Source organism: Aegilops tauschii, chromosome 6 (assembly GCF_002575655.3).
Source record: "Aegilops tauschii subsp. strangulata cultivar AL8/78 chromosome 6, Aet v6.0, whole genome shotgun sequence".
NCBI lineage: Eukaryota > Viridiplantae > Streptophyta > Magnoliopsida > Poales > Poaceae > Aegilops > Aegilops tauschii.
Window position 1 is genome coordinate 454277551 of NC_053040.3, and position 72089 is coordinate 454349639.

Here is a 72089-nt window from a genome sequence, read left to right on the forward strand (position 1 = left end):
CATGCCTCAGCACTCATTGGATTGCATACATCAAAATGTATTACTTCCAATAAGTTGCTCTCTTGTTCCATCTTACTGAAAACGAGGCCTTTCAGTCATCTTGCCCATGTGGTATGATTTACATGTCTCAAGTGATTCAAAATCAAGTGAGTCCAAACGATCCATTTGCATGGAGTGTCTTCATACCAATAGACATGGTTCGCATGTCTCAATCTTTTCAAAGACGACTGAGTCCAAAGATCCATCTACATGGAGCTTCTTCATGCGTTCTATACCAATATGACTCAAATGGCAGTGCCACAAGTATGTGGTACTATCATTACTATTTTATATCTTTTGGCACGAACATGTGTATCACTGCGATCGAGATTCATTTTAGGTGCAAGACCATTGAAGGTAATATTCAAATAAACAGAGTAACCATTATTCTCCTTAAATGAATAACCGTATTGCGATAAACATAATCCAATCATGTTTATGCTCAACGCAAACACCAATCTCGATGGTAGAGGGAGCATGCGATGCTTGATCGCATCAACCTTGGAAACACTTCCAACACACATCGTCATCTCACCTTTAGCTAGTCTCCATTTATTCCGCAGCTTTTATTTCGAGTTACTAACACTTAGCAACCGAACCGGTATCTAATACCCTGGTGCTGCTAGGAGTACTAGTAAAGTACACATTCATATAATGTATATCCAATATACTTCTGTCGACCTTGCCTGCCTTCTCATCTACCAAGTATCTAGGGTAGTTCTGCTTCAGTGACCGTTCCCCTCATTACAGGAGCACTTAGTCTCGGGTTTGGGTTCAACCTTGGGATTCTTCACTAGAGCAGCAAATGACTTGCTGTTTCATGAAGTATCCCTTTTTCCCTTGCCCTTCTAGAAACTAGTGGTTTTACTAACCATCAACAATTGATGCTCCTTCTTGATTTCTACTTTCGCGGTGTCAAACATCGCGAGTTTCTCAAGGATCATCATATCTATCCCTGATATGTTATAGTTCATCACGAAGCTCTAATAGCTTGGTGGCAGTGACTATGGAGAACCATCACTATCTCATCTGGAAGATTAACTCCCACTCGATTCAAGCGATTGTAGTACTCAGACAATCTGAGCACATGCTCAACGATTGAGCTTTTCTCCCTTAGTTTGCAGGCTTAAGAAACTTGTCAGAGGTCTCATACCTCTTGACGTGGGCATTAGTCTGAAATCTCAATTTCAGTCTTCGGAACATCTCATATGTTCTGCGACGTTTCAAAAACGTCTTTGGTGCCACAATTCTAAACCGTTAGCATTACGCACTGAACTATCACGTAGTCATCAAAACGTGTATGTCAGATGTTTCGCAACATCTACAGACGCCGCTGAGGTTCAGCACACCGAGCGGTGCATTAAGGACATAAGCCTTCTGTGCAGCAATGAGGACAATCCTCAGTTCACGGACCCAGTCCGCATAATTGCTACTATCAACTTTCAACTAAATTTTCTCTAGGAACATATCTTAAACAGTAGAGCTAAAGCGTAAGCTATGACATAATTTGCAAAGACCTTTTTACTATGTTCAAGATAATTAAGTTCATCTGATTATTGAACTCCCACTCAGATAGACATCCCTCTAGTCATCTAAGTGAAACATGATCCGAGTCAAACTAGGCCATGTCCGATCATCACGTGAGACGGACTAGTCATCATCGGTGAACATCTCCATGTTGATCGTATCTGCTATACGACTCATGTTCGACCTTTCGGTCTCTTGTGTTCCGAGGCCATGTCTGTACATGCTAGGCTCGTCAAGTCAACCTAAGTGTTTCGCATGTGTTCCGAGGCCATGTATGTACATGCTAGGCTCGTCAACACCCGTTGTATTCGAACGTTAGAATCTATCACACCCGATCATCACGTGGTGCTTCGAAACAACGAACCTTCGCAACGGTGCACAGTTAGGGGGAACACGTCTCTTGAAATTTTAGTGAGGGATCATCTTATTTATGCTACCGTCGTTCTAAGCAAATAAGATGTAAACATGACAAACATCACATGCAAATCATAAAGTGACATGATATGGCCAATATCATCTTGCGCCTTTTGATCTCCATCTTTGAGGCGCGGCATGATCACCTTTGTCACCGGCATGACACCATGATCTCCATCATTGTGTCTTCATGAAGTTGTCTCGCCAACTATTACTTCTACTACTATGGCTAACGGTTAGCAATAAAGTAAAGTAATTACATGGCGTTTTTCATTGACACGCAGGTCATACAATAAATTAAGACAACTCCTATGGCTCCTGCCGGTTGTCATACTCATCGACATGCAAGTCGTGATTCCTATTACAAGAACATGATCAATCTCATACATCACATATATCATTCATCACATCCTTTTGGCCATATCACATCACATAGCATACCCTGCAAAAACAAGTTAGACGTCCTCTAATTGTTGTTGCATGTTTTACGTGGCTGCTATGGGATTCTAGCAAGAACGTTTCTTACCTACGCAAAAGCCACAACGTGATATGCCAATTTCTATTTACCCATCATAAGGACCCTTTTCATCAAATCCGATCCGACTAAAGTGGGAGAGACAGACACCCGCTAGCCACCTTATGCAACTAGTGCATGTCAGTCGATGGAACCTGTCTCACGTAAGCGTACGTGTAAGGTCGGTCCGGGCCGCTTCATCCCACAATGCCGCCGAAACAAGATAAGACTAGTAACGGCAAGTAAATTGACAACATCGACGCCCACAACTACTTTGTGTTCTACTCGTGCATAGAAACTACGCATAGACCTAGCTCATGATGCCACTGTTGGGGAACGTAGCAGAAATTCAAAATTTTCTACGCATCACCAAGATCAATCTATGGAGTAATCTAGCAATGAGGGGAAGGGGAGTGCATCTACATACCATTGTAGATCACGATGCGGAAGCGTTGCAAGAACGCGGATGAAGGAGTCGTACTCGTAGCGATTCAGATCGCGGTTGATTCCGATCTAAGCACCGAAGAACGGTGCCTCCGCGTTCAACACACGTGCAGCCCGGTGACGTCTCCCACGCCTTGATCTAGCAAGGAGAGAGGGAGAGGTTGGGGAAGACTCCATCCAGCAGCAGCACGATGGCGTGGTGGTGATGGAGGAGCGTGGCAATTCCGCAGGGCTTCACCAAGCACCGCGGGAGAGGAGGAGGAGGTAGGGCTGCGCCAGGGAGAGGGAAACTCATGTGTTTGCAGCCCCCAATACCTCAACTATATATAGGGGAGAGGGAGGGGGCTGCGCCCCCTCTAGGGTTTCCACCCCAAGGGGTGCGGCAGCCCCAAAACCCATCTAGGGTGGCGGCCAAGGGGGGAGAGGGGGAAACTTGCCCCCCAAGCAAGGTGGAGGCGCCCCCTCCCCAAACCCTAGGCGCCTTGGGCCCTGGTGGGGGGCGCACCAGCCCACCTGGGGCTGGTCCCCTCCCACACTTGGCCCATGCCGCCCTCTGGGGCTGGTGGCCCCACTTGGTGGACCCCCGGGACCCTCCCGGTGGTCCCGGTACATTACCGATATCACCCGAAACTTTTCCGGTGACCAAAATAGGACTTCCCCTATATAAATCTTTACCTCCGGACCATTCCAGAACTCCTCGTGACGTCCGAGATCTCATCCGGGACTCCGAACAACATTTGGTAACCATGTACATACTTTCCCTACAACCCTAGCGTCATCGAACCTTAAGTGTGTAGACCCTACGGGTTCGGGAACCATGCAGACATGACCGAGACGTTCTCCGGCCAATAACCAACAGCGGGATCTGGATACCCATGTTGGCTCCCACATGTTCCACGATGATCTCATCGGATGAACCATGATGTCGGGGATTTAATCAATCCCGTATTCAATTCCCTTTGTCCATCGGTATGTTACTTGCCCGAGATTCGATCATTGGTATCCCTATACCTTGTTCAATCTCGTTACCGGCAAGTCTCTTTACTCGTTCCGTAACTCACATCATCCCGTGATCAACTCCTTGGTCACATTGTGCACATTATGATGATGTCCTACCGAGTGGGCCCAGAGATACCTCTCCGTTTACACGGAGTGACAAATCCCAGTCTCGATTCGTGCCAACCCAACAGACACTTTCGGAGATGCCTGTAGTGCACCTTTATAGCCACCCAGTTACGTTGTGACGTTTGGTACACCCAAAGCATTTCTACGGTATCCGGGAGTTGCACAATCTCATGGTCTAAGGAAATGATACTTGACATTAGAAAAGCTCTGAGCAAACGAACTACACGATCTTGTGCTAGGCTTAGGATTGGGTCTTGTCCATCACATCATTCTCCTAATGATGTGATCCCGTTATCAACGACATCCAATGTCCATGGTCAGGAAACCGTAACCATCTATTGATCAACGAGCTAGTCAACTAGAGGCTTACTAGGGACATGGTGTTGTCCATGTATCCACACATGTATCTGAGTTTCCTATCAATACAATTCTAGCATGGATAATAAACGATTATCATGAACAAGGAAATATAATAATAACCTATTTATTATTGCCTCTAGGGCATATTTCCAACAGTCTCCCACTTGCACTAGAGTCAATAAGCTAGTTCACATCACCATGTGATTAACACTCACAGGTCACATCACCATGTGACCAACATCTAAAGAGTTTACTAGAGTCAACAATCTAGTTCACATCACTATGTGATTAACACTCAATGAGTTCTGGTTTGATCATGTTATGCTTGTGAGAGAGGTTATTAGTCAACGGGTCTGAACCTTTCAGATCCGTGTGTGCTTTACGAATATGTATGTCATCTTGTGGATGCTACCACGCGCTACTTGGAGCCATTTCAAATCACTGCTCTACTATGCGAATCCGGTTTACTACTCAGAGTCATCCGGATTAGTGTCAAAGTTCGCATCGACGTAACCCTTTACGACGAACTCCTTTTCACCTCCATAATCGAGAAAATTCCTTAGTCCACTAGATACTAAGGATAAGTTCGACCACTGTCATGTGATCCATTCCCGGATCACTATTGTACCCCTTGACCAACTCATGGCAAGGCACACTTCATGTGCAGTACACAGCATAGCATACTGTAGAGCCTATGTCTAAAGCATACGGGACGACCTTCGTCCTTTCTCTCTCTTCTGCTGTGGTCAGGTCTTGAGTCTTACTCAATACTCACACCTTATAACACAGCCAAGAACTCCTTCTTTGCTGATCTATTTTGAACTCTTTCAAAATCATGTCAAGGTGTGTGTTCTTTGAAAGTATCATCAGGCGTCTTGATCTATCTCTATAGATCTTGATGCCCAATACGTAAGCAGCTTTATCCAGGTCTTCCTTTGAAAAAACTCCTTTCAAACAACCCTTTATGCTTTCCAGAAATTTTACATCATTTCGGATCAACAATATGTCACTCACATATACTTATCAGAAATGTTGTAGCGCTCCCACTCACTTTATTGTAAATACAAGTTTCTAACAAACTTTGTATAAACCCAAAAACTTTGATCACTCCATCAAAGCGAATATTCTGACTCCGAGATGCTTGCTCTAATCCATGGAAGGATCGCTGGAGCTAGCATACCTTTTAGCATCCTTAGGATGGACAAAACCTTTTTGATTGTATCACATACAACCTTTCCTTACGAAAACTGGTAAGGAAACTTGTTTTGACATCCATCTGCCAGATTTCATAAATGCAGCTAATGCTAACATGATTCCGACGGACTTAAGCATCGCTACGGATGAGAAAATCTCATCGTAGTCAACTCCTTGAACTTGTGAAAATACTCTTTGCCACAAGTCGAGCTTCATAGAAGGTAACATTACCGTCCATGTCCGTCTTCTTCTTAAAGATCCATTTATCTCAATGGCTTGCCGATCATCGGGCAAGTTCACCAAAGTCCATGCTTTGTTCTGATACATGGATCCTATCTCGGATTTCATGGCTTCTAACCATTTGTCGGAATATGGGCCCACCATCGCTTCTCCATAGCTCGTAGGTTCATTGTTGTCTAGCAACATGACTTCCAAGACAGGATCACGCATTACTCTGAAGTAGTACGCATCCTCGTCGTCCTACGAGGTTTGGTAGTGACTTGATCCGAAGTTTCATGATCACTATCATAAGCTTCCACTTCAATTGGTGTAGGTGCCACAGGAACAAGTTCCTGTGCCCTGCTACACGCTAGTTGAAGTTATGGTTCAATAACCTTATCAAGTTTCCACCATCCTCCCACTCAATTCTTTCGAGAGAAACTTTTCCTCGAGAAAGGAACCGTTTCTAGAAGCAATTACTTTTGCTTCCAGATCTGAAATAGGAGGTATACCCAACTGATTTTGGGTATTCTATGAAGATGCATCTATCCGCTTTGGGTTCGAGCTTATTAGCCTGAAACTTTTTCACATAAGCATCGCAGCCCCAAACTTTTAAGAAACGACAACTTAGGTTTCTCTAAACGGTGTCGTCTCAATGGAATTGCGTGGTGCCCCTTTTAAAGTGAATGCGGTTGTCTCTAATGCCTAACCCATAAACGATAGTGGTAATTCGATAAGAGACATCATGGTATGCACCATATCCAATAGGGTGCAGTTATGATGTTCGGACACACCATCACACTTTGGTGTTCCAGGCGGTATAAATTGTGAAACACTTTCCACAATGTCTTAATTGTGTGCCAAACTCGTAACTCAGATATCTCTATGATCATATCATAGACATTTTATCCTCTTGTCACGACGATCTTCAACTTCACTCTGAAATTACTTGAACCTTTCAATAATTCAGACTTGTGTTTCATCAAGTAAATACACTTGGCATCTACTCAAATCATCTGTGAAGTAAGAACATAACGATATTCACTGCATGCCTCAGCACTCATTGGACTGCATACATCAAAATGTATTACTTCCAATAAGTTGCTCTCTTGTTCCATCTTACTGAAAACGAGGCCTTTCAGTCATCTTGCCCATGTGGTATGATTTGCATGTCTCAAGTGATTCAAAATCAAGTGAGTCCAAACGATCCATTTGCATGGACTTTCTTCATACCAATAGACATGGTTCGCATGTCTCAATCTTTTCAAAAACGACTGAGTCCAAAGATCCATCTACATGGAGCTTCTTCATGCGTTCTATACCAATATGACTCAAATGGCAGTGCCACAAGTATGTGGTACTATCATTACTATTTTATATCTTTTGGCACGAACATGTGTATCACTGCGATCGAGATTCATTTTAGGTGCAAGACCATTGAAGGTAATATTCAAATAAACAGAGTAACCATTATTCTCCTTAAATGAATAACTGTATTGCGATAAACATAATCCAATCATGTTTATGCTCAACGCAAACACCAATCTCGATGGTAGAGGGAGCATGCGATGCTTGATCGCATCAACCTTGGAAACACTTCCAACACACATCGTCATCTCACCTTTAGCTAGTCTCCATTTATTCCGCAGCTTTTATTTCGAGTTACTAACACTTAGCAACCGAACCGGTATCTAATACCCTGGTGCTGCTAGGAGTACTAGTAAAGTACACATTCATATAATGTATATCCAATATACTTCTGTCGACCTTGCCTGCCTTCTCATCTACCAAGTATCTAGGGTAGTTCTGCTTCAGTGACCGTTCCCCTCATTACAGGAGCACTTAGTCTCGGGTTTGGGTTCAACCTTGGGATTCTTCACTAGAGCAGCAAATGACTTGCTGTTTCATGAAGTATCCCTTTTTTCCTTGCCCTTCTAGAAACTAGTGGTTTTACTAACCATCAACAATTGATGCTCCTTCTTGATTTCTACTTTCGCGGTGTCAAACATCGCGAGTTTCTCAAGGATCATCATATCTATCCCTGATATGTTATAGTTCATCACGAAGCTCTAATAGCTTGGTGGCAGTGACTATGGAGAACCATCACTATCTCATCTGGAAGATTAACTCCCACTCGATTCAAGCGATTGTAGTACTCAGACAATCTGAGCACATGCTCAACGATTGAGCTTTTCTCCCTTAGTTTGCAGGCTTAAGAAACTTGTCAGAGGTCTCATACCTCTTGACGTGGGCATTAGTCTGAAATCTCAATTTCAGTCTTCGGAACATCTCATATGTCCTGCGACGTTTCAAAAACGTCTTTGGTGCCACAATTTTAAACCGTTAGCATTACGCACTGAACTATCACGTAGTCATCAAAACGTGTATGTCAGATGTTTCGCAACATCTACAGACGACGCTGAGGTTCAGCACGCCGAGCGGTGCATTAAGGACATAAGCCTTCTGTGCAGCAATGAGGACAATCCTCTGTTCACAGACCCAGTCCGCATAATTGCTACTATCAACTTTCAACTAAATTTTCTCTAGGAACATATCTTAAACAGTAGAGCTAAAGCGTAAGCTATGACATAATTTGCAATGAGGACAATCCTCAGTTCACGGACCTAGTCCGCATAATTGCTACTATCAACTTTCAACTAAATTTTCTCTAGGAACATATCTTAAACAGTAGAGCTAAAGCGTAAGCTATGACATAATTTGCAAAGACCTTTTTACTATGTTCATGATAATTAAGTTCATCTGATTATTGAACTCCCACTCAGATAGACATCCCTCTAGTCATCTAAGTGAAACATGATCCGAGTCAAACTAGGCCATGTCCGATCATCACGTGAGACGGACTAGTCATCATCAGTGAACATCTCCATGTTGATCGTATCTGCTATACGACTCATGTTCGACCTTTCGGTCTCTTGTGTTCCGAGGCCATGTCTGTACATGCTAGGCTCGTCAAGTCAACCTAAGTGTTTCGCATGTGTTCCGAGGCCATGTCTGTACATGCTAGGCTCGTCAACACCCGTTGTATTCGAACGTTAGAATCTATCACACCCGATCATCACGTGGTGCTTTGAAACAACGAACCTTCGCAACGGTGCACAGTTAGGGGGAACACGTCTCTTGAAATTTTAGTGAGGGATCATCTTATTTATGCTACCGTCGTTCTAAGCAAATAAGATGTAAACATGACAAACATCACATGCAAATCATAAAGTGACATGATATGGCCAATATCATCTTGCGCCTTTTGATCTCCATCTTCGAGGCGCGGCATGATCACCTTTGTCACCGGCATGACACCATGATCTCCATCATCATGATCTCCATCATTGTGTCTTCATGAAGTTGTCTCGCCAACTATTACTTCTACTACTATGGCTAACGGTTAGCAATAAAGTAAAGTAATTACATGGCGTTTTTCATTGGCACGCAGGTCATACAATAAATTAAGACAACTCCTATGGCTCCTGCCGGTTGTCATACTCATCGACATGCAAGTCGTGATTCCTATTACAAGAACATGATCAATCTCATACATCACATATATCATTCATCACATCCTTTTGGCCATATCACATCACATAGCATACCCTGCAAAAACAAGTTAGACGTCCTCTAATTGTTGTTGCATGTTTTACGTGGCTGCTATGGGATTCTAGCAAGAACGTTCCTTACCTACGCAAAAGCCACAACGTGATATGCCAATTTCTATTTACCCTTCATAAGGACCCTTTTCATCAAATCCGATCCGACTAAAGTGGGAGAGACAGACACCCGCTAGCCACCTTATGCAACTAGTGCATGTCAGTCGGTGGAACCTGTCTCACGTAAGCGTACGTGTAAGGTCGGTCCGGGCCGCTTCATCCCACAATGCCGCCGAAACAAGATAAGACTAGTAACGGCAAGTAAATTGACAACATCGACGCCCACAACTACTTTGTGTTCTACTCGTGCATAGAAACTATGCATAGACCTAGCTCATGATGCCACTGTTGGGGAACGTAGCAGAAATTCAAAATTTTCTACGCATCACCAAGATCAATCTATGGAGTAATCTAGCAACGAGGGGAAGGGGAGTGCATCTACATACCATTGTAGATCGCGATGCGAAAGCGTTGCAAGAACGCGGATGAAGGAGTCGTACTCGTAGCGATTCAGATCGCGGTTGATTCCGATCTAAGCACCGAAGAACGGTGCCTCCGCGTTCAACACACGTGCAGCCCGGTGACGTCTCCCACGCCTTGATCCAGCAAGGAGAGAGGGAGAGGTTGGGGAAGACTCCATCCAGCAGCAGCATGACGGCGTGGTGGTGATGGAGGAGCGTGGCAATCCCGCAGGGCTTCGCCAAGCACCGCGGGAGAGGAGGAGGAGGTAGGGCTGCGCCAGGGAGAGGGAAACTCATGTGTTTGCAGCCCCCAATACCTCAACTATATATAGGGGAGAGGGAGGGGGCTGCGCCCCCTCTAGGGTTTCCACCCCAAGGGGTGCGGCAGCCCCAAAACCCATCTAGGGTGGCGGCCAAGGGGGGAGAGGGGGAAACTTCCAGTGAGTCCACACTGTCTTGTACTACAAATTCTGTTTTTGTTACTAGCTATATACCACTGGATCTTGGTATACATTAAAGTGCGCATGCAGGTTCCACTGGATCTTGGTAGACATTAAAGTTAAAGAAGGAAAAGTTGAAGTACTGGACTCACTGCTTAAAAAACCTAAAGAGTACTCAATCATGAAGGGGATAATCAACAGGTAATTTCAATCTCATTATATATATATGTCCTGATATCAACTAATTAATAACTCCTTTATTCATTTTCTTTGCCGGCGGGCCGGCAGGGCTTGGCAAAAGTTCATCGAAGACGTTCCAGGCCCGTTCAGAGAAAAACTGTATTGGTATCGACCCACGGTAATTAATTAAGTAGTACTAGCTTGCTAGCTACCATGCAATCTCTTTAATTCTATAGTTTCAATAACATTAATTATGAGGCTTGATTAATTATTATCTGATTGAACTCTATTCTCGTACAGGCCATGAAGCAGGAGCCGGGGAATGATTTATGTGCATACTAGGTTTGCAAGAACATTCGCATGATGACGTCCGAAAGGAGCACATCTGATAGACAGATATGGGTACGTTTGCCTGAACACTATACACAATTTTTACATCATTATCGATATCTAGTCACACAACTAATACATGCATATTGATCTCCTTCTTAACAGTTCAATGAGGTGCGGCAGAAGCTCCTACCAATGGATCGCGTACGAGCAATTGCAGAGGAAATAGCGGGATTTTTGCTCGACCAGGTCATAGATCCTAGAGGAGAATTCCATTACCCGCTACCGCAGTAATGCCTCCATGTAGGAGAAATTGTATCACTACTATAGGAATTAGCTTTGGTAACACATCCCGGTAACACAAGAAAACATGTGTTACTGTTTGAAATCCCGGTAACACAACATTTGTGTCCACAGTAATTTGTAACACATTCTATGGGAAATGTTACGATGTTGTAACACATATTCCACATGCGTAAAATGTGTTACAGTGTTGTAACATATTATTTATGCCGGTTGAGAGAGTGTTACAAGATTGTAACGCATATATGATATGCAATGTTGTGTTACAAGTTTGTAACACATAGGTGGTCTACGTAGGTAAATGTTACACACGTAATAATATTGGATTGATTTTTTCTTTCTTGTCAAGAGAAGACTTGTTGCAAGATGCATGCGATCAATTCTTAGGTCAATCCCATCGTAGCACGTGGCCTCTGGGCTAATAGTTATGGGCTTGTGCCATTCACATGTTAGCTACGTATAGAAGTTTCGAGGATGCGTGTTTGCTTACTGGCGGGATATATTAGGATAAAACAATTGGCGTAGCCCCAAAGCCCACAGAAGGTAGGACTCAAACTAGGAGCTCACTGTTTCCTGTAAGTTCTTCTAGAAAAGATGTTTCCCTGTACAAAATTTTAAAAAAGATTATTTCCCTATACGTGGGTACGTATGACCCTATTTTCTAAGACTGGATGAGAGTGCAAACTCAAAGTTTTGTGCTTTGTACTGTGCGTGTGTTCATAATCTTGTAAATATTTTTTTTCTCTAATCTTTTTTTGAATCATATTTTTTTTCTCTATTCTTAATATGAAAGATGTGCAACTCTTTTGGGTATTAGAAAAAAAATGTTTTCTGCTCCCAAAATTTGTTAAAATAAAAAGGTGTGCTAGCTACTTTTAAGTAATTTTGGACTTAATTAATTTAATACACTTTGAAGATTTACTGATCCGTATTTTTATTATAAAGTATAAAAGTATGTGGACGTGTTGTATTTGGGAAGCGCTTTTTGATAAAAGGAATACTGTATGTTGACATGTTACATCTGTGACTTTTTATTAGTTGGACCACCCTGATCCAGAATCCTGGCTAAAACAAGTAAAAACAAGTACTAATCCATGCTTCCCTAAAAGAAAACGTACTAATTCGTGCTACCTATCATTGAGGTGGGCCAATCAGTTTTAGAAATTAGCAAAATAAGACAAATTCAGTTCTAAAAAAGAGATAATAGTATATACGTTTTTTTTCCTCAAATTGTCCAGATAGGGAGACATATTCAATAGATACTATTTCGTGTAATTGGAATAATGAAAACCTAAATTTGAATGCATTTTGATAGCTGGGTTCAAAGAACAAAAATCGTGAGAAAGCTGAGTGTCATTGGCAGAACATGTTTCTACTTGGTACATGAGACTTCAATCAACATTGAACTTTCATCTAGACTTTTGACCATCTAATATAATCATCAGCAAGTGAAGTATATGTAGAGAAACCAAAACATTCATACTGCTTTAGGATAGATTCAAACTTTAGAAAAAATGGCAACATGTGATCGGAAAACAGGATTTTTGAACACTGCAAGAGTATGCCAATTCTGAACTGTTAACCAAAGTACAAAATAAAGTTCCAAACAAGCTGCGTGTATCTCAATTCTGAACTGTTGTTGACCAAACTACAAAATGATGTTCCAAACAAGCACGTGGTGTGGCAGCTGACCGAATTGTCAAGCATGAATATAAGAGTATACTAAATTTTGACCAAGACATGGTCTCACACAGCAGTATATCACCAAGCAAGTTGGTCAAGTAGTCAGCAGAAAGCCAGCAAGCAGAAAAAAGTAGGTTGTTCTGTACCAACACAAAGCACACAGCCAACCACCCCCATGCCTCCATGTAGCATGCAGTATGAACCTGTGACATGCAGCCAAAATATCAAAACATGAACAAGAAAATAGAAGAGACATTTTGTGCTACTTTTATCACTAAAATTTCATATCTAATATGAAAGTGTCAACTCAGCATAAAAGAAAGAATGCACAAAACAGCCTTTTGTTTACACAGCCTTTTGTTTACATATCAGTGTACTTCTGGTTTTGCAGCGTCAAGAGGACCCTGAGAAGAAACAACCACATAGAGCGAAGGTTTATTTAGCGACTCATAGAAAACCAAAAAAGGCCAAAGATAAAAATAAGCTTGTGGTACGGTATATACATTCATTTTTTACACAATCAAGTCAACACGGAATCCAACAAGTATATGCTTTATTCTTCTCTTTCAGGTTGAGTTGGAAAAGGTAATTAAAGAACAACCAGAGTTGGCACAAAGTGACCATGGAAGAGTTGCATGGAAAGGTGATGCCTTGGACAAAGTTTTGGGGAATGAAAAGCCTGGACAAGTACATGGAATGGGCTTGCTTCCTGTTCCTAACCAAGTTTATGGTCGAAAACCTCGTTATCTCAAGAACATTAATGTGACCACAACAGATGGTTCATCACATGATGAAGAGGCTGATGCTAGGGAGGAAATAGCAAAGTTGAAGCAACGCATAGAACAGCAAGACCAAATCATTGATGCATTAAGAAACAAAGATGACATGCGTGGGACGAACGAAATGGCAACGGTAAATATATTTTTTGTTGCACTCATACAAGTATTTTACTGAAACCTGTTTAATTTCTATTGTAGGAAAATTTTCAAACCGTAGGTAATGGTGAATATCATCCAGAAGTACTACATAATAATAAAAAAAAGTACTGTCAATATATTAGACATGTGTTGGTTCATTTTCATCTCTCTTTAATATTTCATTTTGCAGAGAGTTCATGCAAATGGACCTGATCCAGAACACATAGTGGTCAAACCCAGAGATACAGCAATGGTAAATTTGTTTATTTATTACTACACTTTATAAGTTTCTAATAATGAATGCCTCTTCATGTAAAATGCAGAATAAAACTAACCCACATCAGCATGGCGCGCACGAAGATAATGACATTCTGTCAGGCAAACAGGTTAGAATCTGGTTATTACTCATGGTATAAAGGATACACTATAACTTCTTAATTTACTTACATTGTTTTACAGAAGCATCATCTTGAAAATGAGGGTTGCAATAAATTCTCATATCAAGTACCATCATCACCAGCCCGTCCTGTTTTTGATAGAGGGGTAATGGTTATCTCTTGAGAAATCTGCTTGCTAAGCACTGATAGGAAACATTTTTCATATGAATGCTGGATTTAAGTTTGATTTGCATGGAATGGACTCTCCTGATGATAGAAAATGATGTCGGCACATGTAATATTTGATGAATAAAATGCACTGTGAACTTTTCATTGCAAAATCACAAGGATAAATCATTTTTCCTCTTATGTTTCTCTGTAGATGAGAAAGAGCAGGGAGAATATGGATGGAAATTTGACTAGAGTACACAAACAAAGCCCTCAAGACAAGCCAGTAGTCCATGTGTCCTCTAAGCAGAAACGTAGTCCTTCCATGGAGGTAACAAAAATAGTGTGTTCGTACTAGATTCGTGTTCACAAAATTGATTTTTATTACTGCAAATTATATTTTGAACCTTTTTTTAGGTTGGCACAAAAGTGATTCTGAAGTCTTCAATATATCCAAACAAAAGGCATGTGGCACATGCTAGCATTTTGGGTTGCAATTCAAAAACAATGGTTGGTGGTGTTGAGCTAGGTCGGCAGTTCATAGAAGTGCAAGTTGATCAACCTATTGAGGAATGTGAGCTCTTGGTAAGGGAAAGGGAAAATTGTAGGACAATTGGCGATGCTTTCACCTCTGGATTAACAATTGCTTGGCCTTCAGCATGTGTATGTCAATATTTAACTTCTTGAGTTTTGTTAAATTAAATTTGCAATATACTTATTGTAGTTGTGACTGTTTTTTTTCAGATTGAGAGGTTCAGTGGTTGAGTTGATTCGGATGCTTTTTCTCATGAGGAATCAAGATGCAAATATGACATATTCATGCAAGAAAGATCTGAGGGGCACAATCTAGTGAACATCAATAGGGGTGTCACATGGTTTCAGTTATAGGAAATCTTTCACATACTATAGTTTACATTAATGGGTTGAGAAATGTATTTTATTTTTGCTACAATATGGATCTTCTATATGTTCATTGTTATAAATGCTATGGAATAGCAAGAACCTTATTGGTATTTTATATCATTTTTGTTGTGCATATGCTAGCTTTATGTCTAGGGTCCTTTTATATAGTATACACTGTGTGTCTGTGTCATATTGCTTATCGATTTGCACTATGAGGAAGTATAAAAACAAAAAATGTATTGATGCAATATTTCGTACAATTTTTTTGCAATAGCACATTGGACTAATTATGTCGTGTTACTATAGTTAGGAAAAGGTGTTACTATGTTTGCTACCAATCACCACTAGAGATGTTACAATATATACACAAATTATGTTACTGCCGTGTTGCTATAATAAAGAAATTATGTTGCTGGAATATCAAAATGTGTTACAAAGCCCTATTGCAATTACTGACAATCATTAATAATTGTGTTGCAATTTTGTTAAAACGTGTTACTAACCATGTTGCTACACCACGAAAAACATGTTACAAAGTGTGTGCCTATAGTTCTAAAACAGTGTTACGAGGGCCTTCGGTAACACATATGGCTTGTGTTGCAGCAATACAATTGTAACACCGTTAAATACATATAGGAACAATGTTTATGTGCTACAATAGACACCACCTAGTAACATAGCCTACAGGAACACATACAAAAATGTGTTACCGCGCGCTTCAGTAACACAATATCTAAGCGAGAAATTCTATTTATATATATGCATAACGTGTACAATATGTAGTATCGTAAAATACCAGCAAACGAGAAAGAATTAAATGAAAAACACAAAATTAAAGGGGAAAAAAACCCTGAACCCAAAACCCCCCTAGCCTTTTAGTACCGATTGATGTTACCAACCGGGGACGGGGAGACGTCTCCCCGTCCCCGGCGCCGGCTCGTGCCACATGGTGGACCTTTAGCGGCGGTTCGTGCATAACGGTACTAGGGGGGGGGGGGGGCTTTAGTCCCCACCCTTTAGTGCCGGTTGCAGAACCGACACTAAAGGCCCTTACGAACCGGTGTTGTAGCCCGGTTCTGTACTAGTGTTATTTATTTCTATACATGGTTCGTTCTTTCTGTTGCAGGAAAAATCTAGAACAGATTCATTATTGGTCCTTCCTGAGGCACATGTGAGAAATCATTTGTTCTTCTCATAGGAGTACAGATAAAATCGTGTTGCTGTAAAGTTCTCTATCCACAAATGCACATGCCTTGCATGTGTGTTTTCGAATGATTATTCTGTTCTTTTCTTACACTACAGGGTTCATGGCTTATTTGAATATAAGCCGAGTATTTTTTTTGTCCCTCTTGGACGGGAGATGTGCATGTGTCTTACGAGCTGACGCGGAGAAAATGATCCATGGTCGGAGGAGAATTCAGGCCTGTAGCATTTGCTATCGCATGCAGGTTGTGATCAGTCATGACTCATGATCGCATGACGGCTATAAAAACCCACCTCGGCCGGCGTGCTCCTCTATCTCCATTCGCTCAAAGAATCTGCTGCATGCCGCCACACGTCCACCTCTCCACCTCAAGCCCGCTCGAACGACCGGTTGCCAGCGCTGCACCGCTCTTTCGTGCAATGGAAGGAACTGAAGGACAGGCTGCCGGCGCATTATATACTCGGCGTATTATATACATACTCGGCGTATTATATACGCCGAGTATAATATGTACACGACAAATTTATACTCGGCGTATTATTCTGTTCTTTTCTTACACTACAGGGTTCATGGCTTATTTGAATGATTATTCTGTTCTTTTCTTACATTATATACTTGGCGTATTTCTGAATAAACCGTCAGGTCCGTGAGAAAGTACTCGGCTTACAAGACATACACGACAAATTTAACCGCCACGTGGCCTGCCGTCGTCCGCTAACGGCTCCATGACGGTGGTGGCTATAAGCCGAGTACCTGATAAATTGCACTCGGCTTATGGTGCACAAACTATATGTAGTCAAAAAATGATTAGAGTGGTCTGTTGGACTTATAATTACTTGTTACTTTTTTTCCCTATTTCTTCCCCATTCTGTCTACGCTAGTTTCATCGCATTTTCTATCCCAATTCCTCGCTCTTAAAATAATCCGAGATGCGTAGTCGATCTACTGAGGATTAAAGCAATCACACGAGGACGACACCGAGATTTGTTAACCAAGTTCACCGATCCGGATACATCCTGGGGCCTGACTATGGGCACTCCTCCCCACAACGTCGTAACAATACCTCACACCGGCCACCCGGGTGCCGGCACTCACCGCCAGCTCGGCCATGGGCCGGGCCGGGCCGGGCTTGGGCCAGGCCTGAAAACTGAGGTCCAGGCCCTACCATCGGGCCTACTTTTCAAGCCCAAGCCCGGCCCATCTGGTAAAAAGCCCTGAAAAGCCCTTAGGGCTTAGGGCCATGGGCCGGGCCTCTTCTTAAAATGCCAATATGCCAAGCCCAAGCCCGTCCAGGCCCTGCTGGTGGGCTCAAAACTTAGGCCCAAGCCCGGCCCGTGGGCAAGCCCATCGGGCCTAGGCCCTGGATTTTAGGGCCGGGCCTGGGTGGGCCGACAGGGCTGGGCCTGAGATGGCCAGGACTACCAGCTCCCCTTGCAAGCCTATGCTATTATGTTCGCATAGGTTACATTGTTTGTCTATCCCCACATATATATATATAAGAGGCCTATGGTACAAGTGTTGGAAACCGCCCGAGCTATGGATGGCCGCAACGTTGAAAACCACCCCACGAAGATACCACACGATCCTGCGTGTGGCCCAGATATATCAATGAAAGGGTGGTGTGACGTCTAAATACCCATTTCACAACCTTGATGTGCCAACTGCCTCACAAACCGGGCAGTCACGCAGGAAGGTCCGGGACGTAGGGTGCTCGCCCCCCACATCAAGCAGATGAGAGGGAGTCGTGTGATCGCATGAACTCCAACCTGGCCTGGCATGTCGGCATGACTTGTCGTGACACATAACAAGAGGAATATCCCCCGGTCAAACCCCTCTAGCTTCTGGTCAACGTTGTAGATAGCCTGGTCCGACGGATGGCCGCGGCGTCGAAACCCACCCAGGAAGGGCCCGGATACCGCACCGGCCTACGTGGCGCTGAATATATCAATGAAAGGGTGGTGTGATATTTAAATACTCGGTGCACAACTTTAATGTGGCACATGCCTCACAAACCGGGCAGTCACGCAGGAAGGTTCAGGACGTAGGGTGCTCGTCCACCCGCATCCAGCATGCGCGAGGGAGTCTTGTGATCGCATGTGCTCCAACCTGGCCTGGCATGTCAGCATGACTTGTCGTGACACAGAATAAGAGGAATATCCCCCGGTCAAACCGCTCTAGCTTCCGGTCAACGTCGTAGATAGCCTTGTCCGACGGATGGCCGCAGCGTTGTAAACCACCCTAGGGAGGGCCCGGAAACCGCACTGACCTGCGTGGGGCCTAGATATATCAATGAAAGGGGCGGACTGATGTTTAAATACCCCGTGCACAACCTTGATGTGGCACTTCCCCCACAAACCGGACAATCATGCAAGAAGGTTCAGGACATAGGGTGCTAGTCCCTCGCATCGAGCAGGCAGGAGGGAGTCATGTGATCGCATGCGCTCCAACCTGGTCTGGCATGTCGACATGACTTGACATGACATAGAACAAGAAGAACATCCCTCGGTCAAACCCCTCTAGCTTTCGGTCAATGCCGTAGACCATCGAGAGAGGCCTAACCCTGACCTGTTTGACCCAAAGATTTACCCCTTTGACTTTCTCTATTACAGCAAAGCATCAAATTAACAATTAAACATTTCATACTAAGCATATATTTAAAATTGCTATCATGTAATTTAAACATTAAACAAAAAGACATGAGCAGACAATGCAACTATAACGACCATCAGAGTAAAGAACAATTTGTAAAGAGGAATTAATTAACATACTTCCACATCTCTAAACACTATGAGAAAAACCATGTAGCTTATAGCTACTATGTATCTATTGTGTAAAAAATTCAGGATTGATCACGCTCTGACTATTCAGGACAATTCATATAACAACAAAAGTACTGCTTGTGCCCCCCACATGGAGCAGGTAGGAGAGAGAGTCATGTGCGCTCCAACTTGGTATGGCATGTCAGCACGACCTACCGTGACACGGAACAAGAGGAACATCCCTCGGTCAAACCCCTCTAGCATTCGGTCAACATGGTAGACCGCCCGGGCCAAAAGATGGCCCCAACATCTAAAACCGCCCAGGGAGGGCCCGAAAAACCGCATTGGCCAGCGTGGGCCCCGGATAAATCGATGAAAGGGTGGTCTGATGTTTAAATACTCAGTGCACAACATTGATGTGGGACCGACCTCACAAACCGGACAGTCACGCACGAAGGTTCAGGACGTAGGGTGCTAGTCCCCCCCCCCCCAGCAAGCAAGCGGGATAGAGTCCTGTGATTACATGTGCTCCAACTTGGTCTGGTATGTCGGCATGACCTATCGTGACATAGAACAAGAGGAATATCCCTCGATGAAAACCCCTCTAGCTTCCAGTCAACGTCGTAGACCACCCAGGCCCACAGATGCCCGCGGGGTCGAAAACCGCCCCAGGGAGGGCCCGGATACCGCATTGGCCTACGTGGGGCCCGGATATATCAATGAAAGGGCTCTATGATGTTTAGATACCCAGTGCACAACCTTGATGTGTGGCACCAGCCTCACAAACAGGATAGTCACGCATGAAGGTTCGGGACGTAGGGTGCTAGTCCCACCACATCGAGCGGGATGGGAGGGATTCCTTTCATCGCATGCGCTTCAACCTGGTCTAGCATGTCGGCATGACCCGTCGTGACACGGAATAAGAGGAATATCCCCCGGTGAAACCCCTCTAGCTTTCGGTCAACGTCGTAGACCATCCGGGCCCATGGATGGCCGAGGTGTCGAAAAACGCCCCAGGGTGGGTCCGGATACTACACCGGCTAGCGTGGGCCCCGGTTATATCAATAAAAGGCCGGTGTGATGTTTAAATACCCAGTGCACAACCTTGATGTGTCACCTCCTCACAGGCCATACTGTCACGCAGGAAGGTTCAGGACGTAGGGTGATAGTCCCCCCCCCATCGAGTAGGCGGGAGGGAGTCATGTGATCGCATGCGCTCCAACCTGGTTTGGCATGTCGAAAATTATGTTGTTTTTTAGCCATAATGTGTAGAAAATCATTGTGGATTTAAAAATTCAGGAATTAAAAAAGTATTTTAAATTAAAAAATGTTCCTGAATTTTTAAAAATGTCTAGAAAAATTTTCTTCATTGATTCAAAATATATTCACAAACTTAATCAACTTTAAGTAATTTAGAAAATATTAATGATTTTTCTTTGCAAACATAAAATGTTCAGAGATTTTTAAAAATGGTTGCGAGTTTGAAGAAACAATTACAGATCTGAAAAATGTTGGAGAATTTCCGAAAATGTTTGTGCTTCGAAAAAGTATTCTCAAATTTGAAAGAATGTTCATGAATTTTAAAATATCCATTAATTTGAAATTAAGTTTGTGAAATAAAAATATATTCGTGAATTTGACAGAATGTTCACGGATTTGAAAGATGTGCACGAAGTTGAAAAGGTTGGTTCATGAATGTTTAAAAAGAAAAGAAAAACCCAAAATAAAGAGGGGAAGAAAAAGATAAAATCGAAAAATCGAAAGAATACGAAAAGAAAAGGAGAGAAAAAACCCGAACAGAAGATTTCAGAAGCTTCCTTTTATTTGATGGAAAATTTCAGAAGCTTCCTTTTTTTAGACAAATTTCAGAAGCTTCCTAAAACAGATCTGCAGCTTCCATGTACAATCCCGCTAATGGGCTGGGCCATGCGTGCGCTCGCTGCCTGCCTGCTGTTATGCCGCGGCCGCCTCCTCCCTCTTTCCTTCCACCACCGCCGTCAAACCAGCGCTGCGCACCAGACTCCCGTCCACCAAACCCCTTGCCGCTGATACCTGGATCTATCTCCGCTGCCGCTGCGCCGGAGCCTTGCCGTTACCCCCTGTGGCTGTGGGAACCGGTGACGACGGATCTGAAGGGATGATGACACGAGCGCGGCGTCGGCGGCTTTGCCTCGTCGCAGAATCTTCTGAGCGCGAGCGATTGGGGGATGATCTTGGTGCGTCAGATGAATCACCGGTGATGAAGACGACAGAAGTGTGTTGTCAGGTCCACCACGATCCGCAGGAATGGAGGGATTGGGCCAACCTGCTTCCTCCGGACCTCGTCGAGGAGATCTCCGGCCGGCTGCTCTCCCTCGACGTGGCCGAGTATCTCCGCTTCCGCACTGTGTGCAGGCCGTGGCGCGGAGTCACCACCGACCCGCGCACGGCAGGCCTCCTTGACAACCGCTTCCGCCCCCGCAACTGGATGGTGCTCTCCATCAACTACGACGTCGAGCCCCGCCGCCGCCTACTCAACCTGGCCACCGCGGCCTCTCTCGGCGTCCACCTCCCGGCGCTCTCCACCCACTGCTACATCTGCAACGTCGACGGCCTCCTCGTCCTCTTCCACAAGCCCACCAAGGCCATTCGCCTCCTCGACCCACTCACCAACGCCCTAACCGAGTTCCCGGCCATCTCCAGCATCGCTGTCGCCGTCCCCCCTATAGTCAACACCTCCCGCCGGTGTTGCAGTATCCCGTCCGTGTTATTCCGAAGGTGATCAATGGCGCATGTTTCGACGACTCCACCTCCCCGCCCACACTCATCCTCTGCCTCAGAGGACCGTTGGCCACCATCATCTTCGCCAAACCCGGCGATGCGCACTGGACGCTGGTCAGCCCATGCCGGGCCTCCCACCCCGTTTACGACAGCGATCGCAAGGTATTATTCTACACATTGTTGTCCCTGGGAGGACGCTGCTACATCAGCTCGCGGGAGGGTTCAGTCTACCTTCTTGAGCTGCAGCCGCTGCCTCGGCTGCTGGAGGTGGTTGACCAGCGTTGCTTTGCCAAGAAAGGCATTTTGCGCAATCACATAATCTCGCTCCTGGTCCGTGACACCGGTGGGAGGATGCTGATGGTGCGGTACTGGAGAGGCATGGAGCGCTTCGGCGGCGTTGAGGCTTACAATCCAAAGGAGCTATTCAGAGTGGGCGGCATCACCGGCCGCATTGAGGTGTTGGTGGTGGACATCGCCGGCAGGAGGCTGGTCCCCGTTTGGAGCCTTGGTCGGTATGCGGTGTTTGTCGGCCTGACGCACTGCTTGCACATCTCTACCGAGACATTCCCCTCCATTTCTGCAGACTCAATATACCTGGGCTGCTTTCATCAGCAAGCTCATGGGTTCGGCATCTATCATATCAACAACATCAACAAGAAGAAAAACTACAGGAGGATTGCAGCCAAGCACAAGTTGGTCTACAATATAACACAGGGTTTTGCTCCGGCTGCCCAACCCTACAACCTTGACGAGTATCTTGTACACTATGTCGACCATAGACACAACTTCAGTAAGCCATGTAAGAACATTTGAGAAAGCATAGGCTTTCCTACACCCCCTTATCTAGCCATTCATTTTCGCATCGCGATTCGTGCGAGCAATTTTTGTCTTTTTTGTTTCTCCTAAATAGAACAACATATGAACTTGAAACTTTGTAGGACAACAAAACATTCTAACTAGAATGTGGGAAAAAACTTTCAGATTTTTTCGAGTATCATATATACAAAAAAAATAATGTTTTTTACTCAAAAAATCTCATTTTGTATATTTATGTCGGGCAAAAAAATCTGAAAGTTTTTTCTCACAGTGTAGTAAGAATGTTTTGTTGTCCTGCAAAGTTTGAGGTTCATATGTCATTTTGTTTTGAAGGAACAAAAAAGAGAAAAATTTGTGCTGTAAGTTTGTTGTGTCGCACGGATCTCAAAGCGGTATTGAAGGGTATGGATAAGAGGTGTCCAGAAACCTGTGCTTTATAAATCCGCGTTCCATACCACCTCTTGCTTTCCCGAGTCCTCTCTCTAGTGCATATATATGTATCCCTGTGGCTGCCTGTTTAATTTGGCATGTGATCGATCAACCTTGACAACAGCTAAAATAAAACTTCCGCTCTCTACTTGGTGTATCTTTTGCAACTTAAATGAGCTGGGCTTTGTGTTGAGATTTCAATTGAGAATGAACTTTGGATGTCCTAAAATATACTGCAATAATAGGTATGTACACAAAAGAACGCACGCGAGGGCAGTTTGTCAGACTAATGACACTTTTTTCTTTTGTCGTAAACTTGCAAGTACGGATTGGATTTATAGTTTCTTTTCTCTCTATTTTGTGTCATTATTCTTTCAAGATGGACCGGCACGGCAACGTATCACTGTATCATGCTACCTGATAGAACACAATGCTGCTCTTCCAAAAATGAAAGAAAGATATGCTGAAGCCAACTGGGAATAGCAAAGTAGGAGTACATGGATAATCCTTTGAACACATGTCTAGAGATTTACCCCCTTGTATGCTGTTTGGATAATTATTACATTATTTTGTCAGGAGACAAGGTGTGAGGTGTTCTGTTACTGAAAAACTCGACAACATTTAAGGGAGTGCAGTACCCATTTGTGGTTGTTGAGAGGGTACCGGTCATGGTACATGAAACACATCGCCTTGCCGAGAGAAAAATGAGGTAGCAAGATCAGTGTGCTCTGTTTATCGAACGCAGGGCGAGGGTGGGCGCAGCAGCTGGCATCTCTGCGAGACAGACGGTATATATACAAGAGGCGCGTATGATCAACAACCATATAAGCATTCATCCAAGCTCTTTTTCTTCAGTATACGTAACTACTACTGCAGCTGGCATCTCTGTGAGACAGACGGTATATACAATGTGACGCGTATGATCAACGAAATGTGCACACCGATATATTTCCATTTTCTTGTTACAAAATGTTCACAGGGTATTATTAAATGCAGTCTCTACTGGGAAAATGCAAACGAGCCAAGCAAACACTTTCCACTTATTTGTACACTTGGATTTCCAAATCCATCGGAAGGAGTTATCAACCTCTAGGTTCCTGAAGCAGTACGCTTAGGACTGGGAAGATTTGAATTGACGCGACCCCCCAAGCACACACCCAAGCATGTTTAGTTGCACATCCGGGATCGATTGGCGCAGTAATGCTCTGAATCTGTCTGACCTCCTCTCGGGCTTGTACTGACAGAGGAAGATGAAACAGATCACTCAGAGAGCCAGCCGTGAGGAACTTCTTGATAGAGAGATCTTCATCCTTATCGAAGGAGAAAGCTCTAGGGCGAAAGAGAGAGAGCTCCTCAGATCCGTCCAAATGAGCACTGTAATGCCGCTTCCCACCGTAACAGATGTGATGGACCTTCTTGTTTTCCATCTATTGAAGTGTGATGGACCTCACTAAGAACCTCTCCCCTTGTTAAACCTTCTTTATTATATCTCTACCCAAGCAAAATCTTTATAGATCGTTTTCCTCGGTTCCTCCTGCCCCAAGAAAAGTTAGGGTTCCTCTGCCTCTCGCCGGCGCCGGTGCCGGCCCGCCTTGTCTCCGGTGGCCTTAGGGCCATGGAAGCGTGGTGGATTCCGGCCTTTGTCAGCGAGAGGGCTCCGTTTTTTTACGTTTCTTTGAGTTTTGTTATGGTTTGTGTTCTGCTCGGGAAGGCGAGACAACGACGACTACCCGAAGATGGAATAAGCTTCTCCCGCCTAGCCCATGTCCCGATGGTGCGCCTAGCATCGTCGGTAGGCGTGTGGATCTATGTCTCCGGTGGATCTGCTCGGATTTGATCGTTTGTTCGTCTACGTTCGTGTGTCTTTCAGTTGGATCCTTCCGATCTAAACTACTCTTCATTGATGGAGGTTGCTATTCTGATGCGCTGGTCCTATGGGGCCTTAGCACGACAACTTCCCGACTGTGTACTACAACAAGGTTTGTCCCTCTGAACCCTCTTGCGGTATTTCACAATGTGACTACTGTTGTTATCAAAGGTGTATACTGTATGAATGAGCAGGTTAGCCCAAGTACTGCACTGCTGCCCTGCCTTTCGACTGATATCTTCATACCCTCTGAGATCTGGGCTAACTTTGCTGAAGTTGTCACATTGCCTGAATATGTTGTGTCTGATGGTGTGGGGAGCTCCAAAGGGCAGGTTCTGGAGAGGATTGGAGAGGGGTTTGCGGACTCTGAGACTGATGTTGGGGCCGGTGATAATGTTGTTATAACTGAATCTTCTGAAGCTCTCGCTGCCAAGCCACTGAACAAATACATTGAGAAGATGATCCTAGCTGAGAAGATGCCAATTGACACGACTTGTCTGAGGCGCAGCTCCAGGGCAACAAGGTATGATGGCTTTAAGGTAAATCTTGTTACTGACGCCAAAAAGCAGCAATCTAAGGTCAAAGGCAGGGGGCTCCAGCTGTTGCTTGTTCCTCCAAGGCGACAGACCCCTGTCCAAAGTTTGTTCTGCAGTCTGTTGCGGTTAGGTCTGAAGAACTGCCTCCGCCAACTCCTATTCAGCAGCTGCAGCGTGTGGGTACAGAGCTGTGCGGGATACCCGCCGAAGAACTTAGCGCTCAGAATCTCCTAGCAAGAGACTGTGGTGACGATCCAGAACTGAACTAAAGCTAGATGGAGACAAATAAACACCGGAACGTTCTATGCTGGAACGTTCGTGGAATCAACTCCGGCAAAAAGCAGTTGGCAATCCGTAATGCGATTGAGATTAGTGGTTGTTCGGTAGTTTGCTTTCAAGAAACCAAGCGTGAATCTTTTGATGCGTCGTTTATTAAACTCTTCTGCCCTAAGAAGTTTGATATGCATGTTTGAATTTGTACCGTCTGTTGGTAATTCTGGGGGCTTAATTACCGTGTGGATGAGTTCGGTTTTCACATGTGTCTCTGTTTTCTCTGAATCTTTCGCGCTAGGCGTTAGGCTTACCTCGACTCAGTCCAATGATACGTGGACACTGGTTAACGTTTATGGTCCTTGCGCTGATCCCAACAGATCACTGCTTACTGCATGGCTCTTTGCCCTTAACATTCCTAATGGGGAAGATTGGCTTATATTAGGAGATTTCAACTACATCAGAGCGCCCGATAATCGTAACCGTGGGGGTGGGGATGCTAATGATATGCTAACCTTCAACGAATTCATACGTAGATAGTCTTTGGTAGAATTGCCGATCAAGGGGCGCTCATTCACATGGAGCAATATGCAATCTAACCCCCTCCTTGAACAGTTAGACTGGCATTTTACCTCTGTGGACTGGGCGGCCAAGTATCCGAACATTGTAGTCATGCCTCTGGGGAAGCCCACATCAGATCATGTGCCGTGTTATGTAAGCATCCAGACCAAAATCCCCAAGACCAAATTGTTTCGCTTCGAGGACTACTGGATCAAACAACCAGGTTTCTTTGATGTCGTGCAGCGATCATGGAACAAGCGCTGTTATGCCCCGAACACAGCTGCGGTCCTGTGCAAAAAACTCAAAAACCTGCGTTATGATTTGAAGCAATGGAGCAAGAAATCTCTAAGCTGTCAGTGTTGATTGATAACTATAATAAAACCCTTCTGGAGCTTGATGGTCTTGAGGAGCGACGGCGGCTGTCCGTGCCGGAAGCTAACTTCAGAAAAATCCTGAAGAAACACCTTCTTCACCTGCTTGACTGCAAAAAGGCGTATTGGAAGAAACGTTGCACCGTCAGACACTTCAAATTCGGCGATGGCAACACCAAGTTCTTCCATAGAGTAGCGACTGAGCGTTTTCGCAGAAACAACATTGCTTCGCTGCGGCTATCGGATGACTCGGTCGTCTATGATCATGTGGGCAAGGAGGCCGTCCTGCTGCAAACATACAAAGAAAGACTAGGTTGCTCCAATCCCACCAACATGAGGTTTGATCTGGATCGCATCATCAAAAAGGTGGATGGTCTGCATGCCCTGTCCGAGCCCTTCACCCGGGAGGAGATTGACCAGGTTGTCAAAGAGATGCCATCGGATCGTACTCCTGGACCAGATGGTTTCAGTGGAAGCTTCATAAAATCCTGCTGGCACATCATTAAGGAGGAGTTCTATCGCCTTTGCTTTGATTTTCATGCAGGTACCTTGGACCTTGATAGTTTAAATACTGGATTTATCACTCTCATCCCAAAAAATCAATCGCCGGAGACAGCTGACGACTACCGCCCCATAACACTTCTCAACTGCTGCCTCAAACTGCTGACAAAACTATTGGCAAATCGCCTACAGAAAGTGGTTCTTAAGATTATTCACCAAAACCAGTACGGATTCTTGAGGGGTAGGTCGATCCAAGATTGCGTTGCGTGGGCATATGAATTCATACACCAGTGCCAGGCTTCGAGACGTGAAATCACCATTCTTAAGCTAGACTTTGCAAAAGCATTTGATACGATCGAGCATGCTCCAATGATGCAGATTATGAAATGCATGGGCTTTGACGATCGTTGGTTAGGGTGGATCCATTGTTTGTTCTCGACTGCGAAATCCTCGGTGCTCCTAAACGGGACCCCTGGTAGGCAATTCTTTTGTAGGAGAGGGGTGCGCCAAGGGGACCCGCTGTCCCCGCTCATCTTCGTCTTGGCGGCTGACCTTCTCCAAGCAGCCATCAACGACGCGTACCGGAGTGGTGAACTTGAGCTACCAATGCCTACTATGGAGGATGATTATCCCGTGATCCAGTACGCGGATGACACGATCTCGTGATGCCAGCTGATCAAACGCAAGCGGCGACGATCAAACGCATCCTTCAGGACTATATATGCCTCCTCTATAGGGCTGCGCATCAACTTTCAAAAGTCGACTCTGATGACTGTGAACACGGCGGTGGATGCAACGGATCGCTTGGCTGAGGTTTTTGGCTGCAAGGTTGACAAGATGCCGTTCACGTACCTCGGCATGCCGATGGGCACTGCTAAATCAACGGTGGCTGACCTAATGTCGTTGGTTGCTTCGGTCGAGCGTAGGTTATCCACTGCCGCCTCGCTTCTGGACCTTGGATCAAAGCTCACTTTGGTCAACTCGGTGGTCACGTCCCTAGCGATTTATGCTATGTGTTCAATCCGACTGCCTCCGAAGATCCCGGAACATCTTGACAAGCTCAGGTGATACTGTCTCTGGGAGAAGAACACTGAGGATGGCCACAAAGCAGTGTCCTTGGCGGCATGGAACCTAGTATGTCGCCCTAAAGAGAAAGGGGGCCTGGGGATATGTAACGCCCACGATGCGGCTATATCTCCCACGTGTCGAGGCACGACTTAGAGGCATAACCGCATAGTGGTTTTGTCGCAAGAAGGGTCATCTTCACACAATCCCATGTAATGAACAAGAATGGGATAAAGAGTTGGCTTACAATCGCCACTTCACACAATACATAAATATTATTCATACATCATCCAAAATACAAACATATAGACCGACTACGGTCAAAATCCAGATGAAAATAAGACAACCCCAAATGCTAGATCCTCGATCGTCCCAACTGGGCTCCACTACTGATCATCAGGAAAAGACACATAGTAACGACCACGTTCCTCATCGAACTCCCACTTGAGATCGACGCCATCATCTGCACTGGCATCGTCGGCACCTGCAACTGTTTTGGTAGAATCTGTGAGTCACGAGGACTCAGCAATCTCACACCCGCGAGATCAAGACTATTTAAGCTTATAGGAAAAGAAGGTGTAGAGAGGTGGAGCTGCAGCGGAAAAAGCATATATGGTGGCTAACTTGCGCAAATGAGAGCGAGAAGAGAAGCAACGGAACGGACGTCATCTAGCAATGACCAAGAAGTGATCCTGAACACCTACTTACGTCATACATAACACAGACCGTGTTCACTTCCCGGACTCCGCCGAGAAGAGACCATCACGGCTACACACGCAGTTGATGTATTTTAATTGGGTCAAGTGACAAGTTATCTACAACCGGACATTAACAAATTCCCATCTGCCTCATAACCGCGGGCACGGCTTTCGAAAGATAATACCCTGCAGGGGTGTCCCAACTTAGCCCATCATAAGCTCTCACGGTCAACGAAGGATAAACCTTCTCCCGGAAAGACCCGATCAGTCTCGGAATCCCGGTTTACAAGACATTTCGACAATGGTAAAACAAGACCAGCAAAGCCGCCCGAATGTGCCGACAAATCCCGATAGGAGCTGCACATATCTCGTTCTCAGGGCACACCGGATAAGCGAAGCGTACAGGTACCAACATAACCCAAGTTGCCAAGGGACGGTCCCGCACGGTGCTCTAGTTTGGACCAGCACTCAGAGGAACACTGGCCCAGGGGTTAAAATAAGATGACCCTCGGGCTCGCGAAAACCCGGGTGTCGGGGATATACCCCGCGGTATGACCCGGTCGGAAGTATGACCCGGCCGGACTTGGCGCTTCACCGTGGCCCGCCGGAGGACTGGCGACTCACGGGTCTGGCGGCTCACTGTCAGATGACTCACGAGCCGGACGACTCACGGATGGCCCCGACGACGGGTCAGATGGACAACAAGGCCTAAAGCCCAGAAGGCCGGCTCACGTTATGATGGGCCGGATTAAAAGGAAAGGGATGACGAATATTTCCTTTACGAGGAAGCAAGACCCGGACTTGTAATTAACTTGTAAGAGAAGATAGACTAGTCCTAGTCCTACTAGGACTCCACATGTAACCCGCCCCTCTAGCTTATATAAGGAGGGGCAGGGCACCCCAAAGAGGGACGGGAAACAAGAAATAATCTCTAGGGCTAAACACCGAGAGCCGGAGCCGGCGACTCTCCGGTGATCATAATGAGACCTAGCCTCAAACAGCACGTAGGGTTGTTACCGGATGATGTTTCCCGGGGCCCGAAGCTGTCTAAACCCTTGTCTTGTGCGTTGATCCGCCCTGCGTCTCTCATCCCAATCAACCCCTCTCAAGCTACTACATAGATGCGCTGGCCTCACGACTAAGTCCTTACACCTAGGACATCTGACGTGTTAATTCCACGACAGTTGGCGCCCACCGTGGGGCCTGCGTACAGTGGTGTTGAGTTCTTGAAGGGATTTTTCAAAGGTCGAGAAGCTTGTGATGAGATTAGAGAACAGGAACAGAATGATCGTGGAGGATAACCCGCCAGGGAACAGCCATGAGTCAAGCTGGCAAATTTGTTGTTTGGTGGCCGGAATCATGATTAACTTTGGAGCTGACAGATGCGAGATTAGATCGAGAGGAGAAATTAGGGTTGCGTCGATTCCGCCGCTTATCTTTCTACAAGACCGACAGGAATTCCATCTATGGTGTCATACAGCAATCGGATCGATGTATTGGATTTTTCTTTCTCTTAGACATCCTGGTGCAAAGCTGATGAGTCAGATCCAATATTAAAAAACGTACGCAGCGCGCGTCCCCTGAACAGAACACAAGGTCCGCTCGAACAATGGTCTACGAAGGTTCTGCTAGTCCTTGGTCAAATCGGCGTGTAGATCGAGGAAACCATCCTGCCAGTGTGCCACCATGCGAAGGCACCAGATCACCAGGTATAGGCCAAAACAAAAAAGCAATGTTTGCACGGGAATCAAGGAATAGTACTACTACCTTTTGGATGAGAAGGAATAAGACAAGAGGCAGGCACCAAAAAACGGTCAAGTTAATCACGCGAGTCTCCCAATAGCCGGGTTCATGTCCGGCTTCAATAGAAAAGGAAAAAGATAAAAAAGGAGATTACGACCTAGAAGACACGAATATGGAGAGTCAAACTAACATCGGCCAGGATGAGGATTTGAAGCGGGGGTCAGACTCGGACTCCGCCATGACCTGCCGCGCGATGAGCCGCCTGGGGTGGGTTGAAGCCGTCCTTTATGAGCCACTGTCCACTGGGACTGGCCCCGAGCCAACTCGTCTGCTGCATGTCGCTGCAGTTTTGTTAAGCCGCTGCTGCCAGGCCTGACCCGGCCTCTGTCTGGGCCTCACGCTGCCGTCATCGAAGCAGGGGTTGCGCTGTAACCTCCGCCTCCGTAACCCGCCAAGGGGGCATGACTTATTTAAAAAGCTGGATAGAGGTGTGGTTATATGTTTGGACGTGAAGGCCATCATTTGGTAAAAATTGTTGTGCAATCACTTCGTTCGAGAAATACTTCAGAAAAATTGCTCACTACATCAACACGACGTGGTTGACTCGCCCGTCCGCGCGGCTTACCGCGCCCGCGATCACCTCGCCCGTCCGCCTTCACCGCCGGCTCACGCATCCGTGCCGGCTTACAACGTGGAGGACAACTTGCTCGTCCGCACCGGCTTGCAACACCGCGGCCAACTCATCTACCTGCACCCGCGGCTGACTCGCCTGTGAGTGATTTCAACGTCACGTTGTGATCATCAAATTCATGGCGGGTTACTTTCCGGCCTGGCACATCAGGTGATATCCATCTAAGATATATTTTATTGGCGCGTATTATTTTTGTCAAAGAGTAGTTTATCTTTGCCTTGGTCTGCACTATTGTTGATGCAGGACAATTGTTCGCTACATCAAAACAAACATGGTTGACCCGCACGCGGCCGGTTTACAACGCCGTGGCCGTCTCTCGCGACCGCGCCGGCTTACAACGCCGTGGCCGTCTCTCGCGACCGCGCCAGCTTACAACGCCGTGGCCGTCTCTCGCGACCACGCCGACTTACAACGCCGAGGCCGTCTCTCGCAGCCTGGTCTACATCAACATACCAGGCCGCACTTGTCTGGATGAGTTGTTTATTGATTATGAGCAAGTCACTACTTGGGAAGCCCGGTTTTCTTCCAACAAACTGGAGGCAAATTATCATATATTATCAGCCGTCGTCTGCACTGGATGTTTCAATGGGCAGGCGCACGAGTCGCCGCCACTACAATTTGGTTAACTTCGAACAACCAGTTGGAAGGAGCCATTGGCCGAGTTGTTGACACGGCTCATATGGGATCATTTATAACCCGCCGCAGTCACCTCAACATTCTGTGGATACACATCGTGTTATCAACACCAGTGATATGCAAGTTATGCCGGTTTATATCACGGTTAAATATGGAGAATCTCAAGCCAACTCCTCAAGTCATCTTGAGACTCGGGGGCTACAGTGGCATGACTCGGGAACCCCGGGTCGTTGGAGGGAATGATAACCCGGTTCCGGAGGCTGCTACCATATTGATGAAACTTTAAAGGCCGTCAGAAAATTGCCGGTTCAAATAAAGATTCCGGTTTAAAATCCGGTTCAAGAGATATCTTTCTCCCGCAAGGTTTTGAAGCTCTCAAATCCGGTTCAAACGTCCGGCTCAAGGTAAATTTGTATCTTATAAAGCTTTGAAGCTCTCAATATCCGGTTTACAAATTTCCGGTTCAAAAAGAGGTTATCTCTCGCAAAGTTCGAGTTCTCAGGAAAAATTAAAGGGACCAAAGAGAGTCTGTTACAAAGCACAACTCAAACATAGGTACCCTACTTTAAGGACCATTGGGAGCTGATCGTATTCGAATTTAGCTTAACCCTTTTGGTGTGACCCTGATCGTATTCGAATCAGAGTCATTAAATATTCTCATGATCACTAGGGGGCTTCCTGTTCAAACATAGGTCGTATTCGAACCAAAGAGAACATAGTTGTCGATACCCTTTTGATCGGCACACTACCGAGCTCATTGGGGAGTTTCTTGGTCATATTTGAACCATAGCTCAACCCCCTTTGGGAACCGACGTGGATCGTATTCGAATCAGCGTCGTTAAACAACTCTCAAGGTCATTTGGGGGCTTCCTGTTCAAACATAGGTCGTATTCAAACCAAAGAGAACATAGCTGTCGGTACCCTCTTGATCGGCAACGCCAAAGCCACTGGGGGCTATATGATCGTATTCGAATCTTAGCTTAACCCCTTTGGGACGGTTTTCTGATCGTATTCGAATCAGAAGCCTCAAAAAAATTGAAGTCTCTTTTTGCAAACAATTTTTGGATTTTATTTGAAGCTCTTTTTCATATCTAAAGTGTATATGAGTGGTTGTTATTTAACCCGGCTTGATTTTCAATGGTAAATCGCCAGCTTATGACAATCATCATCTATGTGGAAGCATTGGCTTCTAAGAATTGGGTTATCACCCTTACTGCACAGGTCATGTAAACCGGCAGTACAAATTCAATATCACAGTGGTTATATGTGAGATATTATGACCCGCCCTGCGGTAAACCGCCAAGGGATCTTGTGATCTAATTATGTGCAGGGGTTATCAATTATTGATTTTCTCAAAGGATATAGGCCACCAGATTACAAAAATTCCGGCTTATAAGGAATGCGCATTAAGTCGTCATCGGCCAAGAGCCGCCAGGTATTTAAACTCCGGATTTACTTGTCAACCGATGAGGTATTCAAATCTTTAATAGCCAAAACTGGCTGGATTTTCATAATGATATTGAATGATTGAGGCTTTCATACCGGATTATATTATTCAAATCTTGAATAGCCATCATGGCTGGATTTCTATTGTGATTATCAATAACTAGTGTTATGATTGAGGTTTTCAAAGTCGCTTTAGCGCAACGGCTATTATTTTTATCAATGGATATGATTTATTCTACAATGGAAGGAATAGTCTCGAGTCGCTGCAGGCTTACAACCCGGCACTTGGGGGCTACATTATTCAAGTTGAGATTACATCAAATATGCAAGTCCCATGTCACTGCCAGCATGCACCATGGCACTTGGGGGCTAATGCAAAGTCATTTTTTGCTCACCTCATTGAAGACCCGACTCATCACATCGTAATGAGCCGGCCCTTGGGGACTATCAATTGCTCCTGTCAAACAATTCAAGACAATTCTAGGATGACCCGGCTACACTACTATGACTATAGCCGACTCATGGGGGCTACACAACTGGATTTTATTTAAAGCCATGGTGATAAGTCCCGGCTTATTCATGCTGATTAAACCGGCCCTTGGGGCTACAGATAATATGGATATAAGGGAGAAATATCTTCAAATTCTCAGTTTTGAGTAAATCAGATTGACCTGGTGTCTGCAAAAATCATAAACCGGCATCGGTGACAATTATGACTTGGCATCATCTATTTATAACCCGGCAATTTTGGTACTCATAGACTGGCAAGTTTTATATCTTTAAGCCGGCTGAATATAAGTTGAATATTTGAAGACCAATATTTTTGTCAAGTCAGAGCATTGAAAGCCGACTCAAGTGGATTATCTCTTACAATATTTCTCAACAAGAGACCAATGTCAGCAAATTGACTCTGAAGCTGGCCTGTTGACCCGGATTTTTCAAAGGAAGTATCTGGATTTTTTGCATTGGCAAAATTTGAACATATCTGCTAAAGAGATTTGCTATGAGATTATGGATACATATCAAGAAGGAAGATGACAAGGATTTAAGGATGATCATGTGCCGGCTTACAAAGAATATTTAACCCGGAACACCACCTGTCAAATTTGTTCTTGTGTTTATATTGCAGATTAGTTTAACATGGATAAATCCAAATTAAACTGGGGGCTAATGTCGGGGATATACCCCGCGGTATGACCCGGTCGGAAGTATGACCCGGCCGGACTTGGCGCTTCACCGTGGCCCGCCGGAGGACTGGCGACTCACGGGTCTGGCGGCTCACTGTCAGATGACTCACGAGCCGGACGACTCACGGATGGCCCCGACGACGGGTCAGATGGACAACAAGGCCTAAAGCCCAGAAGGCCGGCTCACGTTATGATGGGCCGGATTAAAAGGAAAGGGATGACGAATATTTCCTTTACGAGGAAGCAAGACCCGGACTTGTAATTAACTTGTAAGAGAAGATAGACTAGTCCTAGTCCTACTAGGACTCCACATGTAACCCGCCCCTCTAGCTTATATAAGGAGGGGCAGGGCACCCCAAAGAGGGACGGGCAACAAGAAATAATCTCTAGGGCTAAACACCGAGAGCCGGAGCCGGCGACTCTCCGGTGATCATAATGAGACCTAGCCTCAAACAGCACGTAGGGTTGTTACCGGATGATGTTTCCCGGGGCCCGAAGCTGTCTAAACCCTTGTCTTGTGCGTTGATCCGCCCTGCGTCTCTCATCCCAATCAACCCCTCTCAAGCTACTACATAGATGCGCTGGCCTCACGACTAAGTCCTTACACCTAGGACATCTGACGTGTTAATTCCACGACACCGGGGGAAAAGGCTTAGGCGGCAAATGATAAAACCAAAGTTGGGCCTTGCTGGAGGAGTTTTATTCAAGGCGAACTGTCAAGGGGGTCCCATAAATCACCCGACCGCGTAAGGAACGCAAACTCAAGGAACATAATCCCGGTATAACAGTAACTAGGGCGGCAAGAGTGGAACAAAACACCAGGCATAAGGCCGAGCCTTCCACCCTTTACCAAAAATATATAGATGCATTAATTAAATAAGAGATATTGTGATATCCCAACATATCCATGTTCCGACATGGAACAAACTTCAGCTTCACCTGCAACTAGCAACGCTATAAGAGGGGCTGAGCAAAAGCGGTAACTTAGCCAAACAACGGTTTGCTAGGAAAGGGTGGTTAGAGGCTGACATGGCAAAATGGGAGACATGATATAGCAAGTGATAGGTAGCGGAGCATGGCAATAGAGCGAACGACTAGCAAAGCAAAGATAGAAGTGATTTCGAGGGGTGGTCATCTTGCCTGCAAGGTTCTCAGAGTTGTCGAAAGCTTGATCCTCGTAAGCGTACTCAACAGGTTCCTCGTTCACGAACTCGTCTCCCGGCTCTACCCAAGACAAGAACACAAACAAACGGAACCACAATCAACCACGAGAAATGCGCAAGCAACATGATGCAAAACATGTATGATATGCAAGATATGATGTGCGATGCATATGCGTGCTCCGGAAGGAAAATGATGGACATGGCAGTAACTTGGCAAACCAAGCATGCCACTGGAAAGATGAGATGATTTCGGTCGAAATCGATATAAAGATCACCGGAATCGGATGCACGGTTTGCAAATGGCAAGCAAAACAAGAATGACACGAATCTGCGATAAACAGCATGATAGCACTTAAAATGCAACAAGCAACAATGCTACAGCATTCCAACATAGCAACAAAGCACATGGCAGTAATCTACAGAAGATGCTTGACAAAAGATGAACACTGAGCTACAGCTAGTTCACAACATATCAAGCTCAAACAAGCATGGCAAAAGTGCAAAAGATAACAGGTTCACAGACTTGGTGAAAAACTGGACATGGCAGAAAAACAGCATCAGGTAGCAATGTTCAGAGCACGAAATCAGCATGCTACAGGAACTTAGCATAGCAAACCAAGGCATGGAGGTGTTCTAGTAAATGCACATAACAAAAGTACCTTACTGACCATAAGCCAAAAAGGATCAAAAGATATGATGGCAAGCATGTAAACATAGCAAGTTTCGTTATCAGGTTTCAGACTTAGCAGAAAACAGAGCATGGCAGAAATAATAATATGTAGGCCTCTTTGTGAGCTTGATGCACTCACTACAGAGCAATGCCTGACAAAACTAGCATACCTACAACAAGATGGCATGTTTATGAAGCTAAACATGGCAAGAACAATTGTATAGCATGTATGGATCAACTACTATAAGCTTGGCAAAATTGCATATCATGTTAAGAATCTGCCAGAAATATTTTCTAGCAAAAGTAGAGCAAGATTGAGTCATGCTATGGCACTCCATAATTGGAAACAAGGGCAGGAATGGATCAATTACAACAATAGCTACAAAACATCCTTACTGAACATCTCCAAAATATGCACAGATCTCTCTGTAACATCAAGTTTACATGGCAACAAAATAACAGCAGACAAAGACGGAGAAATCACCAAGTCCCTAAAATCAGAAACATTACGGAGCCTACTTTGCATGCTTGTACTAGTCACCACAGAGATCACAAAAATACATGGACTACACCACTGGAAAGATGGCATGGCATACTTCAAAACACATGTAGAGCTCATGCCCATAAGATGCACAGAATTAAAGATACAAAAATGACAAATCTCTAAGTTCTGATAAGAACCAGAGAATAACAGCAACTAGCCCTCTTCCAACAGAGATTTGGGAATCAAGATGACCTCTAATGAACATGGTACAATTGAACGAAATGTAGAGCATCACGAGACGAACAATTTGACATATTACACGTGCAAATCGGAGCTACATGCAAGGAGTTATGGAGCTGCGAACAAAGGCATATGCTGTAATAGAAAAATACTTAGAGAAAAAGAGGGGGCTCGGGGTCAACCTCCGTTGACCGGATCTGGATCGAGGGAGATGAACACGGGCTCGGGCTCCGGCCTCGCCGACGATGGAGGAAGAGGAGGCGGCGGTGGCGCGCCGGAGGCGGCGAGGGGCGCCGGCGGGAACGGGCGCCGGCGGCGCGGCGGTTGGCGGCGGCGATGCCGCGGCGGGGCCGGCCGGCGGCGGGGCGGAGGGAGCCGGCGGGCGGCGCGGAGGTGATGGCCGGGCCGGGAGGCGACGGGGCGGGCCGCGGGGGCCTCGCCCGGGCCTCGCGGGCCGGCGCGGCGGCGGCGACGGGCTGATGACGTGGCGCGTGCTGATTCGCCGGGCGGCGCGGGCGGACTTTGTCCGGCGGCGCAAGGTGGAAGACGCTAGGGTTTGACTGCGATTTCGTTTTTCGGGAGGGTCACATATTTATAGGTAGACGGAGCTAGGAGGCTCCAAATGAGGTGCGGTTTTCGCCCACACGATCGTGATCGAACGACCTAGAGCATGGAAGAGAGTTTGGTGGGTTTTGGGCTGGTTTTTGAGGGGGGTTTTGCTGGACACTCAAATAGACTTTGCGGATGCCCGGTTAACCGTTGGAGTACCAAACGACCTCCAAATGGAACGAAACTTGACTGGTGGTCTCCGGGTGGTATGATAAGGCCACTTGACAAGCCTCGGTCCATTCCGAGAAAGTTTGACACCCGCACACGAAAGAAAACAAGAGGGGTGCACCGGAGGAGATAGGAGCGCCGGATTGCAAAACGGACAACGGGGAAAATGCTCGGATGCAAGATACGAACACATATGCAAATGCAATGCACATGATGACATGATATGAAATGCATGACATGAACAAAATACAAAACGAAAAACAAAACCCGACCACGGAGGAAAAAACATAGCACATAGCCGAAAATGGCAAGAGTCGGAGTTACGAATATGGCAAGTTACATCCGGGGTGTTACAGGATAATTGATCTTCAAGTTCAGAAAGGTCTGCTGCTTAAACAGCTGCATAAATTCTACAACCATTGGGATGTGCCGTGGGTTAACCTGATTTGGTCCACTTACTATGAGGGTTTGGTGCCCCATGCAACCGATCAGTGCGGATCATTCTGGTGGCGCGACATCCTGCAGCTTACGCCAAATTACAGGGGGGGTCACATCGGTGGAGGTGCGAGACGGTAGCACGATGCTGTTCTGGAAAGACTTGTGGCATAACAATATCCTCAGTGACAGCCATCCTAGGCTGTTTTCCTTTGCTACTAACGAAGATTTCTTGGTGCAAGCACTGTTGACAGCGCCGACGCTTGGACATAATTTCCAGCTGCCGATCTCCACACAAGCCAGGGAGGAGTTGCGTGACCTTCAATGCAGCATGGCCTCGATAGAGTTGAGTGAGGCCCCTGACATCTGGAGATGCGTCTGGGGGACAGGAGAATTTGCTCCTAGAAAGTATTGCGATCATTGCTTCCGTGGGGTGATGGCGGATGATGCGTTCAAGTGGATCTGGAAATCAAAATGCACCAATAAGTGGAGGGTTTTTGCGTGGCTCCTCTTAGCGGACAGGCTGAACACTAGAAACATGTTGAAGAGGAGGGGTATGAAACTGCGAGATGATGTATATACTTGCCTCCTATGTGATAACCCGCCGGAAGAGACGGTAGAACATCTCTTCTTCGATTGTGCCTTCACTAGAACGTGTTGGAGGAAGCTGGGGATCGAGTGGGTGCACGGTGGAAACAGGCTTCAACTTGTGCATGAGGTAAGGGACAGGTGGACGAGCCCCATGTTTATGGAAGTCTTTATCGTTGCGGCCTTGAGCATGTGGAAGGAGCGCAACAACAAGCACTTTAGAGGTGTGCTGCCTACGGTTGATAGCTGGCTTCAGAGGTTCAAAAATGAGTTTGGTATGATGAGGCACAGAGTCAAGGAGGCATTGGTGCCGTTTGTGGATAGTTTTGTCACGTCCATCTAGTATACAAACAGCCTTCTTTTTGTTTTTGTATACTCGTTTCCCTCTCTCTGGTGGTGAGGACTGGCCATATCCACTATGATGTAATCCCAGAGAGTTGTAAGTTGTGTTGGTGAATTAATATAAAGTCAGTGCGGGGTTGCCCTCACTGTCATGAGCTTTCAAAAAAAAAGGTTTGTCCGGCTCCGCTGAGGGAGGGACGATGACGGCGACGCGCCTTCTGCTCGCTTCAGTGCTGGTAGTCGTCGCTACATGGTCTACGGATCTGGATGTAACTTTTATTATTTCTATTTTTTTCTACTGCCATGATCGAAGATGAATAGATCGGGTTTTGTTCATGTCTATGAGTTACCGAACCTATGGGGTCACAAGCTTAAGACAATCATGATTTGTTGAGTGTTAGTAGTATGGGAGAGATGAGAATATATTTTTGGAATTGTTTCATTAATATTCCGAATAGTTCCAAGAGGATCCAGAAGCGTTTTGGGTCACCGGAAGGGTTTCGATGAATATCAGGTAATACTGAGTATTATCGACAAATATATATATGTGGAAAATCTTTCCGAGGATGTTAAATTAAATATAAAATGGTCTGAAAGTATTTAGAACAATTTTATATTTAGTTTAATATCAACGGGCCTAAAAATGCCAAGAAGTGGGAAGACGCCTCCCTTCCCTAAGGAAGGAGGCCGAATAGGAGTGGGGGAGGAGTCCAACTCCTCCTCCCCCTTGGCCAACGCCCCAATGAGGCTTTCCCTCCTTTGTGGCAGCCCTCCCTCTCCCCTCTAACCTATATATACTTAGAATTTGTGCTCTTTTGATATACAAGTTTTGGAGCCTCCCCTAGTTCTTCCGGTTCTAGTTCTAGTTGATCTTAGTTGACTAATTATAGCTAGGCTAATCCTCTTGTCCTCATAACTAGGCCCCATGTTGTTCTAATTTTCTCCCTCTAATTCTCTAGCAACGATTATCTTTGGACGGTGAAGCGCTGCCGAATCATGAAGGTTGCACGCTTGCAACCAAGTAGAGAGGTCGTGCGTTCGGTCTTCGGTCGAGGGACTGTTCTTGGGCGGTTCGCGGGATCGTTCATTGCCAGTTCGAGGGACTCCAAGTACGATCTACACCGACATGTTCATCTTCTCCTACAACTCTGTGACGGTAATGATTGTGATCCCCACTCGTTATGCATCTTCATATTGATCTTGGATGTGCGTAGGTCTTTGTTTTATATTACGTTTCCTAACATCGCTAATATTAAAGTCATCTCCAAATTAAAATTGGGTTTTGACTTTTTTGTAGCTTTATAATCAATTCAGCCAAAAACTAGTCTTGCCTTCAGGTTGGGCATCTCCATGCACTACTAGGGAAAAGCCTAGCAGCAGCGCGGGTTTTAGGCCTATCAGTAGCGCGGGCAGGAGCGCTACTGGTACGGCGCTACAGCTAAAGGTTAGCAGTAGCGTTGGTTAACCAACGCTACTGCTACACCGACTTAGTAGTAGCGCTTTCCCGACGAGGTGCTACTGGTAATTACTAGTAGCGCTTCCCCCAGCCCGCGCTACTACTATTATTCCGTATTTTATTTCTTCTTTATTTCATATTGTATTCATACACCTTTATACAAGTTTTCATACAGCAGCAATTTAGAGATTGTTTTTACATCGTAATGAGTTATTACATCATTGGGTGAAAGAACCGTGGACTAGTTTTAAGTGGATGGACATCCACTTGAAACTAATCCGCGGTTCTTTCACGCAATGCTATCATCATCATCATCATCATCATCATCATATCATTAACAACTTATCATCATAATACATCATTGTCATATAACACCTCCTCATGATCATCGTTTTCATCGATGAGACATCACATAGCAAGTTGGTCACTAGTCATAATCACAACTACTCCTCATCATCAACTATAACACATTGTACCACATAATAAACATATTGTACCTCATAGGACCTACTACATTCTCTTAGGACCTACTATATTCTCTAAGGTAAAATAGCAAAAAACAAGATAGCCCCTGGCTCTCCATTATGGAGAATGCAGATTATCCTGTCTCCAATTCTTGCCTTTCGCTTAATGTTGCTTCCAAGAACCTCCTTACGAATGTCCAAACATTTTTTCCACTCTTTGATTAGCATGTGTTCACCGGTTTCAGAAATCCGATATGCACAGGTGAGATCCGTAGGATGACCTGGCTGTAAGTTCAGAACTTCAAGGCGACCATTGTAATACATCAGATGAGGCACACAATCCATCGGGATTTTCTGTTGAAAAACATAGTAATAACTTCGTAGTTAGCAATGATGTACTAGTTTTAGAAGTATGCAAAAGATGCACGGATGTCGTAATAGTAAAAATCTTACCAGGGTATCTCCATAGTAGTTATCGTGGTTCAACACGTGCACTAGTGGCACGTATTCACCATAATTTGGAGGAGTTCGATAATAGGTATTGTAATTCTCAAAGAAAGTACAAAATGCGATCAAATGATTTTTCTCCTTATAAGTTAATTCGGAGCCATCGGTGTAGTGGGTTTTGTCTACCATCTTCCGCACATTCTTTGAAGAATGAAAATAAGCTGTCAATGGAAATAAGTTGTCAACTATTTTGAAATAAACAATATAAATTAGTTAATAACTATGTTTGAGAAACTCACATAGCGGTAGAATCGGAAGTGTATCAACAAGGACCCAAATGTCCATATTGTTTTGCTTGATATCAGGATCACCAAGATCCATGGTGACAATCATACCCTCATAAAAACCATACATTTTGCAAAGTGCTTCCCAATTTTGGCAACCAAAATGGGTTACGCTCTGAGAATTGTACAGATTTACTTCAAAATCCATATCATGATGGGTCCTTAGGTGTATTTTCTTAGTTTCAAAATTTTCATGGTCTTCAAAACCCATCCTCTCCAAGACATAGCGTCTTGCATAGCATGGGATAAGCTAGTCGAATTGTAAAAGATGAAAATTAGACGTTGAAATAGTTGAAGTCGTGCTTAATTACAAAAAAACACTTGTCGTCGTTGCGTACCGTTTCAACGTCGAAGGTCTCCTCGAGCTTAATGCTGAAGCGCCGATCATCGTCCAGGTGAGGGCACCTGTCGCACAGACCTCGATCCCCCGGGAGACTTTCGTCATCCGAGTACGACATTTCCTACGTTCATAATTCAAAGATTAAACATGTACAATTAAATATATGTACTAAAAACCTAAATTAGATCATTATTTTTCGAGAAAATTCAGGCCACTCGATATTTCCTACATATTCTAGCACAAGTCATGCCAGAATTCACGGAAAAATCCGGCATGACCTTTGCTAAAAAGGGACATATCGAGCGCCTGAAATTTGCCGAAACGAAAATTAATCAACACTCCGGCAAAACATAGGCCACTCGGAGGTGTAACCTGAACATGACCGGCCACTTGGGCAACCACATATCCTATTTGAGCAACACAGGATATACATATTTTTATCTACATCATATATATCTTATAGGACTCATATTGACATGGAGATTTGGCTGGTCTCACCTCGAGGTCGGAGGGGGTCGGTGACGGGGACGACGGCGGGGATGATGGAGGGGCTCCTTGATTTCTGCAAAAGCAAAAACCCTATAAGTTATCACTAATACATCCCGAATATTGCTTAAAATAAAAAAATAACAACAAATATGACATGTTCAACTAGTTCTATTAATTCAACTAGTTCTTACTAAATATAAACTTACTATAAATAGAAAAAAAAACTAGTTCTTTCTAAAAATAAAGTAGTTCAACTAGTTATATTAATTTTCTTACTAAAAATACATTAGTTCTATTAGTTCAACTAGTTTATTAATTTACTTACTAAACTAGTTCAACTAAAACTAAACTAGTTCAACTAGTTTAGTTAATTTACTTACTAATTATTTGAAACACTTACTAAATAAACTAGTTCTATTAAGCACTTACTATAAATAAACTAGTTCTATTAAGCACTTACTAAATAAACTAGTTCTATTAATCACTTAATATAAATAAACTAGTTATATTAATCACTTACTAAATAAACTATTTTATTAAGCACTTGCTAAAAATTCTACTACCCTAGTTCTACCCTAAATTTTCTTACTTCTATTTTATTCAAAACACCTAAAATAGTCAAAAAAATATTCTATTAAAAAACCTACATTCTACAATGTCTACATTCTAAAATCTACATTTAAATTACCTACAATTTGCAAGAACAGAGACAAGGGAGGGAGGGAGGAGAAAGGAGGGGGAGGGGGCGTCCGGAGGAGGAGGGGAGGGGCCGGACGGAGGAGGAGGAGGGAGGGGCGGTGGGAGGAGGGCTGCCGGCGGAGGAGGGAGGAGGGGCGACCGGAGGAGGGGGAGGGGCCGGCCGAAGGAGGAGGAGGGAGGGGCGGTGGGAGGAGGGCTGCCGGTGGAGGAGGGAGGAGGGGGCGGCCAGAGGCGGAGGGAGGAGGGCGCGGTGGGAGGAGGAGGGAGGACGGCGCGGTGGGAGGGGGAGGGAGTACCTCGGTGGAGGACGGACGACGACGACGGCGGCGGCGGACGACGGGTATCGGCGCGGGCGAGAGTGACTGAGAGGGAGAGTGAGTGAGAGAGGGTCGGCCGCGTGGGGAGGATAAGGTAGGGTTAGTAGTAGCGCGTGTACGGGAAAAGCGCGACAGCTAAGGAGAATATCAGTAGCGCTGGGCGAGGATACGCGCTACTGCTAAGTTGGGCTAGCCATGTGCGCCCAGTTCAAACATAGCAGCAGCGCTTTTTGCTAGTACGCGCTATTGCTAAAGTTATAGCAGTAGCGCGGTTTATTTACGCGCGCTGCTACTAAGTAGCAGTAGCGCATGATTTTGTCCAGCGCTACTGCTAAGATGCTGTGTATAAGGTTTTCCCTAGTAGTGATGAACCAACACCAAATCCCCAAAAACAATCACATCCTAAACAATCACTTTATATAATAATCCTCATCTTCCTGATAAATAACATCTACATAAGTATAATTCACTCCCAACAATAAGCCCCCAGATTTTACTCTAGCAGAATTGTGATGCCAGTGGAAATCCCTACTAGCACATATATTTTGGAGATCATTTGTAGAAAATCTTTCTCTCAAAAAGGTCATGTGAAAAGTTGTGGATCATTTGGGAAAGTTAGAATTTGAAGAGATTCATAACACTTGAATATATGATTGGAATTGAAGCAATTGTTTAAAATAGTGCGTATATAGGGTTATTAAAATCGGGATGTTACATTTAGTTTCTCAAGTCAATTCTAATTTGAAACATGAACAAATTAAAATATATTAGTCCCATTTCCACATAGCTGATTATTTTGGCTCCACGTGGTTGATATAAGAAGTAAGTTGATCAAAAATTTAAGCAAATTGAGGTTCGGTTTGAACAAAATTTTATTTACTGTGTGAACTGAAATAAATACATTTTATATTAAACTTTTCTACTTCTTATGACCTATTTTTAATGTGTTATAGTCTTAACAAGTATATTTATTATTTACCTAGCATATTTAACCACACAATTTTTGTTAGTTACTTATAGTGTTTTTATTATAGAATTCTAATACATATTATTAGAAATTTTGCATTGTGTTATATTCGAACTGTATGCTGCAAAAAAATGTTATCAAATTAATATTTTAACAATTATATAGATAATATATTGTATGTGGTTGTGTTCGTTTATATTTTAATATCCTTCAGTACCCTGGTAGATACTTCCGAGGCATACAACCTAGTAAATATTTTAATAGCGGTTTCTAGTGTATGATTACGTATGGAGTTCATAATAACTTCTAGCGTACAAATTGAGCCATTGGCAAATGTGTCTTACTAGTTGGGTCCACTAATAAGTTCACAATAGGTCTGCCCCACTATACTTGGTATTGAAATATCAATGCTTAATAATCACTGGTGGGGAAAAAATGCAACATATTCTATTCCCCGCATACACAAGATTTGATCATTTGATATGCTGCCCTACAATGCGCTTGGTTTCATTATCTACACAAGAATTTTATTTCCTATTTTCTTAAATAAGTGGTGTGCATGGAATTAAACATGAACAATTTAGTTAGCGTAATTACAAGAAGAACTGCAGGAGGGCTGAACCCAAGCACCAGTTCGTCTACAATGTAACACAGGGTTTTGCTCCAGCTGCCAGACCCTACAACCTTGACGAGTATCTTGTACGCTATGTCGACCATAGACACAACTTCAGTAAGCCATGTAAGAATCATACCAGCTCTTGCTTTCCCTAGAGTGTGGCTGCCTGTTTAATTTGGCATGTAATCGATGAACCATGACAGCAGCTAAACAAAAACTTTTCTCTCTACTTGGTGTAACTTTTGCAACCTAAATGAGCTGGGCTGTATGTTGAGATTTCAATTGAGATTGAACTTTTGATGTCCTTAAATATACTGCAATGGCAAAAGAACACGTGAGGGCAGTTTGTTAGATTAATGTTTTTTCCTTTGTCGTAAAATTGCAAGTACGGATTGGATTTATATATTTTCTCTCTCTATTTTGTGTGGTTATTCAAGATGGACCGGCACGGCAATGTATCACTGTGATCAGGCTAGATGCACCATTGCAATGGACAAGTTCTCTATTTTGCAAAATGAAAATACAAATGAACAAGTTCTCTGGGTCTTCTTGTGCTTCCTAATGTAGGTATTTGTCAATTCATCTATTTATCTTCCTCGAAACTGGCATTAGGTATGCTTCACCTGCTCACCTACGTACGTTTGGTAGTATTTGGTTGTGATGGCTTCAAGAGCAGCTGATACAGTAATGCTAGCTGATAGAACACAATCCTGCTCTTCGATCCAAAAATGCAGGAAAGATGTGACTGAGCATACGGATGCTGAAGCGGACCAAATAGCAAAGTACATGGATAATCCTTTGAACATATGTCTAGTGATTGTAGCCTTGTATGCTGTTTGGATAGTTATTACAGTACATTATTTTGTCAGGACAAGGTGTGTGAGGTGTTCTGGTTGCTGAAAAACTCAAAAACATAGGGAGTGCAGTACCCGTTTTGTGGTTGTTGAGAGGGTTCGGGTCATGGTACATGGAACTCAACACAATGCCTTGCCGAGAAAAAAATGATGTAGCAAGAGCAGTGTGTCCTGTTTATCGAATGCAGACGAGGGAGAGACCACCAGTAGCTGGCATCTCTGTGAGATGGTATATACAATGAGGCACGTATGATCCACGACCATATAACCGTGCATCCAGGCCACCGACCTGGTAGAAAGGAAGGAAGCTAGTGTGATATGATGTTGCTGTATCCGAGTTCTTTTTCTTCAGTATACCTAACTATAGTTTGAGAAATGTGCACACCGATATGTTTCCGTTTTCTTGTCACAAAATGTTCAAAGGGTATTATTGAATGCAGTCTCTACTCTACTGGAAAAATGCAAACGAGGTTGTAAGCAGGAGTATGGTTGCATGCAGGTGTTTGCAACCAATTGGCAGGACTGAAGTCAAGTTGACAAACTCAGCTGCAACCGTGAGGTGACTATCTTTTTCAGATAAATTATTTGTGATGATCCTGGTATGAGTTAGTAGGACACTGTCTGTAACTGTAAGGGTGGCTGGCTCAACACTAGAATTGCATTTGGCCTTCCTTTTATATTCCATCCAAACAAGTGACAATGCTCATGTTCTTGTTGTACTCCATCCAATCCAAGAATGCTATGCTATCGAGTTGCCACATTTCGTGTGGAAACAAACTCGATTGATTCATGATGGCGAAAGTTTCAGTAATACCAGCAGAATCGAGATGCTTGTGCCTCAACTTTGGCAAGCTTCCTCTGAGCAGTCTTTGACCATGGCATCCCATACGGTGTCCATATACTTTTCCCTGCCTCCCAGCAGATGCTGGTCCATCGATCTCCATCTGTGCCGGTGGATGGTGCGGGGGGTGTTCATCAAGAGAGGCTGAAGCCTCTCGGATGTAATGGCGCAAACCCGCTCATCGCTCGCACTAAGAATGAGGCCAAGGATTGGATCACCGTACGGGAAGCATTTGAGTTCATTCATGCCGTGAGAGTAGGTTCTTATTTTTCATCTTTTGAGGGGTGATATATCTCACTAAGAAGTAAGAACTTTGTGAAACTGTCTTCTTTATTAATGAGATGAGACAAAGATTTTGTCTCTGTTTCAAGAAAAAACAGGACCAGGTCATGCTACAGTCTCTGCGTCTGTTCGTTTTATTTTACCCGAACCAGCAATCAGGTAGTAAAGGAAGGTTTTTTTTGCGAGGTAGTAAAAGGAGGGTTAACTAAGGGTGTCAAACAGTTTCCCTTTTGAACAGATCCCAAGTAGTTTTTATTAGACAATCTCGTGGCAATGTTTACAGGGACGAAAGTAAGATCGCCAGGGGTGCTAACCAAACATGGCGGCCAACCCCAGTGAGAGAGCATGATTTGCTAAATTGTGAGCATCGGTATTCGAGCTTCTAAATTCATGACTAAAAGAGCAACTAGTAAAAAGACTAGAATGATCTAAAATTTCTCAGATAATCGCGCCATAAACTTTCGCACTCTTCTGCTTAATATCATCAATGACAATCTTGCAATCTGAAGCAACATAAATTCTCCTTTCATAGAGGTCATCAGCTAGGGCCAGCGCATCTCGGACTGCAAAGGCCTCTAGTGTTGTGGGGTCAGAAACTCCCTCAAGGGTGATCGCTGAAGCTTCAATGTAATTTCCGATGTGGTCCCTGCATACCGCGGCCACAACTGCAATAGGGTAGCGTCAACATTGATTTTGCTGGTATTTTGGAGTGGTGCAATCCATCAAATCGGTTTGATACCGCAGTCGATGGCGTGGAGCTGTTGGACGTCGACGCTCACGACGTTGGTGTGGGCTTACTTGGCGGCAGGGCGGGAGGGAAGAGAGAGGGGGGATCCTAGAGTGCGGTGGGCGGCTTTATATAAGGAGGAGTTGATAGTGTGGAGTTGTTGGCCGTCGACGCCCATGACGTTGACGCGCTCTTTGCCTGAGGAGGAAGAGAACGCCTCTTCATAGGGGTTGGTGGATGTTCGCGTGGGCTGGTCGGCTAGTTAAGTGTGCTTAATTAGAAACATGTAAGGCTTTTCCTTAGTCTGTTTTAGACTTGGGAAAAGAAAAGAGGAAGAAAAACAAATAGCCAGAGATAAAAACTTGGTCAAATAATTTATATGGACTGTATGATTTGTATTTATGCCCACGAATTGATTCCATCAATTTTGGAATAGTTTGAGTTCAAATTCATTTGAACTTGATTCAAATGGATTTGAACTAGAGGTGCAAGATCAAAGAGTTCAAAACTGTGAGAATTTTTTTTTGGAGGCTAGGAATGTGACGAGAAGTCATTGTGCCAAGTTGTGGATCATTTGGACAAGTTTGAATTTAAAAAGATTCATAAAACTTAAATATTGGATTTAAATTGAAGCAATTGTTTAAAATAGTTGGAAACCTTGAAAAATAAATCTACCATTATGTATATTCTAAAATGTCACGTATTTGTTAGAAAGTTAATTATATCATTGATTACATGAAATGCAAAATTATCTATTAAATAAAAATTAAAAGATATATATGGTTGTTACATTTGTGACGATACATTGTGTTTTTTCCAATTTAATTCCTAACACGAAACATCTGCACATAAAAAAAGCATTAATGTCATTTCAGCTAAATAATAACTTTGACCCCATGTGGTTGATATAGGAAGTAACTTTATCCAATGGTTAACAAAATTCAGGTTTGGTTTAAACAAAATTTTATTCATGGTGTGAATTAAAATAAGTATATTTTATACTAAACTTTTGTACCTCTTATGACCTATTTTAACATACTACAATCTTAACAAGTATATATTTTAACTATATGCTGCAAAAAAAGTTATCAAATTAATTTTCACAATTTTACAGATAATATAGTGTATGTGGTTGTGTTCGTGCATATTTTAATATCCTTAAGTGGCATGGTAGATTCCTCCAATGCATATAACCTAATAAATATTGTAATAGCAGTTTCTAGTGTATGATTATGTATGCAGTTCATAAAATCTTCTAGTATGCAAACAGAACCATTGGCAAATGTGTCTTAAGTTCACAGTATGTGTACCCACTATACTTGGTATTGAAATATCAATGCTTATAGTAATCCCTAATGGACATAAAAATGCAACATATTATATTTTTTGCTTACACATGATTTGATCATTTCATATGCCACCCTACAACACACTTGGTTTCATGGTGTGCACAAGATTTTTTTTTCTAGTTTCTCAAATAAATGGTGTGCATGGAATTAAATATGGGCAATATAATTAATATACATACATAATGTCTACAAGAGAGATACTAGTAGCCTAACTAAACTAACCATCACATGTCATATTGGTTTGTTTCTACCTGGTACAGTTTAATGCTCATGATGTGGACTTCCCATGCAAATTATTTTTTATTTTGCAAATTTAATAATATTTTTCATCTATTTAAACACTTTTTCAGCATATTTAATAATACTTTTTGATTTTTTTTATGTAATGGATACTAGTATCGGCGTTACCAACAAAATTTGTAGTTGATACTTTTCTCCTCTCGGCCTGGGATGGTCCCATTTCTTGGTCTATGGCTTGCCTAAAGATGGTTAAGAGTAAGATTGGTTTATTACCAAATATTGGCTAGCCAATTTGTCAATGAAACATAAACAATCCTATCGGGGGTCCCACTTGTCACATGGCTAGTCAGCAGAAGTCAAAGTCGGTCAATAAGTTGGAAGCTCGTTAACCAATTCCAGCTCACTCCACAAGGACCATGCCAACATCTCGAGTCCAAGAAAACTATTGAATAGTGAACGTTTTTTAAAAAAAAATAGAGAACATTTTATAAAATATTTTTTGAATATTTTTTGAAACAAAGAGAACATTTTGAAACCTTCTGTGATTTTTAGAACTTTTCAACATTTTTTTAAAAACATGAGCGTTTTTAAAATTTAAAAAATGAACACTTTTTGAAAACTCAAACATTTTAAAAATCAGGAAGATTATTTAAACACAATCATTTTTCATCACATTTGATTTTTTAAATCAAAAATTTATTTAAAAAATCCCTATCGCTTAAAAAAGGGAATATTTTGTAAAAAAATTCAAACAATTTTTGAAATGTCTGAATAATTTTTGAAAATGTGGAAAGACAAAAAACTGCAAAGGGAAAAAAGGGTTCCTAAAACCAATAGAAAATCTTACAGAAACTTTACCGTGTAAGCTAATTAAGTGCTCGGCTCACTCGTTTGTGCGAAATGGTACCTGTGTCAAGTAGTATTTGCCCTCGTTGACCTCACATGAATAATTTTGGATTTCAAAGCAAATGACCTAGAAACCTCTTGGTATCAGCTCATGATTTTTGTTCCATGAACAATTGTACACCGCTGAGTTATTTAAGAGAGTATAAATTTTTGCGGGGTCTTTAAGAGAGTATAATAACGTACAAATGAAGCAGCGCATCGATCTGTACATCAACAATCTGCAGACCAAACCATGTGTTCATTTCTCAAGTTAGCTCCAAGCCTCCCAAGTGACTCGGAGCGTGAGCACGGAAAACACAGAGGGCCGCCGGGGGGGGGGGGGGGGGTGCGCCATGGTGCAAAAACAATAGGTAAACAATGCTATAAACGCTAAATAGGAAATGAACTGGTCCTCATATGCATAATGAGGATAGTGTACTTCTCGATTGACGAGTTCCAATATGTGTGGGCTTGGAAGCCTATCTTCTACTCATTACATGACCTAACGCTCAAAAAGGAAATTTATAACCTCGTCTCCTTGGGGGGAGCCCCTATTTGATGTTTATTGCGTCAAATGGGCGGCCAAATGTATATGGGCCGACCCATTTCTGAGGTGATGCAGCGAGCCGCACACTTTGGTTTTTGTTTCTTGTGGTTTTTAAGTCGGCTTTTATATTTAGTTTTTCAGAAAATATGAGGGAAAATAGTTTTTTGAAAAGTGAACATTGTTTGAAAATTAGAGAAAAATTTAAAATGTTCTGTGAATTTTTTTTTGAAACAAAGTGAACATTATAAAACTAACATTTTGAAACCTTTTGTGAAGATTTTTCAAAACTTCTGAATATTATTAAAAACATGATTTTTTTAGAAAAAATGAAAGAAATAAGCACGGGCATTTTTTTAAATCCAATTTTTTAAAAATATCCGGGAGCAATTTTTTAACACATTCATGTATTCAGAATTTGTTTTCTAAAATTCAAACATTTATAAAAGAAGCAATCCTTAATAGAATAGGAACATTTTTAAAAGCGCAAACATTTTTTGAAATTTCTAAATAACTTTTTAAATGTGAAATGGTTCCAAAAACCAATAGAAAATCTTGGAGAAACTTTACCGTGTAAAACTAATTAAACGGGCCGGCCATCCCGAGTGCTCGCCTCGCTCGTTTGTGCGAAATGGTACATGCGTCCAATAGTATTTGCCCTCGTTGACCTCGACGAATAATTTGGGATTTCAATCCAAATCCTCTGGAAATCTCATGGTATCACATCATGATTTGTGTTCCATGAGCAATTGTACGCCGTTGAGTTTTTTAAGAGAGTAGTATAATAATGTACAAATGAAGCGGCACATCGATGCTGTACACCAACAATCTGCAGACCATGTGTTCCTTTCTGATGCTGCACATTATAATACCAAATGCTTACCCTAGGCTGAGGTAAGCTCTCACGTATGCACACACATCCATAAAGATATATAGTACTGTAGTACTCCTACTACTTATCTTCCCGTGCTTCTCAAGTTAGCTCCAAGCACTGCTCCCAACTGACCCAGAACTTGAGCAGGACAAATATCACTGCGGCCGGTGAATTACGCTGGCTCCAGGTGGCTCCCGTAAGTTACATGGGTGGCAACCTAAGAAGATTATTATGGCTGTATCACACACCCTAGGGGGCTATCGGCTGATGGATATGTCCAGGGTTTTCCCTCTCGGTCGGGCTCGTTTGGACGCGAGAGTAGGACAATAGAATACCATCCCTCTTCCCTCCAAATGGACAGCGCGCGAGTCTGTGACCGTGTATGGTCCCGTTCAGGTCGGCTCAATCCCTCCGGCCGGTAGCGCGCGGCTGCGTGTGGTGTGTGGCGACAACGGAACGGCCGGTGAAAGATTTGCGCACACCTTGCAGCTGTTCACACAAATTACAAATATTGCGGGGTTTTTTCGTGCGCGTCAGTGTCAGTTCAGCTGGGAGTGGCTGGAATTGATGAGCGCCCGTGCAAGCAAGAGGGTCGCGATCGAACTGCGGACGGCTATATTCCTCCTCTTGGTATACAGTTCCCTCTTCCGCACGCAGGCAGCGCGGGCTGCTTAAATTCACTGAAGCATCTGGACTCCTCTGCTCGCGTTTGACTGATTGATCGACATACTTCCACTATCTTCGTTCACCACTACTGTACAACAGTACAAGTACAACCTCTCACGGTCCGTCTTGCCAGGCTTAACCGAGCTACTAGTGCTATGCATTATACCGGAGGTTTAATTTACGAGAGAACGAGATGCGTGCGTGGGAGTAGTGGTTGGAGATGCCCTTGGGTTGGTTGATCTCCTAACACATTAGGGATCGATCCCACTTGCTTAAGCACGTTGGCAGCTAGCTATGCTATCCATGGAGACGAGACCCATGCAGGCGCCCTAGCTAATCCTGATGTAGTACATGTGCGTGGGTGTGGAGCACGTCACCGTTTCCAAGACCCATCGCCGTCCCGCTTTCCCGTAACCTCCCCTTCGTCTTGCCTCCTACCCTCTTGCTGCTACTCTATGTGCTTAAACAATGTGCTGCGTGCTTAACACTATCGTCCTATCATCAGCTGATAATAATACTCCTATAAAACAAGTACGAGCAGTACCCCGCTGCATCAGCGCGAATCACGGGCTTAAGTTGGCTAACAAACGCATCTCTTTTGCCATTCCGAAGCAAAGGCGCGGCAGCTCGCTCGCTCTGGCCTTAACCTCCTTCCTTTCCAAGGCAAGCAAGGCAAAGCAAAGCAAGCGAGAGCGAGAGCGATGGGAGGAGGAGACCTGCAGCGGCGAGGCGGCGCGGTGCGGTTCAGGATGCCGCGGCGCCGGGCGCTGGCGGCGGGGCCGCCGCTGCTGCCCGGGGCGGCGGCGGCGCAGGGGGAGCGCGGGAAGAGCAGGAGGAAGAAGATGGCGGTGGCGCGGCTGGGCGGCGGCCGCGGGGGCTTCTTCGGGGCCGTCAGGCGGCTGCGGATGCGGTGGGTGGCGGCGGCCTACCGGCGGGCGCTGCGCCGGCTGCGCGCCTTCTACGCCCGGGCGCTGGAGGACCTCCTCGAGGGCGCGGCCGCCATCAGCACGATGCAATCAAACTACGCCGGCGCTGACTGCTCCTTCGGCACCGCCTTCGCGCCCGCCGTCACCGCCGGCAACCGCTACTGACGTACGCCCCCCGCGCCGCGCGAGGATCTGATGGAGCGGGAGATCGAGCACGCCGTCCGTGTGTAGTGGTACTCGTCGCGTGTTTGACTCAGCTGCTTGGGATCGAGCGACGTGCTATCTCCTTGATCTGTACGTGTACGTACGTATAAATTCTGTTGTTTAAATTAGCTAGCATGTTACTCCTGCTGCTACTTAATTTCTGAATCAGAGGACAGCAGATGATGATAAATTAAGCGAGGAAAGAAAGAATCAAACTTCTTTCCCTTCGAGTGTTGTTCAACTATGCATGTTTTTTTTCAGAAATTCGTCATACGTAGCTCACACTGCACATATTGTATCGACCAAAGTTCTTATTAATTACTTGATCTCTTCTTCACAAGAAAGGTTTGCCATTAACTTGATCGAATTATCGAGCAACCGTTGCTGCATGCCTATGATGCACTTTGATGCCAGATATAGCAACTACTACTAGTATTTTGTTTTCTCTCCCGAGGGGACAACAGGCTGCAATTCTTCAAGAACTGTATGACAGCTCGTCCAGTTAAGGACAAATCCATGGAAAACCAGACTATACTACAACTCCTCCTCCTCCTGTTCTTCTTCTTCTTCTTTTGCGATTACAACTTTTTCGCCGCCCAGTTTTTCATAAATTAACCAGGCGGCTCTCGTCTTTTTTTACACTGTATAATGAAAGGGGCAAAACTTTTGCCTCCGTTTCACAAAAGAAAAAAAACATTGAAGTGGCAGAATGAAAGTCTAATGGAGGGGCTCACGTCACGTCGTGAAGTTTGAACCACTGCTGGCGGCTTGAGGCGCGAGAATAACCGGATTGAATATGGAAGAAGACGACGACGGCACTGCAGCCTAGAATGTACTCCTACTACATTATGTTTGCACGAGTTGCTTGTGCTGGCTCATCACTCGTCAGATGACATGACAGATAACGAAAATGAGAATATACCCGGCCGGCCTCTCGCGCGGGTGTCGAGCCGACCAACTGGCCGGTAGTCCGCTGCGTCGTCGTCTCACGAACTGCATGATTCCATCGTTTGGCCGATCAACAATCATGCACTGAAGCTCCGGTTTGATTTTGATTTGTCTATTCTCAAGTGAGATCACGAACGGATCTCATGGGTCACTCCTTTTTTTTTTATGGGTAGAGTCTCATGAGTCGAGTCAGTCAATCCATCGTTGAGAATTGAGTTGAAAAAAGAAGGGCGGCTACTACAAATCACGCGGCTGATTTTATCCAACTTTAAGCCGCCTAGCCAGCCGTCCTATTTGCTGAATTAGGATGGATTAGAGCCGCTTGATTCCTCCTTAGTCATTGCTTCCATCCGTGGGTCACGCATCATAGCTTTGTCGCCGGCGAGCAGCACCGGGGATGGGGTCGACGCGCCAGCGCTGCTGGAGAGTAGGAGAACCATCCCATGGCCGGCGACGAGGGCTTCATTGCAGCACCGACAGCCTCTGCATCACCACACTGGTGACCTGACGAAGCGCCCCATTCGGCGTGCAGCACCGGCGAAGCTCCATTGCAGCCCCGATGGCACGACAATAGCTTCGATGCAGCACCAGCGACACCCCGACGAAGCTCCATTGCAGCGCCGGCGGCGCTTCATTGCAGCCCCAGCGGAGCTCCATTGCATCCCATCATAACCCCTTGCAACACCGGTGCGCGAGCAGCCCAACCTCCTCTTGTATGCTGCATTGCAGCACCGGCGGTGAGCGACGCCCGTCTCCGGTCTTCATGCTGCGTTGCAACACCAGTGGCAGTGGTGTGCTGGTGGCCAGCGTCGCCCCTTCCCCGTGAGCAACAATGGTGGTCGCCCATGGCAAGGAAGCACACAACTCGTGGTGGCGCCCCCTCTCCCTCGCAGCAACAGCCCCCCCCCCCTATTTTGGGCGGGATGCAGCGGGCGGTGATCATCGTCGCCGCTCCACGGTTTGCAGCAACGGCAGCTGGTGCTTCGGCGTCGCCATAGGTGCCCTCTCCCCTCTCGTGCAATAGAAGAGAGCTACGGGAGGAAAAAGACGAGAATGAGTGGAGGAGAGAGATCGTGTGAGAAGAGATAAGGCTGGAGGCCAAAGCGGTGGGATGGCCCACAAAGGGCATGTGTTGTACAGATAACACGGCTTACACGTCGCTATGTTATCCGGCTTATTGAAATGTTTTCCAAAAAGAAGAGGAGATGCATCCTCGAATTTCCTATCTGAACTGTGAAAGCCCATATAGTTGTGAGGCCCAGCACTAAAGAAGGAGGATTTTAGTGGGCTTGGCTGACGAGTTTCTATCCAGCTTTTCCTCGAAATCATTAGTTGAGGAGCGCTCCCCGTAAAGATTAGTCGGGGAGCGCTCCGCGCGCGACAGTGAGACTTTTTCGGGGTGCTCCGCGTGCGACATTTGTCGCGCTGACGGGCACTTCCGTGATTTCCGGTTTTCGGTTTTCCTTTCTGGTTTTTCCTTTTTTCACTTTAGTCATTGTACTTTTAGTGTTTTATAATACACTTTTGATCTGTTTCTCTCTGGTGTGGTCGAACCGTCGTCGTGGACTGTTCTTTCGTTGCCGTCGTCGCAGCCCGCCGCGCTTGTCACCTGCTTACGGCGGTCCTTCTTTAGCGTGGACGGTGCTTCCCCGTTCACACGATCGTCGTTTCCTACCGGTTGCATTCGTGGGTTCCTTGTTTCCTTTTGGTTTCCCTTTTTGTTCCCATTATATTTCCGGGATATGGAGATTTATGCGGTAGTTACGGGTGGGGGCTTCCAACACTATCAGATGTCAAGTTTCAACTCGGTTTATGGAATTAGTTCTTAATAATCATTGTGTTCTTTGCAGGTATGGCTTGTCCTTTTCGCCATATGCCGGGTGGCCCGTGTTCTTCTGTTGATTCTTCTGTAGATGTGTTCAGTGTGGTTCTGGATTGACGTTGTTCGAGGCATGTTGTAAGAATATCATTTTATAATTGTTTAATTTTTGGCACACACGCTTATTTTTTTTGGTGCTGCTCATGTTGTTTTGATTTTGATTATGATCCTTGTTTTGATTCGTTGTGCGGAATGTTTCGTGCAGTTTTAGAGCTCATCTTGCTCGTTACATCGAGGAGTGTAGGGTTTTAGCCATAAAGAGGGGTGACAAAGATACTGATCTTGGTCTTCACTGCAATGAGGGTTATTTGTATGGTGTTCTGTTTAGTCATGGTCGGGTGAGCAGCAAATTCCATGGTCCTTCCTGGGAGTGAGTGGTCAGTGATTATGGTGTTCGTCCTCGTGATATAATGACCGTTAGGCTTGAGCATTATGCAACGTGGATTGGTGTTGATTTTCTTGGTTGTGGAGATGCGTTGTCCCCTTTACCGTCTGTTGGTAAGGTTTATTTTTAAGGAAGTTTTTAGCTTGTTTAATTTGACATGATTTTTCTGTTCCCTTGAACCTTTGTAATTTTACTTTGTAGCTTTTGATGGTTTGAGTGATTCCGAGAAGCAACTTGTTGGTAGTTGTTTTTACAGCCGTGGTGTTGATCTCAATTATCAGCAGATGTATTTCATGACACATCAACTCTTTGATGACGAGTACATACTCTGTTGTCCTTTTGTTCACAAGATTAATTCCATGAATGTTAATGGTCATCATATGGCCAGATTTATTTTCCACTGTTTTTCTTTGCTTATGTTTATTTATTTATTTATATTATTTCTTCTATTTATAGTTTTTAATTTTTGTTCTATTTCTAATAGCTTGATGTTTTTGTCAGGTTATTCCTGGTATTGTTGTGAGTAGTTTGAAGGAGTTTGTGACATTTCCCAGGACTGGCGTTTTAACTCTTGAAGTTACTTTGGAATCTCGTGATGGTGATATATATGTGAGCACTCCTTGCTCCTACTTCATTGGCTTGGGTAATAGAATGGTGTTCAAAAAGGAAGGATTAGTGATTTTCTCCAGGCATCGTCTATTGAAGTAAACAACTTGGTGCTCATAACTTTCAAAGAGCGTGATGGAAGGCTTGTTGTTATCTTCAATCTTCTGCCGTAGTGGTGTTAGTTATAGGCTTTGAACATAATGGATTTTGTTTAAAAATCTATACTACAGTGTAATGTTATTTAGATATATGAAACGATATGAACCTAACTGTTCATTTTTGTACTTTTTTTGTAGAAGAGGTATGGCAGTGCATCTATTTTTTAGATGTTTTTTTGGACGGATGTTAGTTAATTGAAGGCATATTTATACATAGATTAGAGGCACGTGTGTGCCTTTGTTTTTTCTATGTTTCCTCTCACATGGGTTTTAGAGACAGGAACGTCTGTGTAGCAGCAAAGAGGCACGGGCGATCACGCGTGAATAGCTTGTAGAGTCACGGTGCGTGTTACGCGAGGCACGGGTGTGTGCGCACCAGAGTCACGTGAGTGAAGCCTCTATAGGCAGGAGGCACAGGTATAGGTTGGTGGCCTCCGGCAGCATACGGCTGTATTGAGAGGAACGTGTGTGGAGCACCAAAGTTGCACGGGGCGATCACGCATGCGGAGCACGTAGAGTCACTGTGGGTTTCATGTGAGGCACGTGAATTGAGTAAACGGAGGCACGGAAGTGAAGTCTGTACAGGTATGGAGGTGAAGTCACTACAGGCACGTTTGTGTGGCTTCTGGAGGCACGGGTATCAACCCTCTTAATGTACAAAAGGTGTGAAGTTCCTAGAGGCACGAGAGATTGGTAGGAGAGGCATCGATGCGAATACTTGGTTAGATAGGCTCAGTTATGGATGCACAGGTGTGAAGTCTCTAGGGTCACGGGCGTGTGGCACCACAGGCATGGTTTCCAATAGATACTTATAGAGCCGCCGTCGCCGCCGTCGAAGAAGCAATGCATGATGACATGGACGACGATGATGACCCTCTACAGTATCTCAATACCGGCTCCTATGAGGACGAGGATTGATGGCTCAGCAGTATGACTCAGGGTTTCAGCGTGATGAGTTGGTGCCTGAATTGCCGGAGGATGAACGTATGATAGGCTCACTTCCGGTAGCAAAGAAGCATAGGAAGAGACCGAAGAAAGGCCGAAATGGCGGCAAAGCTGCTTTTATGAGCCAGCCGCCTCCGCAGCCTCGGGTTGAAGACTATATACCTTTCAAAGGTGCGGCGAAATACCATATCCCTGGTGATCCGATCCTACCTAAGGCCATAGACGGTGATCTAAGGAGACTTCATGACGATGTGCTGCGGAGAGAGAAAAGCCTTATCGCCTCGAAAAATCCAGGATAACCGCTCTACATGGTTAACGTGCCGCGACAAATGTTGTACATCGATACATTCCCCGCGGAAAAGTTCTTCCTTCGATTCGATTACATCTTCGACATGTTTCACTTGACAAAGCTGGATTTTACATTTGTCCGCCTTTTGCCTTGTACATGAACTACATCATCAGGATTGAGCAAATACCTTATATATGTGTCGCTGACCCGTACTTTATGCATGAGGGCTTCTTAGCAGTCTGCCAAGAGCACCGTGAATACGCGAGGAACTACATCGCCGATTTCATGGTCGGCAATAAGGACAAGGAGACGATTCTCCTACCTTATCATCCCATGTAAGCCATTCGCGGATATCCTTCCTTCGATTTCAATCATTCATTTGCACGCGTGGAGGCTAATTTGAGGTGTGCTTATTTTGGGCAGCGACGGGCGCTCCATCCTCATCATCCTTTACCCCCGATTCTTCCACGCTCTTTACTTGGACTCGTTGAAGAACATGAAGAAAAAGGATTACACCCACATCAAGTATGTTCTCGACAGTGCTATCTTAAGCTACGGCCAACGGGGTGCAGAGATCACGCTCAAGAAGACAAGGAACCGCGCACCCTGCTTCGGCCATAAGACCGACTTCTGCTGCATCCAGCAACCGAGAGGTACTCTCAGTGATGGATTCTATGTCCTCCATCACATGCTAGAGTACAGACGGGATTGCCAGAACCTTTGCATGTCACCTAGATCCGGCGATGCCGATACTTTGCAATGGGCAAAGAAACTAGAAAATATCCCGGATCATCGACTCCGAGCTGAGTTCTATCACATCCAGCGTGAACTTGCCCAAATCATCATGAATGACGTCCTCGGAAAAACAGGGATGTTTGATACGTCTCCAACGTATCTATAATTTTTTATTGTTCCATGCTATATTATATTCTGTTTTGGACATTAATGGGCTTTATTATACACTTTTATATTATTTTTGGGACTAACCTATTAACCGGAGGCCCAGCCCAGAATTGCTGTTTTTTGCCTATTTCAGAATTTCGCAGAAAAGGAATATCAAACGGAGTCCAAACGGAATGAAACCTTCAGGAACGTGATTTTCGGAACGAACGTGATCCAGAGGACTTGGACCCTACGTCAAGACATCAACCAGGAGGGCACGAGTAGGGGGCACGCCTACCCCCTTGGGCGCGCCCTCCACCCTCGTGGGCCCCATGTTGGTCCACCGACGTACTTCTTCCTCCTATATATACCTACGTACCCCCAAACTACCAGATACGGAGCCAAAAACCTAATTCCACCCCCGCAACCTTCTGTACCCGTGAGATCCCATCTTGGGGCCTTTTCCGGAGCTCCGCCGGAGGGGGCATCGATCACGGAGGGCTTCTACATCAACACCATAGCCTCTCCGATGATGTGTGAGTAGTTTACCTCAGACCTTCGGGTCCATAGTTATTAGCTAGATGGCTTCTTCTCTCTTTTTGGATCTCAATACAATGTTCTCCCCCTCTCTGGTGGAGATCTATCCTTTGTAATCTTCTTTTGTGGTGTGTTTGCTGAGACCGATGAATTGTGGGTTTATGATCAAGTTTATCTATGAACAATATTTGAATCTTCTCTGAATTCTTTTATGTATGATTGGTTATCTTTGCAAGTCTCTTCGAAATATCAGTTTGGTTTGGCCTACTAGATTGATCTTTCTTGCAATGGGAGAAGTGCTTAGCTTTGGGTTCAATCTTGCGGTGTCCTTTCCCAGTGACAGTAGGGGCAGCAAGGCACGTATTGTATTGTTGCCATTGAGGATAACAAGATGGGGTTTATATCATATTGCATGAGTTTATCCCTCTACATCATGTCATCTTACTTAAAGCGTTACTCTGTTCTTTTGAACTTAATACTCTAGATGCATGCTGGATAGCGGTCGATGTGTGGAGTAATATTAGTAGATGCAGGCAGGAGTCGGTCTACTTGTCTCGGACGTGATGCCTATATACATGATCATACCTAGATATTCTCATAACCATGCTCAATTCTGTCAATTGCTCAACAGTAATTTGTTCACCCACCGTAATACTTATGCTCTTGGGAGAAGCCACTAGTGAAACCTATGGCCCCCGGGTCTATTTCCCATCATATTAATCTCCCGACAACAAGCTATTTTTGGCGCCGTTTTTATTTTGTTTTCTTTACTTTGCATCTTTATCATAAAAATACCAAAAAAATTATCTTATCATATCTATCAGATCTCACTCTCGTAAGTGACCGTGAAGGGATTGACAACCCCTTTATTGCGTTGGTTGCGAGGATTTATTTGTTTGTGTAGGTGCGAGGGACTCGTGCGTGGTCTCCTACTGGATTGATACCTTGGTTCTCAAAAACTGAGGGAAATACTTACCCTACTTTGCTGCATCACCCTTTCCTCTTCAAGGGAAAAACCAACACAGTGCTCAAGAGGTAGCAATGTTCTACGAAGAAGGGAAAATGTCGCGGGAAGATGTCCGAACACGCGTAGCCGCTCAGCGTCTGGACCTGAAGCCTTTCACTTCGCTCGGGGACTTCTCCCTGATTTGGATGGATGGCACGACATGTTTGAGTGAATGACGATATATGACAATGTGTCTGTTTAGTCACTACTTTCTTTATGACGAAACTTTGAGTTATGCATGACGAAACTTTATGATGTAATTAAATTGTCCTCCTCAACTAGCGAAGATCACTCTAGTTAGGGCATTTGGGTACGATGAACTTTATTATTTATGCTTATAATACGTTGTTTCTATTTTTGCTAAGTCTGTATCTTTCTTTTGCTCAATTATATATGTTGCATATTATCGACTCATGTGACGATGCAGGTACATTGATCATCGATGGTGAAGAAGTGCTACACTGTGTACGTAGGGCCCAGGTGCACCGGTTTTCGGGTGGCAGCCACAGAGGGTTCGATAGCAGAGCCGAAGCGGAAGATAGTTACTTGAGGTTGACGCTAGCGCGAGAGAGGGATCAGAACCGACGCCTCAAAAACTACTACATGTCACTTAACTTGTATCGCTATATCGTGGTTATGATGAGACGACATGATTTGTGTTGAATGATATGATAAGACTATTATGTGTATGATATGATGAGCATATTGCATGCTTATGATATGATTAGAATAGTATATAAAACTTATAAAAAACACCGCAAGTACGTAGCTGAAAAAATATATGTGAAAATATAGCAGTAGCGCTCTTTAGCAGGAAGCAGTAGCGCCGCATAGAAGCGCTACAACTACTTATCAGTAGCGCTGGATAGACAAACGCTACTGCTAAGCTACTTATTAGCAGTAGCGCGTTTCTGAACAACGCTATTGCTAAGTAGGTATAGCAGTAGCGCGTCGCGTTACTGCTACAAGTTAACTGTAGCGCCTCCCCTGCGCTACTACTAGGCATTTGACCCGCGCTACTGCTAGGCTTTTCCCTAGTGGTGTGTGTGCCATATCGAGCGCACAATTAACAACAAAAAAATCGTATGAGATGTCTATAATTATCACACACAATTCTAATTACTGACTTGTTTGCCGGATATCACACACATCTTGTTACGCCGAATCGTTTGTGTTCATCTGGATCATCACAAACAATTTATTCGAGTGAACTATATGTCGTCTATCGCACACATCTGGATTTGGGTAACTGTTTGTGTCATCGCAAACAGTTTGTATGGATCAACTGTATGCCACGTATTGCACACGCAACTCTTTTCTGAATCGTATTTGATGTGTCCGCCATCGCACATAGTGTGTTTTATTGATGACAGTTTTATTATCATACCATTTGCGGTTCATGCATCTCACACAGTTTGGTCGAAGGATCTCCGATACATGTGTTGCGTTAGCACCATCCCGCAGTAGCACAAACATAATTTCAAAATTTTGAACATTATTTGTAAACATGAGTTTTTGGGAATAGCAAATAGTTTTCCAAATTCTGATCATTTTTCAAAACTGTGAAAATAGAAACAAAAAATGAAAAGAAGAAATAGAGAAAAGAATTCCATTTTTGTAAAACAAATTAAAATAAAATAAAAAACAAAAAGGAAAAGGAAAGGAAAACCAGTCAAGGAGGATTAACAAAAAAAGGAAAAAAAAACCAGAAAGAACCGTGAAGAAAAAAAACGTTTCCTAGCCACTTGGGCTGGCCCATATGCGGTTTGCTCGCTGCAATGCAATGGGCCTTGGGCCGCGCACGTCTCTCTCGAGTCGTCTAGGAGGAAAACCCTATTTGCCGCTCTAGCAGAAGCAGAGCAAGGGATTCGTCTACAGCTCGGCCGCCGTTCGGCTTAGATCCAAGCACGCCGCCGGCTTTAAAGGCGTGGGGCTGTAGATCGAGAGAGCAGTCAGGCGGCGGCGACTCGGGAGTACGAGCTCGACGGAGGCTGAGCATCGTCGGGTTCGGGAGTTGGAGAGGATGAGGGGGAGGCGGCGGCTCGGCGGGCGCCTGGGGTCTCGGCATCCGACCTCGGGTCCAAGCTGCCGACGGAGGTTTTTGCGCCGCGAGCACGCTGAGAGCCTGAGGTACCTGGACGACGGCCACGGCGATGCACGAGGCGGTGGGCGGCGGCGGATCCAGTCATGCTCCTCCTCGAATTCCCCGTCGTCGTGCTACAGAGGGCGTCTTCGCCCACATCTCCTCACGCCGGTGGACGTGCCGCCTCCTGCCGCCGGTTCCGTCTGCCGGCCGCGACTCGGTAAACGGACAGAGCATGTGCTCGCGGCGGAGGATGCTCTCTCACTCCCGCGGAACGCTCGCCAACGCCGCCACCGCGGACAAGGTAGACACCCTCCTACAGCGTGATGTTGTTGCTTCCCAGCTGTTTGCCGCGTGATGCTCTGCTGCTGCTACTACTTTGCTACTGCTGCTAATTTGCCCCTCTGGAACTCACAAGGAAGATATAAATTTTGTGACTAAAGCATATTTGATCAGCCGTCCTGTTACAAAACATAGATTTTTTTTATAGCATCAGGCAAAGAATCGTAATGTGCACTCAGTTCACACAGCACACACTCTTTTTCTTTAGGGAAACATATACGGAAATTGTGATTTGAAAGGACTATCAATCTACATAAATCATGGCAAAGTTTCCTAGTACATTTTTCGGTGCGGGTTCATTGAGGAGATTCAAGATACAATCTGCTGCTGCTAATTTGCTGTAGTGCTGTTTTAAAGATAATGATGACAGATTACCACCATCAAGCATTTGCTAATGACGAGGTAGAAATTTTCTATAGTTGCTAGCCAATGGAAAAAGCAAATCAGCCAGAGTTCTATTTCTCATTAGATGAATGACAGAAATGGATTATTTCTTTAGATTATGAACTTAGCACGCTGTGAAATACTCCTTTGAAGTTCAAAGAATGGCTGAAGATCATTATGGACAGGCTCAGCTTGCACCATGTCACTTGATTCGTCTATTTAGGTGATGATGTCAGAAGAAGGTAAATTGTTAGGTTTTCAAGTAAATTCTCATACGGTGTCTACCTGGTTATAGTTAGTGACATTGTTATCAATAGGTCTCATACGGTTGCCAGCTATCTGTTCCTGAACGGTTTGTGGCAAGATAGTGGGAAAACACATCAGTTGTTCCAGCACTTATGATGAATGTTGCCCTCCTGATAAGTTGATCAGCTCTTCTTGGTCTGACTAATCTTTGGAGGTTTCTTCTGTTACGCCATAGGTCCTCGACTTGATTGGAAAATGATAGTGTATTCTATCATGGAGAAAAAAAACAAAAACACAGCTAGCTAATTAGTACCTAAAATACTGGCTCTGAATAATCGGAATAACTTGATTTATTAACTAGCTATCCACTCTTTTGTGATCTTGCAACTAGTTGAATTTGGTGAATGCTATTTCTGTATGTAATTGGCATGTGCTAGTAGAATGTTACTCCCTCAGTTCACATATATAAGATGTTCTACCTTTTTCTCTGATTCAGATGCATATAGATGCATTTTAGTGCGTTTGTTCACTCATTTCAGTCCGTATGTTGTCCATATTGAAATATCCAAAACATCTTATATTTGTGAACAGAGGGAGTATTTTTTTATGTAATTAATTGGCAAGCGCTGTTGGAAAGTGACAACAGAAATTTTCTTGCTATTGTGGCAGGCAACAAAATGGAGCTATTCTTTCCATTCGCATGTTCCAGAAGGATTTATTTTGCACATAAAAGTGATGGCTTGGGCCTTCGGCACCATGGCGGCATCAGTTTGCACGTTGTCGCTCCACTTGTATTGCTGGTTGCAAACTAAGGTGCGAACAGTCCATCGACGTATGTTAGGAGGTGAAACTTAAGCACTATGTAAGCTCAACAACTTGCTTCCAGTACAAAACACAAATTTGGATGAGGTTTGTTCAGTGCAACCTGCTTCTCATTCCTAAGCATTAATGCTTCTAATGATATTGCAGATAGTGAAAATTTCTCTAGCGTTGTGGGAGCTGCTGCTGTTGCATTTAAATCGGTTTGTCCAAATCGACAGTCCGAGGCTCCAGCTGATGCAGTCGCAACCCCACCTCTAGATCAGCTCACCACCCACACCCAACCAGTTACACTCAGTTATGTGACAGTTTTGATTCATTCTACAGAATTATTGGAACTCTGGAATGACCAAATCTCAATTCTGCTTCAAAGGTAATGATTCTGTTTTATCAACCACCCTAAATTTGTCCACAACTGATGTTTACGACATGGTTATCTATTTCACACATTCTTATTCTATGTATATTGTGATCATATTTTCATTTCCTTAGTTGTGTTACTGTTCAATTGACTGTTAAGTTTACGGTTATTTCCCCTGTAAAAAAAGGTTATGGTCTTTTATTCCAACAGAGAAAAGCATGTTTCTTTGTAGGAGACTAACTGCTATATAGACTTGCATATTTTGTAATGTTTCTTTTACAAACATACGATGTTATAGACTGTAGACACGGGCCTAGACATCTAGCCAAACCTACCTATAGCATTTGTAAAACGATATAATTATAACAGTTACATGTAAATTACGTGTGTAGATTTATCCCTTTTTTTTCATACGCCTTAGTAGATTCTAAAAATATGGTGTGATGTATAAAGTTTATGGTCATCATTAGTTTAGTGTTTGGGTCAAATTATTATTTGAAAGTAGGGGTTAAAGTTTGCCAAGAAAAAAAACAGATTATTATTTGAGATTGATAGAGTACGACTATATCCCACCCGGTCTTGTTTCCATCAAAAGTGTGTCCCCACTTTGTTGAAGAATACACCTACCATTTTGGTAGTGTGACTAACTCATCTCAGCGGTTTTGTTTGGGCCTCACTCCCCTAATATGCTAGCAATTGTCTCATTTCCCATATTTCCCTTAGTCTCACTCCCAATCACTTCACGATCCAAGGAAGGGAATGCCAGCAGCCATGGCGACAGTGTCCCCTTCGGCCATTCATGCCACTTGAGAGGATGAAGGCTCTGGTGACGTCACGCGAGAGACATCGGCGCAAGTGAGGTTGCCACCATCCTTGTTGCAACGACAATGCCACAACGGAGGGTAGAACGGGGTGGTGGGTGACGGCATTACGGAAGGAGGTGCCGACCACTCATTTGACCCAGGGAAGGAAAAATAATGTGCAATGTTTTAGTCCCGTACTGCTACTAAATATAAGGATCTCGGTCGAGAGAATCTAGAGTATGGTGTGTGGTCTAGAAAAGGAGCAAGAGTGCACTCGAGCATGTTTAGGGGGAGGTATGTTCGGGGCGGAGGCCACAGGGGGAGCTATGCCCGGCTGGATGACCATAAAGGGCGAGGGAGAATTCCTTCTTTTAAGTATAAAAGTATACTCCCTTTGTTCACTATTATGAGATGCTTTGGATATTTTAATATGAACTACGTACAGAAATGAGTGAACAAAACACACTAAAACGTGTCTATGTACACCCCATTCAGAAAAAAAGTTAGAACATCTTATAATCGTTAATGGAGGGAGTACTAGAGAATAAAATCCTTCCCTAGCTAATGGTGGATCAACAACACTGAGTATGAAGAGATAGAGGAATTATTTGATCTGCACACTGGAGCATACGAAGGAAGCATCGACACCAATATGCTTGGTGAGCTATGTTGCATAAGATCATGCACAATACTGATAGCACATGTACTCTCCTACAACAGAGTATGTGAGTGACAACACCAGTACTCTACAACAGAGGAGTAGGTGTAGTGATAGAAACAAAAAAAAATCCTTAAGCTACCATCATATGCCTTTGTTGTCAAAAGAGCCATAGTTTGCAACTCAGCCTTTGCACTAGAAGGGAAAAGCGTAATCGGTCTCTTTGTCTTCTAGGCAATGAGAAAACCATCAAGAAAACACAGGAGTAGAAAGGGACGTGCGAACTTGAGCATAGGAAGAGGTGAGACGGTGAGAGATATTTCCACGAAGATATCGTAGAACATGGGGGTGACTCAAGTGGATAAAAGTGAGAGCAGAGACAAAGTGACTTAGAATGAGAACGTGATATGAAATGTCTGGACGAGTGACATCTGAATAGACAAGACTCCCAACAAGATGATGATAGTGTGTCAGATCAAACAAAGGTGGATGTTGAGCTCCATGGGAGTGTCATGCACTTGAGAGGATGAAGGCTCTAGCAACATCATGCGAGAGGCATCGGTGCTAGCGAGTTTGCCACCATCCTAGCCATGACGACAATGCCGCAGAGCATATAGTGGAGGGTAGAGTAGGAGAGTGGAGCGACGACGCCACATGAGGAGGTGCACTCGAACGGGGGGCACTGCACTGCAGTATGTTTCTTCTTTCGGGCGAGTGCCAGATAGATAGACAAGGCTCACAACAAAATGTCGATAAAGCGCCAGATCAGACAGTAGGTCAACATCAGTAGCAGGGAGGTGAACATTGAGCTCCATGGGAGTCTCAACATGCGCTCATTAGTAAGAGCAGCGCGAGTAAGAAGATCCTAAATTATTATTTTAGCATTAAGGGACCTCAATCCCAAGAAAGTAGCAGAGAGGGCCAAGATAAAACATAAGAAACTGCATACTAAGACATGCCTTAACAAAGGCAATATACTCACGGTCTGCGTTAGTGATGATCATGTCATCAACATATAGAAGAAGAGTCCTACCAAGAACAGAAAGGAGGACAAACAATGTCGGATCATGAGCACTCGATGAAAACCAGCAGTAGCCACCATAGAGGCAAAACGCTCAAACCAGGTGTGAGGGGCTTGCTTAGAGCCATAGTGAGAGTGATGAAAATGAGAAAGCATGTCGTAAGGAGCAGCTCACCATTAAGAAATGCATTCTTAATATCAAGCCTAGACACAGATCAGCGGCGAACCGAGGCCACAATGAGAAGTGTGCGAACAGTGGTGAGCAAAAGTCTCATCGTAATCAGGACCATGCTCCCGCTGAAAGCCATTACCCACAACACGAGCTTTGTAACGCCCAAGAGAACCATCAGAGTGAGTCCTAACCTTGTAGACCCACCAAGTGATGGGACAAACACGAGGAACATATACAATATCCCACGTGCCGATGCGCTCAAGAGCAGCAGTCTCCTCTGCCATCAGAAGTTGCCATTTGGTATGAACAACATCACAATAAGAAGTTGGCTCAAGAACAATAGCGCCAACGCTTGAAGACCTAGGTGGTTAACAGGCCAAAGCGGGCGAGGACGCAAGCCATCCACAACACGTAGATGTCCTGTATAGAAATTAGGAAAAGATGGAAGAATACGAGTTGGAATCATCGGGATAAACTCAGGTGATGTAGATAAGGAAGCCACCAGTGATGAAGGTGTAGAATCATGTGATAAATGAGGTGAGGAAATTATAGGAGATGATGGCATTGGTATCACAATAATCAGAGAAGCAGGAGCAGTACGACGACTGGATAAGGGCTCAATAGGAGTGGTAGGAGTGTCGGGAAAATTGTGGAAAGAGATATACTCCACTTAAAAGGCCGAAGAAGATGGACTCAACAAAAATCATATCCCGAGAAATAGCCATCCGACGACCAACATGATCCCAACAATGATATCCCTTATGCTCATCGTTGTATCCTAAGAAGACACACTCAACAGACTGACAAGTCAGTTTGGTGCGTTCGCGAGGGGCAAGAAGGACATAGTAAACACAACCAAACAATTGAAGCGCCAAATAAACGATCAAATAGACGCTCGAAAGGAGCGTCACTCTGCAGAGCAGTGGATTGCTAAAGGTTGATGAGATAGATGGAAGTGGAGACAATCTCGACCCAAAAGTGCGACGGAAGAGATGCGGTGAGCATAACGGACGAGTCGTCTCAAGAAGGCGACGATGCTTGAGCTCAGCCATGCCATTTTGAGCATGAGCATCAGGATAAGAGAACCGAAGTCTGCTCAAAAAGGATTCCACCAGTCATCATAGAACACACGAATAGGTGTAGAGAATTGAGTGTGAACCATGGCAGCAAAAGGCTTATAAGACCTCAGTACAAGAAGAAATAAAGTATATCCAGGTGTGTCAAGAGAAGTTACTACCGGAGGCAAAGGGAGATGGACCCCTGAGATCATATTGAACAAGGTCGGAAGGACGACGAGACACTGTCTCGCTATGAGTATAAGGTAATTGGACAGTGGATTAGAGACATCATCGGAGACGGATCCAAGAAGACCAAGTCGAACTAAGGATGAGAGATAACAAGTGATCCAAGGGGATGATGCCAATCCTGAAAATAACTGGTAGACAAGGCAACAGAGGTAGAGACTGGCGATGGTGGCAGCAGAGGGACTTGATCCAGCATCCCACGTGCCTATGCACTCTTTGTACCCCACCGATCCAGCTTGGCGTTCTTTTCCCGTTTGCGGGTTGTGGGTCACGCACTTGATTAAGCACCCCAGGTTCTCCTACTGCGCCCTTGGCCTCGACTTTAGGTAGCGCCTGTCCTCGGCTCGTCCCGTGCATAAACCAGGTACGCGTCGACTGTCCGAGCTCCTGCTCACCATTGGTGGTGCTCGAGCGTGCGGTTATGGTGTCGCACATAAAGGGAACACGGGATGTGGGATTGAGACAGTACTCATAGCAGCCCGCGACAAGGCAAAGAATGCCCATCCAGACTGGTAGGGAGCAAAGGTGGGCACAAAGGTGGACGTTGGCTCTAATCTCAGTAGTGCGCTCATCAGTAAGAGCAGCATGAGCAAGAGATTTTGGATATACTTCTCTTGGGAAACAAGGAACAATCTCAAGGAAGTAGCGAAGAGGACCAAGATTCAGGAGTGACCTTATCACTAAGAGCAGCACAAGCAAGATCCTAAATGTACTTCTCTTGGGAAATAAAGAAGCCATCAGAGGTAGAAGAAACCTTAGTTCCAAGTAGTGAAAGGGACCAAGATCAGACATTAAATCTATTCACTAAGACGAGCCTTCAAAAAGGCAATGCACTCAAAGTTGTTGGTAGTGATGATCATGTCATTGACATATAGGAGCAAAGCTCGACCACAAGCTTAAAGATGGATATAAAGTGCAGAATGATGAGCATTTGGCAAAAACTAGTTGCAGTCATCGCTGAGACAAAAAACCTCAAACCGTGCACGAGGGCTAAAGGCATAGAGAGAGTGACAAATACGGCATATCATGCCATCAGGGGAAAATATCTATGTGGTGGCTACATGTAGACCTTCTCATGCAACTCACCATTAAGAAAGACATTCTTGACATCAAGCTAAGAGACAGACCAGTGGCGAGCAAATATCACAATGAAATGTGTGCGAAGAGTGGTCATGTGGGCCATATGAGAAAATGTCTTGTCGTAGTCATAGCTATGTTCCTATTGAAATCCACAAGTCACAAGACGAACTTTGTAAGGCAAGGGAACCGTCAGAGTCTAAATCTTGTAGACCCACTTACAGTATACAAGTGATGGGTTGAGCATGAGGAGGAAGGGAAATGAGATCCCACGTGCCTGTGCGTTCAAGAGCAGCAATCTCCTCTGCCATCGCATGTCGCCGTTTGGGTGAACATGGTATCACAGTAAGTTGTATTGAGAAGAGCAGTGCCAGAACACCCATAGTGATCAATAGGTGGAAGCGGGCAGGCGTAGAAGCTAGGTTGAGCTGGAGGTAGTGTGTTTCCAACAGAAGGAGACATAGTGGAGGGAGGTGGCTCATCGAAAGATGGTGCATCAGAAGAATCCACAAGATGCGGACGACTAGTGTAGTAAAGAAGAGTGTGCGGGAGAATCATTGGGGAAGTCTTAGGGGACGAATGTGGTGGGGAAGCCGCATGTGATGATGACGTGGGGTCTACAACAGTAGTACAGGGAGACACACTGGAATGGATGTAGGAGGGCAAAACATGAGTGATAGGTGTATCAAAAAACGTTAGGAAAGAAATATCCTCAATGGGAGAGGCTGAAGGAGAGGATGGACGTGGATAGAAAGGACGAGACTCGTCAAAAGTCACACCCTGAGGAATGCACATTCGCCGATCGATAGGATCCCAACACATGAAGCGCTCAGTAGCCATGAGAACGACCAAGCAGACACTCGAGAGGAATGTCACCTTGCAAAGCAAGGAAGGCTGACTGTTGACGAGGTAGGTGGAAGTGTAAACAACCTCAACCCAAAAGTGAGGTGAAAGAGAGGTGTTGATCTTCAATGCACAAGCCGCCTCAAGAAGTTGACGATGCTTACGATCAGCAAACCATTTTGAGCATTTGGACCACGACATGAGAACTGAGAAAGTGTGCCCTACTCAGCAATGAATCCGCACATGGAAGACACAATTAGACTCTGCACATGATAGATGAACTTGCAAGCAAAATCTTCATGGAAGACACA

At 44.6% G+C, this 72089-nt stretch overlaps 1 protein-coding gene across 1 annotated transcript; it reads left to right on the forward strand.

Annotated features, from left to right (window-relative positions):
* Window positions 1-53229: 53229 nt before the first annotated feature.
* On the forward strand, window positions 53230-54271 carry LOC109768256 (uncharacterized). The gene has a single exon (XM_020326997.4). The coding sequence runs from the start codon at window positions 53602-53604 to the stop codon at window positions 53989-53991; it is 390 nt and encodes a 129-aa protein (XP_020182586.1). The 5' UTR covers window positions 53230-53601; the 3' UTR covers window positions 53992-54271.
* The last annotated feature ends 17818 nt before the right edge of the window (window positions 54272-72089 follow it).

Bases quoted from the DNA above. Each gene is read 5' to 3' on its own strand.
- LOC109768256 (XM_020326997.4), top strand. From the start codon at position 53,602: ATGGGAGGAGGAGACCTGCAGCGGCGAGGCGGCGCGGTGCGGTTCAGG.